The sequence below is a fragment of the Marmota monax genome, unplaced genomic scaffold, assembly GCF_021218885.2.
Source record: "Marmota monax isolate L192 unplaced genomic scaffold, Marmota_monax_Labrador192_F-V1.1 WCK01_AAM20220418_F8-fsc00001, whole genome shotgun sequence".
Classification (NCBI taxonomy): Eukaryota; Metazoa; Chordata; class Mammalia; order Rodentia; family Sciuridae; genus Marmota; species Marmota monax.
Genome location: NW_026693777.1, coordinates 33,836,744 through 33,892,792, shown reverse-complemented (window position 1 = coordinate 33,892,792; position 56,049 = coordinate 33,836,744). Strand labels below are relative to the sequence as shown.

The window sequence follows — 56,049 nt, the reverse complement described above, 5'->3', positions numbered from 1 at the left end:
TGCAGGCTCATTTTCAGTCAAAGGAATCAGAAGGGAGATGACCCTGAGGTTTTTTTAATCTGCTGATTGGTGTCTGCTGCTTTCAAGTGGCCCAGAAGGGCTTACCTGGGGTGTCAAGGGCTATCAAGTAAGTGCTTGTTCATATATCACAGATTCTGTGATGCTCTTAAAGTTGGTAGTAATGATATCACAGGAGAAGAGATTTCTCTGGAGAAAGGAGGTCTCTCAATGAGTTCCCAGCTCAGGACAATGGGGTTCTTGGCATATTGGATGGAAAAGGACTTCAACACGCCCAGTGAGAGACACAGATAAAGGTTTATTTAGAGAAGCAGAAGCACATTCGAGGGAGAATGCAGGCTATCTCCAGAGGGAAAGACAGCAACCCATTGGTGTAAGGTGTAAATATTTATAGAGGAATGAATGCTAGGGTGTTATAGTTAAAGGGTTTCATAAACTGACTTCCAGGCCACTCACGTATAATCAAATCAAGCCTTTATTGAAGCACATTAGTGGCGATTGACCAGAACATAAAGCTGTTCCCCTGATCAGCCCTGAACAATTGCAAGGGTGCTCCTTATAAGCTTGAAAACTGCAAAAGGGATGTTCGGGGGTCTAGCCAATGCAAGCAAGCCAGGTTACTGAAGCGGGAAGCCTAACCAATCACAGATAGCCCAATCACCCCAGTTACAGAAACAGAGCCCTGTTACCCTAGTTACAGAAACAATGTCCCATTAGCTAGTTCCATGTTCTTAAAGGTTTCTATAGCAAAAGGAAAAGAACATCTTGCCCCAGTCATGACCCTTCTACTTGGCATGGTTGTTTTACAGAATGGAGTCACAAAATGAAATGGAGTCACATTTGCTTTTACTATCACAAGGGACTGGACCAGAGGTGGAGTCAGAGCAGAGTTATATAATTTTATGCAAGTTTTTCTTGTGCTTGTGCATTGCCCCAATGTTAAATTTTGCAGGCAAAGTCATGAGTCATGAGCATTTCTTTTGAGACTCAGTCTACCTTTCCTTTTCTATTTCCCCAAATTTGATTAAAAAGAAATATACTGTGAATCTATTGGTAGTTATTCAAAGAGGAGCAGGGGGTTGGGGGATCAAGTAAAACCAATGACATTTCCACTCCCCATGAGCTCACTCCCTTCTCAGCTCTTATCAGAGGCCTGCCCTTCCCAGATCCAAGTCCATCTCCTTCAGGAAGTGTCCTGAGATCCCTCCCCACAACCATAAACACCTATAGTTTGTTCCTTAGTCTAATATAGCACTTCTCATTATCTTCCATGTGTTTCTGTGACTTCTGTATGTGCCTGTCTTGGGGACCATGAGTCCTTGAAAAGAAGGCATGATTTACACATTTTACACAGGAATTAGTACTATGCACTTGATAGGTGCTTAGCAGATGTTTCACAATGAATGTGCATAAAACTGACCAGAAGTGAGCAATTTTAATAGGTGGTAGGACTCTTCCCTAAAGAGTCTCCAAAGACTGAAGAGGTGGCCACTCCTTGGTCCCAGAGATATATCATTCTGGATACTGCACTCAATAGCCATTGCATCACAATACCACTGAGCTGCAATTAGGGGTGTAGGTCATATACGTAGGAAAAAGTAAGTGGTCCTGAAATCTAGAACCTGAAAAATATGGAAAATAAGATAATTTTGTGAGAATTCAAAGAATTCAATCCAGTGGGAAATGGCAGAATGTTTCCTTGGCTTTGGGATTTTTTCTTGACTGGCAAAACTCCTGATTTGATCAATGATTGTAATCTGAAGAAATACTGCTTTGACTCAAGGGAGTAACTAGGAAAACAGGACCCCCAAAGCAGCAAATATTGGCAATGCATTTAACACTGTCCATGGGAAAGAAAAGCTGAATTTGAACTTCATGAACATCTTATTAGTTGAAAGATTTTCTCTGTTCAAGCAAAGATAGTTTATCTGGTTTCCTCCCAAACCCAGCTGAAATAGTCATTAGGGATCGGTTACTGTCTGATGGGAAATAGAATCTCTGGGAATTGGTTCAAATTTTTAATTTATATACATGCAATTCAGGTGTGGCAAGTGCATTCCTTATTAAACTAGTTAAATAAAAACTATCAGAGGCCATCATTTTGAACTAAACTTCTACACTAGACCCCAACAGACCAGGCTACAGATAAAAATGGAGTTTTTTACTCACATATCACCAGCCAAAACTAAGCTGTTTATATGATTTTCTGAGAAACCAGGATTAGAAAGATACCTGCCAAAGTTCCCAAGAGGCCAGTTTCAATTAGCAGGATAATGAAGATTTCTCAGCTTTAATCCTTAACACAAAAGAAGTAGCCTGAAATAAGCTGATACTAACCAATTGTTTTTCTATGATTTTGAATCCTCATGCCACTGTTTAGTAGAAGAAAGTAACTTTTGAAATGACCAATCTGCTTTTTGTTCTTTTGTTTCTTCTTTCTTTAGAAACAAAAGATTTTTTGCCTATAAAACAAAACTCTTCTGCTCAATCCATAGGAACACTTACTATATTCTATGAAATAAAGTGTAGCTCAATTCTAGAATCACAAACAAAGAGAATTAAGATCTTCAAACTAGTACTAGCTTCAGTAGCACGTATACTAAATTGGAATGATACAGAGAAGATTAGCATGGCCCCTACATAAGGATGACATACAAATCCTTGAAGCATTCCATATCTTTGGTGGAATGTGATGGTCATCATTATGTAAAGTACATGTATGAAGATATGAATTGGTATGAATATACTTTGTATACACCCAGAGATATGAAAAATTGTGCTCTTTATGTGGAATATGAATTGTAATGCATTCTGCTGTCATATATAAATTTTAAAAATTAATTAAAAATAAACCGAAAACAACAACAACAACAACAAAGATCTTCAAACTAAGGGTTGGGGTTGTAATCTGCTTAGCCTTGAAACCCTATGTTCAATGACTAGCCCTTCCCCCTGCCCTGCCACAAACCCCAAAAGGAAGAAATAATCCTATGTGGGTCCTGCCTCTTCTTGCTTCCTTTTTCTGGATATGCCTCCACTCATAAAGACATATTCACCAAATAATTTTACTTATATAATGTCAAAACTTAACTTTTTAGCCTCAAGTCACCTTGGTCAGTTTCTGCTTTCATGTTTCCTAGATCTTATAGCAATCTTCCTTTCTCCATAGACAGATCTTCAATGGTGGTTCTCCTCCACCCTCACCCCGACTGTTTTTTTTTTTTCCCCAATACTGGAGATTGAGCCAGGAATGCTTTACCACTGAACTACCTCCCTGATCCCTTTTTAAAATTTATTGTATGTATGTATGTATACATGGTTTTATGGTAGTGGGATTTGAACCCAGGGCCTCACACATGGTAGGCAAGTGTTCTACTACTTAGCTACATCTCCAATTCTTTTTCTTTAATTAAAAAATAGTAGTTTTATTGATTACACATAATTTTAACTATATTAATATATATTATAACTTTTAGAATTAGAAATATATGGTAAATATATGGTAAAATATAAATATATAAATATAAATACATGGTAAAATACACTTTATATTTTATCAAGAATAATCCAAGTTACAGCAACATGTTCAATGATACTTATTTAGTCCTGCAATCATCATATACCTATTTTCACATAACCAAGAAGTCACCATCCAAGCTTTACTGACACTATAGTTACCCCTTCAGACTGTATTACATAGAAACAAGACACGTTTCCTTTTCTAGTAGATACTTCTTTTTAATTATAAAGACATACTCACCAAATAATTTTACTTGTATAATGTGAAAACTTAACTTTTTAGCCTTAAGAGTTGTCCCAAGTAGCTTTCATTTTGGAAAGCTATCAAGACATGAAACAGCAGCAAAATGACCTTCTGGACCTGGTACTTTTGAGTTTTCATTTTTGCTTAGAACACCAATTTAAAATTAAAACAAAATCATTCCCACATTATACTCATGTAGGAAGTCTTTTTTTGTACACATTAACACAAGATGGAAATGTCAAACTGAGTAAGTTTTTTTTTTTTTTTTGCAAATCACAGAAATAAAACAGTGCTATCAGAAACAGAAACATTTGCTTTAGTGTTTTATAGCCAAAGAGACTGATGAACGTCATTCAAATTCTCATCTCCTTCTTCCATGGCTTTCAAATTAAGTACTTCCAAAGAACCTTTGCCTTTATTTCCTTTTTTTTTTATTAGCCTATCAATTTCTTGGAGCCTGGATCAAAAAGACACGATTTCTAGCTGCTGGCTGTAGTCTTCATTTTCTATAACCTTGATCAATGGCTTGAGCTTGTCCTTCAGCTCCTTCTCTTCATTCACTGGAAGAATGAACCCAGCCTCATGTGAACACATAGATCTTCATTTTCTCCTTTAGCTGCTTTATCACTTCTAAAGCCTGCTGCTTTATACTCTTGGTGGGTTTCTCTGAATAGTGGATGTACTTCCTGGCTCTCTCAATAAGGATCACAGTGTATGGTCTCTTTGTTTCTTGATTGACACTTTTGTCTGCACAATGGTTGCAGTATCCCTAAACATCTGCTCCAGCTGTGTGTGCCTTTCTTCATCTGATACCGGAACTTTTCCTTTAGTCAAAATCTGCTTACAGATTTCAGTTTGGTCATCTGTTCCAAACGCACTGATGAGATCTTTCTTCTTTGCAACCTGATCTTTAGAAACATTTACAAACACTGAGTGGGTTTGCAGGATTTCATCAAGGTCTCTTTCTCTTATTCTTGTAACAGGTGATCTCAAAGCACTTGCCCGAGTGCTTCACGCCAACTGCTGCCACATTGTCAGATGGATCTGATTGCTAGGGATGAAGATGGACATGGAGGCAGCTTACAGATGGCAGCCAGAGAACCAGAGCTCTACCCCTCATGACTACTGGCACCCACCTCCAACGACCCCAGGCAGGCACAACCTAACTACTGCTCAGAGCGTGCCACCCTCCAATTCTTTTCATTTTTTAAATTTATTTTTTAAAATTAATTAATTTACTTTAAGTTTTTGATACAGTGTCTAAGTTGCCTAGGCTGGCCTTGAAATCATGATCCTCTTGCTTTAGCCTCCCTGGTAACTGGGATTATAGGCATGTGCCACCTTGCCTGTTTCAATGGTGGTTCTTTTTTTTTTTTTTAAATATTTATTTATTTATTTTTCGGTGAACACAACATCTTTGTTTGTATGTGGTGCTGAGGATCGAACCCGGGCTGCACGCATGCCAGGCGAGCGCGCTACCACTTGAGCCACATCCCCAGCCCCTCAATGGTGGTTCTTAATGTGGGGGTAGGACAGTAACGCTGGGGGTATTTGTTGAATCTCACAATGATTAAGATTTTTTTTTTATTTGATGAGTAGGACTCAAGATTGCTAGACATTTAGCAATTGTGCAAAGCACTCCCATATAATGTGGGACATTCCTACATTTCCAAGTTGAATGCCTATTCAGTCATTCATGTTGTTGAAATCCATTGTAATTAGGATTTAACTTTATTTAAAATATAAACAACACAAGGCATTTTATGCATAGCTTTAATATACACTAAACTTTTCAGGAATGCAATTACCCTAAAAATCATGAGATGATCATGCCTTGTTCGGTTCAAAAATCTGCCAGAAGTTATTCATTATTTTGGAAAACTATGTTATACTAGTAACTCTGTTCATGGTATGTGAATCACAATTTGTCTTAGTCAGTTTTCTGTTGCTGTGACAAAATACCTGAAATAATCACTTTATAAGGAGAAAGATTTATTTTGGCTCATGGTTTCAGAGATTTCAGTCCATGGTCATTTTGTCATGTTGCCTTTGGGCCTGTGGCATGGCAGTACATCATGGTGGGGAGCACATAGAAGAGGAAACTGATCACCTTAATGATGGATAGTTGGAAAATAGTGAAAAGAAGGGGCTGGGTCTCAATATCCCCTTTGAGGGAATGCCCTTGTGAGGTAGTAGGCCTTACATTCTAAAGGTTTCACCAATTCCCAAGTAGCATTACAGACTGGTGACCACACCTTTAGCATATGAGCCTTTGGGGGACATTTAGGATCCAAATTGTATCACCATTATAACATGTTTGTATCATTCTGCATTTGTAGTAGTTATGTTAAAGGTAATTCTATACAGTAAGTAAGCATCTAACTACCAAATTTTGAATACTCTTGAATACTATGTCCAACATTCATTGGTTTATGTATGTATGTATTATGTATTTATTTGTGGTGCTGGGGATTGAACCCTGGGCCTCATGCATGCAAGGCAAGCATTCTACCAACTGAGCTGTATCTCCAGCTATGCCCAAACATTTCTTATATATCTTTTTAGGACATTTTATTATTGTTATTGTTAATTAGGGGGGTCAAACCCAGGGACTTGCGCAGGCTAAGTGCACAATTTACCACTCAACTCTATCTCCAGCCTCACATTTTACTATCTTTTACATTGTGTGGGTATGTATTATATTGTTTATGAATTGTATTTTAGGATAATATAAGGATATATTTATATATTTATTATAAAGGGGAGTGTCTTAGTATGGGTTGCTATAACAATTACCATAGGCTGGGTGGCTTAAGCAACAAACACTTATTTTTCATAGTTCTAGAAGCTGGAAGTCTAAGATCAGATGCCAGTGTGGCAAGAGCCATCCTCCAGGTTGCAGATGATTGACTTTTCATTGTATCCTCACTGAGAAGAAAGAGAGCTAACTAGCTTCCTCTCAGCCCTATCCTTATGAGGCCAGGAGTATCATTTGTGAGGGTTCCACCTTCATGACTTAATTGCTTCCCAAAGGCCTCACCACCTAAAAACTATCACACTGGGATTAGTATTTCAATATTGAACTTTTCGGGGGGGGCGGGGCAGGGGGGATGAAAATGCAGTCCACCGCAGGGAATGTGGAAATGATGGGATGAGTTGTAATGGAGGTATCTAATGAAGGAAGGTGGGATCAGGATCAGTTTGAGATAGGAATTTGAGGATACAGAAAAAAGAAAGAGTTTCAAGAGAAGTGCCCACAAACTAATGAAATGTTGGAAATGTCACGAACCTTCACAAATTTCTGAGCAACCCAGCCCACAGCCTTGGCCTGGGCCGTTGACCCATACCTTGCCTGTACATGGGGCAATGCACATGTGCAGAGAAAACTGGCACAAAATTGTGTAACTGAACCGACTCCACCTTCAGACCTACCCTTAGCCACCATTCCTCTATAAATATTAATATCCCACACCAAGGGGTTGCAGTCTTTCCCTTTGGAGATGGCCTTCATTTTTCCCTCGAATGTGTATTCCTTGTTTTGCCCCTAAACTTCTCACTCTGGAGACAGCCCACATTCTCCTTTGAATGTACATCTGCTTCCCTAAATAAACCTTTGTCAGTGTCTCTGAGTGATGGTGTTGGAATTCTTCTCCATCAAGTATGCCAAGAACCCCACTTGTTCTGAGTCAAGGTCCCCCTCTCTGGGAACTCTGGTACCTCCTGTGACAAGTTAATAGATAAAACAGAATGCCACCAATTCTGAACCAAAGTTCAGTTGTTACCTGAGACTCAAGGGTACCTCCTTAAGGGAAGCAATAATATTTTCCAGAAGGCAGCTAATCTATTTTGCATGAGGAAAGTTTGTTTCTCTGCTTCTACTTGTTTGGCCCTCATCTTTATAACATAGCACTAGCATTATCACCCTAACAGGTGACTTATCTCTTTTCCAAGCCTGTTTCTATTTGGGGGGAAACGATTCCACATTAGCCATTCAGAAGACTTGTGATAGATGTTTTGTCAACCAGGAATCTCCCTTCCAAGGGACAGGAGTGGGACGTGCTCTTAGTTTACCCTGCTTCATTTTATGTCTCTACTTCTTTACAGGCTGGCCTTTTAATTCTCTACTTCTTTAATCTCCTTTTAATCCTTCTTTAGTCTCCTTTTACTCCACCCCCTTTTAATCTTATTTACCCAAAGAAACTTTAGGATAAATTAAGAGTCCAATTACCTTTGATACCAGGAAAAAAGGTACACAGGCAGCGAACATGCCAGTCCTTTCCAAGAAAGAGTGTTGGAAGATAGAAAAAAAAAAAGGACACGAAAATTAGCAAACAAGGAGGGGAACTTGGGAAAGTCTGAGTAACAGCAGAAAAGAAAGCTAATGAAGAAAATGGAGTAAAGAAAAACATAGACGCCAGAAAAAGCTTCGGGTATCCTCTAGGCGTTCCTTGCTGGCCTCTCGGCTTCCTGTGGGCAGTCCCTCCAGCAGCCGCGCCCGCGTCCGCGCCCCGCCCAGGCCCATGCGTCTCCTGGGACTGCGCGGCTCCGTCCCCTCCCTGGCTTTCCGCCTCGCTTCTCCTCCGACTTCCACCTCTCCCTGGAGCAGAGCCCAGAGCCGGACTTGTGCTTCCGATTGCCAAGAACCGGGACCCCCAGGTCCTTCACCCACTTCTTCAGCCCCCGGTCGCTCCAAGGAGGGTCCGAGCTCAGGTGGAACCTGCCCTGGCCTGGGGTCTGGGCGCTGGCTGGGCAGCTGAGCGGTGGTGGAAAGGGACTGGGTCAGTGTGAGTAGCCACCTGAGGCCCCGGCTGGGCGGGGGCCGGTAGGGACAAATCTTCTCCAGGCAACCCCGGGAGGGCGTGCAGTGTGTGAAAGGGAAGGTGAGAAAGGACGAGAAGGATGAGGAGAAAAGGAGGAATGGGGGACAGAGGGGTACAGAAGAGGAAGGAGGAAGAGATCAAGGGAGAATGAGTCGTCTTCTCGCCCTTTGCGCTCCTGGGAGGAGAAGTAGCTGTCAGGAACCGAGCGCTTTGTATTAGCAGAAGCCTAGAGCATGCATAACTCTGCTATATATTGCCTCTTAATAGTGAGGTGGCTATCAGTGTGTTAATGCGACAAGGTCTCCAAGATCTTAAGTCCAGAATAGTGTCTAAAGTGCGGTCCAGTTTATGTAAACCAAAAGAAAAAGAGATGGTGGTGATGGAGAAGATTATATATATATATATATAAATTGTATATGCATAGAAATTGTTTGAAACACTATAAAGTTGTTCATGATAAAAAAAAGCTCTGTCCTTGCCTCCACTGCCCATCCATAGATTTTTTAAAAATTTTATTTGTAGATGGACACAATATCTTTATTTTATTTTATTTATTTTATATGCTGCTGTGGATCAAACCCAGTGCCTCACACGTGCTAGACAAGCTGTCTACCACTGAGCTACAGCTCCAACGCTATAACAAGATTTTGAGAAAAAGGAAAAAGAAGTTTATTGATTTGCTGGAAAAGGGGAAATACTGGAGACTATTGTCTCAGAGGCTGTGATTCTCTCTGCTAGGGGGAACACAAGGCTTTTAAAAAGAGAAATACAAAAGCTGGGACCCAATATTATCAGTAGATAAAATTAATTTGTGTCCAACTGGTGTCCTTCAGAAAGGTATAACTTCAATTTCTAGATTTGGAGTTTCCTTATTCTTGTGAGCAGTGACACTCTTCCAGGAAGTAAAGGACATGAGAGCTTACTTAGCCTGGAAGGAAAAAGGTGTTGGTCCTGTCCCCAACCCCACTGCAGTCAGTAAGCCATCTGCAGTCAAGCTGCAAGCTTTAAACTCAAAACATGAAATGGACCCTGGTTACATTAGCAATGGTTATCTATGGGGAAGGGAACTAGACATGGGGCAAGGACTTTTAACTTTTCAGTTGTGTAAATCTCCCTTCACAAACTCTAGTGTAACAACAACAACAAAATGTTTTTTTACATGTTTTATTTTTCTATTCATTTTTCTTCTGAGACCTTTTGTTGTTGTTGTTGTTGTCATTTTGCAGCATTGGGGATTGAGCTCAGGAGCACTCTATCACTGAGCTACGTCCCCAGTTCTTTTTATTCTTTATTTTGAGACAGGGTCTTGCTAAGTTGCTAAGGCTGGTGTAAAACTTGCAATCTTCCAACCTCAGTCTCCAAAAATCTTTTTTTTTTTGGTACCAGGCATTGAACCCAGAGGCATTTAACCACCGAGCTACATCCCCAGCCCTTTTTATTTTTTATATTGAGATAGGGTCTCCCTGACTTATGTAGGGCCTCACTAAGCTTCTGAGGCTGGTTTGAACTTGTGATCCTTCTGCTTCAGCATCCCGATAACCACTAAGCCACATTCCCATCCATTTATTTATTTATTTTTGAGACAGAGTCTCGCTAAACTGCATAGGTCTTTGCTAAATTGTTGATGTTGGCTTTGAATTTATGATCCTCCTTCCTCAGCATCCCGAGTCACTTGAATTACAGGTGTGCACCACCACACTTGGCTATTTGTCTTTTGGATGTTACGTTTTTAAAAGTTCTTTATGTGTTCTGGACATTAGTTTTCTGTCAGAATAGTAGGTGCAAAGATTTTCTCCCATTCTGTAGGTTCTCTTTTCACATATTTAATTGCTTCCTTTGCTGTACAGAAGCTTTTAATTTGACACCATCCCATTTGTTAACTCTTGGCATTATTTCTTGAGCTTTAGGCATCCTATTAAGAAAGTCATTGCTTGCGCCTATATGTTGGTGTATTGACCCTACATATTCTTCTAGGAGTTGCATAGTTTCTGGCCTAATTCCTAGGCCTTTAATCCAGGACTTTTGTTCATGGTGAGAGATAAGGATCTAGTCTCATTCTTCTTCATAGGGATAACCAGTTTTCCCAGTATCATTTGTTAAAAAGGCTGTTTTTTTCTCCAGTGCATGTTTTTTTTTTTTTTGAAACTGGGGATTGAACCCAGGGTTGTCTAATTAAGCAACATCTCCAGCCCTTTTTTATATTTTATTTAGAGGCAGGGTCTTGCTGAATTGCTTAGGACCTTCTAAGTTGCTGAGGCTGGCTTTGAATTCATGATCCTCCTGCCTTGGCCTCCTGAGCCACTGGGATTACAGGTGTGCACCACTGTGCCCTGCCAATGTATGTTTTTGACACTGTTGTCAAGGATCAGATGACCTTATCTGTGTGGGTTTGTCTCTGTCTTCAATTTCTGTACCATCGGTCTATATGTCTATTTTTGTGACAGAATCATATAGTTTTTTTATTAAAGGTCTGTAGTATAATTTGAAGTCGGTATTGTGATACCTCCTGCATTGCTTTTTTGGCTGGGTTAGAGGTTTTCAACAAAGATAGTAACAGGGGGAATGGAGAAAATTGGATAGATTTGAAAGATGTTCAGGGAGTAAAATCAATAGAATTTGGTAGTATACTAGAAAATAATAACAAAGAATAGTCTCCATTACCAAGAATAGTCTACACTTACCAAGTGTCAAGCACTGCTCTAATTGCTACTTAAATTTTTTTTTTCTTGCTTATTCCTATCACAACTCTGTGGGGTAGGCTTTATTCTTAATTTTGTAGATAAGAAAACAAAGACGAAGAGAATTTAAGTAACTTGTCCAAGGTCCCAGGGTAGGAAAGCCAGGATTCAATGTCAGGTCTGTGTCGCTCCAAACCCTGTGAACAGAGGTGACAAAAAGGGGGAATCGATTTGAGACAGAGGTGGGAGGGAGGGAAAGATGATACATTTGGGATCTGTGGAATTTGAGGAATCTTTAGTCATCTGAGTAGAGATATTCAAAAGGCAAATGGATAAGTGAATATGGAGCTCAGAGGAAAGATCTAGGTCAAGGAATAAATTTGTGAGTTGGCAGCATGGAAATGTTACTTGGTACTATACGGTAGGTACAGTGAGACCACCCCAGGAAAGTATGCAGAAGGATTAGAATAGAACTGTAAGGAACATCACTGTTAAGAAATGGTAGAAAAAGAGCCCTATAAAAGATGTAACTATAGTGGTAAGAAGAAAGAAGATCAGGACAATAGTATTGTGGAAAACAAAGAGAGTTCAACAGTGTCATATTCTACTTGAGTGTCAAAATGTGTGTTTGCATTTATGGTAAAAGTCTATTCATTATCTAAGACGACAGTCTTGGTAGACTAATAGGGACAGAATCCCACTTAGCTGATTGAAGAGTGAGTAGAGGACAAGGAAATTTTAATGGTAGGCATAAACAATTGATCAAAATATTTGTTCTCTTCAGCTCTGACTCTCGAGTTGACATTTTAAGTGAGGTCCTTTAGCTGGATACAGTGGTGCACATCTGTAATTCCAGCAACTCAGGAGGCTGAGGCAGGAAGATTACAAGTTCAAGACCAGCCTGGGCAACTTAGCAAGACCCTGTCTCAACAAATAAAAAGGGCTGGGGATGGACCTCTGTAGTAGAACATCCCTGGGTCTAATCCTCAGTACTGAAAATAAAGAAGAAAAAAGTGAGATCCCTTTACTAAGTTTCAATCATATTAATAGTCATGGGGGTCTCTTTTACCTCCTCATGAGAAGACATATCCCTTTTTGTGTTAGTCAGCTTTCTGTTGCTGTTGACAAAATACTTGAGATAAATCAACTCAAGGTAGAAAGGTTTATTTTTGACTCATGTTTTCAGAGGTTTCAGCCCATGGTTTCTTGGCCTCATTGCTTTGGGCCTCAGGTGAGGCTGAACTTCATGGCAGAGAGTATGGGGTGTAGCAAAGCTGTTCATCTCATGGCAGCTGGGAAGCAAAGGGAAAGAAAGAGGAAGGGGCTGGGGATGAGATTTATCCTTTAAGCTCCTCCCCCCACTGCTGTGACCTACTTCCTCCAACTAGGTCTCACCTCTGAGAAAGTTTGCACCACCTCCTGCCAGCTAAGGACCAACCCTTCAACACCTGAGCCTTGGGGGAAACATTCCAGATCCAAACTGTAACACTGCCCCTCCAGCTATTCCTTTTTTCCTCCTTAAATTTTCCTGTTCTTAAGTTTCTGCATTGCCCTTTCCTACCCTTCTCCCTTGGATATTCCCTAGGTGGTAAATGGGATGAATCCTGCCCTAGGGATGGAGATATATATATATATATATATATATATATATATATATATATATATATTTTTTTTTTTTTTTTTTTTTTTTTTTTTTTTTTTTCCCATCTCTTTCTCTTTCTCTCCTCCCCGCACCCTGCAGTACCAGGGATTAAACCCAGGACACTCTACCGCTAAACTCCAACCCCAGACCCCTTTAGAAAGTTTATTTTGAGACAAGATCTTGCTAAGTTGCTGAGGCTGGATTTGAACTTGTGATGCTTCTGCTTCAGCCTGCTATTAGTTGTTTTCTATCTGAAAATCACTAGTATAACCAGGAGGGATATGGGGAAGACATATTGCCAGGGCAAATACATTCCCTTTTTGCCAGTTCTCATCACCTATCTTTCTTTCTTTCTAGGTATATGCAAGTTGGGCTCCAGCTATGGAGAAACTCCGTGGGCATGTTTCTGCCCACCCAGACATCCTCTCATTGGAGAATCGGTGCCTGGCCATGCTCCCTGTCTTGCAGCCCTTGGAGAAAACATATGAAAATATGTCTGCTCACTCAGACATCCTCTCCTTGAAGAGCCAGTGCCTGGTCACAGTTCTTGATCTGAAGGCCATGAAAAAACCACATAGGCATGTGTCTGCCCACCCAGATATCCTCTCCTTAGAGAACCGGTGTCTTGCTACCCTCCCCAGTGTAAAGAGTACTGAGTCTGCCAGCCCCTTGTTCCAGTGTCTCCAGATACCTCACATGATGCAAACTGATTTGTGCAGTCTGAACACCAGCAATCCTCTGGTCTCCGAGCCTCCCAGCTGGAGTACTCAGGGTCTCTCTGAGGGACTAGACCTTCTGACTTGCCCCAAGGTCCTGAAATCCATCTCTGCTACAGAAAGAGTTCAGAAAGGAACTCTACAGAAAGAGTTCAGAAAGGTAATACCTCCAGACACTCATCTTGACTCCAGTCATGTCTGTTAAATGCTCTTGTCACTAGTGTTTGGTGCCTCAATTTCCCTTTGTACTGCTCTGTGTTTGGGTATCTTCTCTCTTCAGAGCCTCTTCTGAGGTGCTCATTACTTTGGGGCTGTCTTCTTTAGCATATTTATTCTTACTACAGATCTATTTCAGAGACTAGACGATAGATCAAAAACAGTTCTTGTCCTTAGAAAGCCTCTGCTTAGGAGGAGCACCAGTGTGATATTACTCTAGCATACTAGTCAGTCCATGCTTTTGAAATCAGGCATGAGGTATATATGTTCTATCAGAGCTCAGTTTTCTGTCTGTATTCTTATAGATATGTTCACCAAACACACTTATGTAAGCACATTTAGTGTACAGGTCAGAATTGATAGACAAGGACACATTTCTTCTGTGTGGACTTGGGATTTGAGCTAAGGGAATGCTAACCTGAGCCCCACATTATCTGTTAATAGACAACAAGTAGACAACCTTGGCCGAGACTCAGAATAGAATAGCCTTAGTTGTCTCACCTTTGAAATGAATTCAGTAGAAACATACTTCACAGGGTTATTGTCAGGATTATAACTATTGCCATCATACACTGATTTAGGGCTTTGCAGTTGGCAGAGTCATACATACATTATTCCATTTAATTTCCTAACGACCCTATAAGGGAAGTGGTAGTGAATGAGGAAGCTGAAGTTAAGCAATTCAGGGTTTCTGGAGGATTCATATGGGATTTGGCTCCTTTTCTTCTGACTCTAAAACTATGTTAATATTGTTCTAGAAGGGTGTGAGGGGACCTAGACTCCCAGGCTATGACATCAATAAGGAGATGACAGCTGGGCGGAAGCCCTAAAAGCATCTGGGCAAAGGCTCTGAAGGTTGAGTTGGGAAAGATGTGGGTGACAGAGCACTAAGTCAGAGACAGGATAGACCAATGCCTATCCATTTGGGGGGATGAAGAAGGGGACTTATGGGTGCTAGATAGAAATGTGGTCATTATTTACCTCTGGGAGCTGTCTTAAGATCCGTCTATTTGAGGGGCCATGGGTACATGCTGTGATTTAAAACTACCACTATCCCTAGGGTCATTGGTACTGTTCAGAAGAAGAGAAAAAGCCAGAGGAGAAGGAAGGGGCAGAAGCCCCAATGCCTTTATATTGTCTAAGCTTGGGAGAGGAAGAAGAGGAACTGGCCCTGAAACTCACCTCTGAGGACTCTGAATCTCATCTGGAGCCCACTGACCAGGTCCTTCAGGAAAAAAAGGTGAAACTTATAGAGATGGAGAGAGGATGGTGTTGGTGGAAGGGAGGTTGGGATGGAGACCTGGATTAGGGCCCTTCCCCAGGAGGAATATGACCAAGCTCTTATTTATCACTTCCTAATCCCCCGTTCAAACCTCAGTTGGACAGATGTCTTCCCGAACCTGGAGTCCATTTTCTTTGTAAGTTGTCCTGCATGGATGCTTATTACCTTACTCCTTCCTTCTCTCTTCTTCCCAATTCCTAGATGGCTCTCATGAGCTTGCTGTGCTCTACTTTGGCCTCAAATGTAAACGTAAAAGATGCATATGACCCTACCCAGGTTTCCATCCTTGAAGTCTGTACTGAACTTGCTCCCTTGGAGCCTGAGTTCATCCTCAAGGTATTGTCTGAAGGAGTGGGTGGGAATGGGGAATTTGGTTATGGCGTATGCGGGAGGTGGTGACTAGCCTTCTGTTGTGGGTGGAAGAAACTTCACTTAGGAAGGATGTAGAATCTCTGGGTGAGTCTGAGGCCTGGTCCCTGGGGTTCTGGGAAGAGTGCAGAAAGATAAACCTGGGAAACAGAATACCAGGGTTGGTTAGTTTAGCAAGTACACAATGCCAGGCTGCAAGGGTTATCTCAGCAGATGATGAAATGTGATTGTGGCTCTTAAGGCACTTATAGTGTTGTTAGGAAAGTGAAACACTTCCTCCAAATATCATATAAATGCAAGTGGAGTAGTAGAAAGTGAATATTTCAGAATATTAGTTAGCACTTCTTATTTAGCAGAAAAAGGGTGGGAGACATTTTTCTGTAAGGCTTTGAAAGAGTGTGGGTTTAATCACCAATTTGAACCTTTGGTAAGTTTTTTGATGGATGTTGATCTGAACCCTCTTCCAAAGAGGGAAGAGGCTGGTTGACTTGGAAGGCAATCTGGACTCGGAAGAAGACCTGCTAGAAACGAAATTAAGAGCTAGAGTATGGCTTAACCTGGTTTAATATGCTAAGCCAAGAGGCTCTGGTTTTATATTTTGTAGGCAATATGGAGGGCTCTGGAAAGGTTTTATGCAGGCAGATTCAATAAACAAGCTCTGTGCCCTAGGCAGCTTTGTACGCCAGGCAGCAGCTGAATATCCGGGATTTGGCCAATAAAGTCGTGGCCATTGCTGCCTTCTTGCCAGTGTGCCGCCCACACCTGCGACGATATTTCTGTGCCATTGTTCACCTGCCTTCTGATTGGATCCAGGTAGCAGAGTTCTACCAGGTATGGCATTCACTTCCTTGAGCTTTGGCCCTCACTATGTTTCTTCTCTTTTGCTCACTGCATTCCTAGAGAAAATTCTGAGACAGTTCTGCCTTGCCTCAGCATTCCTCAGCTTTGGTGCCCAGATAGTAGCTTCTCTCTGTACCAGACTGGGTTGCCTAACAGGAAGAGTATTGTTGAGAAGGGTTGGACTATAGTTTCAGAAAAAAAAAAAAATCTACCTTATTCTGGACCTTATGTTTATAATGAAAAGAAAAGAAAACAAAAACCAGAGAAGACTACTGACTTGCTCACAATCACCAAAATTATCATTTTAGAACTGGTGCTAGGAATTTGCTCCCTATTTGGTGGACACTCAACACCAGAGCCTTGTTTTGTTTAGGAGGGTGTGGTTGGGTCTTTCTTCTGATGGGCTCCTCTCTCTGACAGAGCCTGGCTGAAGGAGACCAGACAAAGCTGGTGCCCTTGCCTGCCTGCCTCCGTGCTGCTATGACAGACAAATTTGCACAGTTTGATGAATACCAGCTGGCTAAGTATAATCCACGAAAGCATCGTGCCAAGAGACGCCCTATCCGTCCGCCCCGCCCTCCAGTAAGTCCCTGCCTCTGCCCTGGTCATTCACAATCTAGGCCCCTTTTTTGTGGGAAAGAAGGAACAAAGGAACATGGTGATCCCGGGGTCCTAATACTCAGTCTGACTGTTTCTACACCAGGAACTAAAGGAGTCTGAGGGGTTAAGAGGAGATGGGTAGAAAGAGCAGGGAGGGCCTCTTTCCCAGCTGGCTTCATTCTGGTGGAGAGGGATTTTCAGGCCTATTGGAATGGTTGTTTCTAAGGATAATGTCCAGTTCCCTGTTTGAAACTGCTTCTCCTTTCCCTATAGAGGACAGAGCCTCTATTTTCTGAGCAAAAGAGATACTTTGCAAAGTCCCTTTGGCCTCTTGAAAGAGAACAGCTTGAGGTGAGTCCCTTGTTCTGGGGAGGTATATGTCCTGTTATTACCATCATCATTATTGAAACAGTTTATTAAGAAAATATATATTGGGGCTGGGGATGTGGCTCAAGCGGTAGCGCGCTCGCCTGGCATGCGTGCAGCCCGGGTTCGATCCTCAGCACCACATACAAACAAAGATGTTGTGTCTGCTGAAAACTAAAAAATAAATATTAAAAAAATTCTCTCTCTCACACTCTCTCTAAAAAAAGAAAAGAAAAGAAAAAGAAAATATATATTGATATTACAAAAAATGACACATTCCCAGTTTGTCAACTCTTCTTTCCTCCTCATCCTATTAATATATCCTAAACTCAACTCTTGCCATAGAAGATTCTTTGAGCTTTTTAACTCCTCACAGGCTGCATTGTGCTGATGCCTCCTGTTTTAGTCAGTTTTGTTTTGTTTTTTTCTGTTGTGACTGAAAGACCTGACAAGAACAATTTTAGGGGAGAAAAAGTTTATCTGGGGGCTCATAGTTTCAGAGGTCCATAGGCAGCTGGCTCTATTCCTTAGAGCTTGAGATGAGGCAGAACATCATGGCGGAAGAGTATGGTAGAGGGAAGCGGCTCACATGAAGATTAGAAAGCAGAGAGAGATTCCACTCACCAATACAAAATATTTACCCCCAAACCCACCACCTCCAGCCATGCCCTCTCGCCTTCAGTTAATCCCCATTAGGGGACTAATTTCACTGATTGAGTTAAGGCTGTCATAACCCATCATTTTACCTCTGAATGTTCTTGCATTGTCTCACACATGAGCTTTTGGGGGATACCTCACATTCAAACCATAACACCTTCATTTACTTGTTCAGAAGCTCTGTGACTTAAACAAGAGCTGCTTTTCCCTTTCCCTCAGAGAACAAGGATGTTTTGTGTTCATTCTGTTTCTGTCTTTGTTTTCATAAGCCAGTCATCCCATGTTAACCACTAATAACTCAATCTTATGTGAATGAAAAATAGAGACCCCCCCAAAACCTGCTTTTCTTCTTTTTCTTTTTTTTTTTTGAAATTGGGCCTGTGTTGTTCAGGCTGTCCTCAAACTCTTGGGCACAAATGACCTTCTTATCTCAGCCTCCTAAGTAGCCAGGTGCAGGTACACCATTATGCCCATCTTAAAATCTGTTATCTTTCTTGCCATGGAAGCTCTTGTTGCTATAGGTTTTTACCCTCTATTCCTATTCTTTGCCCAAGTCTATTTGGGGGAAAGAAATTTTCTCATAGGTATAGGGTGGTCTCAGGTTCTGCTTTCTGAAGAAAGGCCTTGATTCTAGTGAAGCAAACTCTGTTGGAACTTGGGGCTTTTTCCACAGTTTGAGGCCACCTACAATGCAGTGCCAGAGAAAAAGAATCAGCCGAGGTTCACCTTGAAGAAGTTGGTACAGCGACTGCATATCCATGAGCCTGCCCAGCATGTTCAAGCCCTGCTGGGCTATAGGTGAGAAACTTACAGCCCAAACATACATCCCATCAAGGTAATTCCATCACAGTTCAACATCCATGGCCCAATTCTGGGAGTTCTCAACCCCAACAACATGCGTTTGGGCAAACGACCTGTAAACATGACTGTCTTTGACTGACTCATCTTCCCTTTTTCATTTCCTGTTAACTTTGAAATGAGAAACTCTTTCTTCTTTGTCCTAGGTACCCTTCCAACCTACAGCTCTTTTCTCGGAGTGGCCTCCCTGGACCATGGGATTCTAGCAGAGCTGGGAAGCGGATGAAGCTCTCTCGGCCAGAGACCTGGGAACGGGAGCTGAGCCTGAGGGGGAACAAAGCTTCCGTTTGGGAGGAACTCATTGGTAGGGTGACCTTGCCATTGTGCTCCCTTGTTCTCTTCCTCATTTAATCCACTACATTTTAAACCCCTGACTTCTGTGGCATGATGCAGTTTTTCTCTTGCCTGGTAGCTGCATCCTGAAAATGATTTGATTTATAAAGTATACCATTGACTCCACCAAAGTGGAAAGTGGTGTTTGCTTTGAAGTAGTGTTGGCATCACTAAATAGATCATTATTTCAGATGTGATTTGGTGGTATACAAGTCTTATCAACATGTGACAAAAGTGGTACCTCTTCTCTGACTGTACTTGTATCAACATTGACTCATTTCAAACAAGGTAGGGCTGGCTTTTGGCATATTGGAATCTCTACAGAAACTCATATTTAGGACATAGAAGTTTTAGGTAATTTGCCCACTCTGAAAAAGGAAAAAAAAATTATATTCGGGAGAACCAAGTTCCTCTTTTTCTCTGAGGTTTTTTTTTTTTTTTTTTTTTTTAACAATAGAAGGCTCCCCCACCCTCTCTCTGTATATCTTGTTTCTATTTAGTTTCTACTTTCATCTTTGAAAATTTAAAGTCAGTTTCTCCTTGTTGAAAAACATCTAACTTTACACCTTTTGACCAAGTTTTGTAGACTTCATATTTTGGAACTTTAGAAGCCCAGATGTCTTTGATTCTTTAATCTGTGCACTGCCCATTATAGATTGTACTTAAGTAAGCCTGAATTTCATAGCTGCTTGTCACTATTTCCCACTGTGTAGGTATTACTGGTGGTGTATATTTCAGAATCACCTGGGAATTAAAACACACATTACATACACCCTGCCTGACTGAAACAAGTTAAGGTGTAGTAGGATAAAGGAGCCTGGGTGGCAGCAGGTATAGGCAGAAGATCCTGTGGGTACCATCTTCACTTCCTCTCTCTGGTTAAGAACCAGTGACCCTGAAAATTTAAACTGTGTTGGTTGGGCATGGTGGGTGGCACATACCTGAAATCGCAGTGACTCAGGAGACTGAGGCAGGAGGATTGCAAGAACAAAGCCAGCCTCAGTAATTTAGTGAGGCCCTAAGAAACTTAGTGATACCCCATCTCAAAATAAAAAATAAAAAGGGCTGGGATGTGGCTCAGCGGTAAAAAAATCCTTAGAACCAAATTAAAAAAAATTATCTTCTTGTACTAATATATTTTATACTCTAGGAAATGCATAAATAGAAATATATAGCCAGTCCAGTATGGTGATACAGACTTGTAACCCAGCTGTTTGGGAGGCTGAGGCAGGAGAACAGCAAGTTTGAGGGTGGCCTGGACAACTTATTGAGATACTGTTGCAAAAATAAAAAAAATTAAAAGGGTGTAGCTCAGTGGCAAAATGCCCCTGGATTCAATCCCAAGTATCAGCAAAAAAGAAAAAAAATTATCTATATGCACACATAAATAAATATAAAAGAAGGGAATATAAAACATATATAACCATAAGTATATATAAGTCTAAAGTTAGATGTTTTTCAAAAGGAGAAATTGACTTTAAATTTTCAAAGATGAAAGAGGAAACTAATTGGAAGCAAGGTATACATACACACACACACACACACACACGAAGTATAATGTAAAAAATATAAGATAAAATGTAGTTAGGTATAGATAGAGACCCTTTTTTGGAGACCATAGGTTTCATTAATAACAAACATTTATAAATAATGAACAATTTTTTTTAATTAAATCAGTGAATTTCTCAATCTGAAAGATAAATGTTTAATTTTCTAATGTTATAAATATGACTTTATTTCTTATAAAAATGATCTAGAAAACCTTTTATATAGTTTTTCAAGCAACAGTTGAGAAAAACTTGAGATGATAATGGATGCATTCATGCCTTAGTTACCAAACATCATTTACATTATGTCTACAGTATTTTCCATACAGTTTGTGAATCAGAATTATGACTGGAACCGGGCCTACTGGTGCCTGCCTGTAGTACCAGTTACTCATGAACTTATGAGTTTGAGACCAGCTTAGCGGCATAGCAAGATTTTGTCTCAAAAAAAAAAAAAAAAAGCACTTGTTTGCTAGGAGTATAACTCAGTGGTAGAATGCAGGCTTAGCGTGCATGCAGCCCTGAGTTCAATACTCATCACCAAAAAAGAATTATGACTAGAGAATCGTAGAACTTCCAGAAGGCTGAAAGCTTCTATCTCAATTGCAGTGAGACTTAGATAAAAAGGTACCATCATCCTCTGGGTGGAAGCTGCTGGTGGTATGGGCTAGTACTCAGGGTGAGTCCTTAGAGTGGAGGGCTCATAGGCCTGGGGTCTAAAGTAGTTTCAATGAACCTCTGGGAGTATTCAGGAAAGAAAGCTCATACTTCCTATTTATATTCACTTTGGTTTAAAAGAAAAGAATGAAGGCTGGGGATGTAGCTCAGTGGTAGAGCACTTGCCTAGCATGTCAGCACTGAAAGGAAAGAAAGAAAGGAAGGAAGGAAAGAAAGCAGAAAGAAAGAGAAGAAAAGAAAAGAATGTTTCCATAGAGATGGAAACCATATAGTCACCTAGTCCAAATATTATATGGTAATGTAGTACATACAATAATTGAGGTTTACTGAGGGAAGAGTAGGTGTTCTGCCTGAGAGCAATGGGGGTACCCTTTGCTGTTCTGATTTTGCATAATATGACTTAAAGAAACTTACCTTTGAATTGTAGATGTGTTTAGAATGATATTCAGTATTAACCAAACTAAGCCTCTAAAATTGGGCTGGGGATGTGGCTCAAGCGGTAGCATGTTTGCCTGGCATGCGCGGGGCGCTGGGTTCGATCCTCAGTACCACATAAAAATAAAATAAAGATGTTGTGTCCACCAAAAACTAAAAAATAAATATTAAAAAAATTCTCTCTCTCTTAAAAAAAAGAGATACTATTATCACAAGGACAAGTGAACAATAAGAAAGCAACAAACATGAAGTTGTACTGACCATGCAAATCTTTTTCACATATATTTAAATGAAAAATAATGAGTAATTGGATTCTATGAGAAGTTGGCCCAAAAAACTTAAAAAATTAGGAAGAAGAATATTTGAAATATGGATTTATATTTGTTACTATAAATAGTGACACCTTACATGTATATATATCATGCTTTGAAATATTAACTAATGAATGCCCTACATATATATAATTTATAAACAAACAAACTTAATCTAGGAAATTTCTCTTCAATTATCTAAGAAGTTTAGAAACCACTGCCCTAACTAGAGAATACATTTTGTCAGTTGAACCCAATCTCAGGACTAGAGTCATCAGATATAGTGTAAGTTGTTTATTGAAACAGCTATTGTATAAACAGTGTTGTTTTGCTCCATACTTTAGGCCAATCCTGGTTCTGTCTTTCCAGATCTTTAAAACTTTTTGAGTAGAATAGATCATATGTTAGTCCCTCACTCCCTCTATTTTGAACTTTCCACATGGCCTCTGAACTTGCTCTGGCCTCTGACCTCTCTCTCATCCCTCATTTTGCTTTCCTCACCTGGTGTCCCACCTTCCACAGACAATGGGAAGCTTCCTTTCATGGCCATGCTTCGGAACCTGTGCAACCTGCTGCGGGTTGGCATCAGTGCCCGCCACCATGGGCTCATTCTCCAGAGACTCCAGCATGAGGTACATGCGGGCAGGGGGTCCACTGAGGCCCAGTGATGAGACATAGGTATGGAGGTGCCGCTGCTGCAGCCAGACTTTTCCCAGATGGCTGAGGAAGGCCATGGCCACTACCAGTCTGTTTTCATGTGGGCTATAAATAGATTTGGAAGTAGACATGTTTGGGAAAGACGGGCCTGGGGATTCCGCCAGTCCTTTGAGAAATTACAGTGTAAGAACTTGCATTTTTATTTTCTGAGCTCATTGACTTACTAGAAAGAGGATCTTCCGTAATTTAACTGACTTCAGAGGGAGTGTATTTTGAAAGAAATGGGACTCCTGTTATTTCCCCATCTTTACCTCTTCTCATACTCTAAAATGACAACTTTTTTCTTTTATTCTTCTCCCTTCTTTGTATTTCTTCCATTTTCTCCCTTGCTCACCATCCCAAAATTTAATGAAGTAGTTACTTCATCATCCTGATCCCTGAGGCCCTGTTGGCCCCCACCCTCCCCGTCCTCTGCTCATGTCCTCATTCTTGCTTTTCAGAAGTCAGTGATCAACAGTCGGCAGTTTCCATTCAGATTCCTTAATGCCCATGATTCCATTGATAACCTTGAGGCTCAACTTAGAAATAGAGGTAATTCTTACAACGCCTGCTTACCTCGTGTCTAACTGAGACAGCCCCTCTGATATTTTTAGCCTCTTGCCCTAAAGACTCAGGGTGTGGGGTGGGCAGACGTCGGACAGTTGACAGCCCTAAGGATCAGGGCTCAGGACACACCACTGGTGGGGCAAGATGAGGGAATAGAAGCTTCCTGATTAAGATATTTACTTGTCATCACACAGCATTGCCCTTTCCTTCCAATATAAACCTGATGAGGCGGATAATGATAAGAAAATCAAAAAAGGTCAGGAGGCCTGCCAGTTGGAAGCATCTTTGCAACCTAAGTCGTCGGGAGCTTCGAGCAGCAATGAAAATACCTGCGATATATGAGCAACTCCAGAGGGAGAAGCTGAAAATACTCAAGGCCAGGTGTGTGTGCACCATCTGGGAGCCTTAAGTGGACAGTAAGAGGCACCGTGGTGACAGGACATAGGAGTCACTTGGGAACTCCAACTCTTTTTTTGTAAAGGTCTGCTTATTGGCCATCCATGACTCAGACCTGCTTGGTCCCAGTCATTTCTAGCATAGCACATCTTATCTTTAGCATTTTTCCATAGAGAGATGTTGAAACAAAAGCTGTGCCTCCAGCTTCCACTTTGTTATGAGTAGTTGTTTCATGGCTTCCCATAATTCTGAGTCTATGAAGCATCTCCTTTTTATTTTAGTTTTTTCTCTCACTGCTCTAGTTTATGGTCTTCTTTCTTCTCTGTGACACCTGTGGTTTGGTCTTTTTTTTCTTTTTTCTTTTTGTATTGTTTCCCCCCCGTACTGGGGATTGAATCCAGGGACACTTTACCACTGAGCTACATCATCAGTCTTTTTTGGATTTTGAGACAGGTCTTAATAAGTTGCTGAGGATGAACTTGATACCAATCTAACATGTATGGCTATCCAGACCAGTGTAGTAACCGTTAACTAGCCATGGGTGGTTATTTGGCCATTAAAATGTATCTGGTCTGGATTGAGACATTGAGCTGTGTTAAAATATGCTGGATTTTGAAGACAGTCTAAAAAAAAATGTAAAATATCTCTTGTAATTTTTGTATTAATTGCATGTTGGTGTGAAATTTTTCTATGTTAGGTTAAATGAAATTGAATAACAAATTAATTTCATCTGTTTCTTTTTACTTTCTTTATTTTTTAAAGTGCTGGGAATTGAAGCCAAGGCCTCAGATATGCTAGGCAAATGCTCTACCACTGAGTTACATACCAAGCTCTTTTTACTTTATGTAAATGTGCCTTCTAGATCTTAAATTATGTGTGTGCTTTTAATTTAATTAATTATGATTTAATTCTATTGGACAGTGTAGGTAAGACTAATGAATTGTCTAGATTGAAAAGTATAATGAAAAAATTTAAATATGTACATAAGAATAGGATAATAGACTATTTTAATACTGTCAGCTAGAGCTGGGGATGTAGCTCCATGGTAGAGTGTTTACCCAGTATGCGTGAGGCTCTGGGCTCAATTGCCAACACTGAAAAAATAAACAAACAAAGCAAAACAAAACTCAAAACAGTAGTGAAAAACTGTTAGCTGGATTCAGTGATAATCTAGATTTTATCACATGTTCTTTATTGTTCCCTTTTCTCTTTTTCTGTTTCTTTCTTTTGAAGATGGCTATAATACAAATTCCAAATAATATGACGCATTTTATTTTATCCCTGTAAATTTCTCCTCTTTAAAAAAACAACTAATAAGACTAAGAGCAATTCCTAGGAATTATCATTAATTATCTAGTCCATATTCGTATTTCCTAATTATCTAAAAGTATTATCTCTCAGTTTTATTCAAATCAAGATCCAAACAAGGTCTACACATTGCATTTGATTGTTCCCATCTCTTAAATCACTTTTAATCTTTTAAGTTGTTTTTATGTTATTGACTTGCTGTAGAAGCCAGGCTCTGGGACCCCACAATGTTCCATGTTCTTGATTTGTCTACTTCCTCGTGGTATCTTCTAACTTGTTTTTCTATTTTGTATACCCTAAGAACTAACTCTAAATGCCTAAGTACATTCAGATTTACCTTTGTTATTGTTGGTGTTGAAGAATCAATCTTTCTTTCTTTCGGAACTGGGTGTTGAACTCAGGGCTACTTTTTCACTGAGCTATATCCCTGCCCCTTTTCCTTTTTTAGACAGGGTCTTACTAAGTTGCTGAGGCTGGCCTCAGGGTGGAGAGCATGTGCAAGAGGAAGAGATCTCATCCTGGGCCTCTTGATAAAATATAAGAAAGATCAAAAGGGATAAGAGTCTGATCAGTGCTCTTAGGGAGTTGATAGCCTCATCCATTTATGATCTTTTTCTGAACCAATTACTTCATTGACAGTTGCAGAATAGGAATTTTCCATCATTCTCTCATATTTATTAGCTGGAAATCCAAAAACAAACCAAAAAAATCTCCCTCATATGCTAAAGCTATTTAATTACCTTGATATAGAGATTGTATAGGAAAGGTAGGATGAATCCTTTTCTCCTTTAATTGCAAGTTTTTAGAGTAAGGAGTTAGTATTTGTTCTTTAAAATACAATTTAAAAATATGTAAATATGGATCAGCAGTAAGTATGGCAAGTGATTTCTGAGAGGGCTCTCCAGGTGACTTCCCCTAAGAATGGATTACTAGTCCTGTAGAATGGGGCAAAGGGAAACTCTTGTGCCTGAGGAGAAAGAGGACTTGGTAAACTGGAGCAGCGAGTTCTTGTCTTCCCATCTGCCTCAAAATAGCGGCAGATAAGCCCCTGAGCCCTTGTGTCTGTGTCTTTTTTTGCAGACAAGGGAATTATGACTTGGAGATTCTGGACCAGTATCGACAGGCCCTGGAGGCAGCTGTGAACCTTTCTGTGAAGCACAGCCTTCCCCCGCTGCCAGGCCGCACCCTCTTGGTCTATTTGACAGACGCTGATGCAGACAAGCTCTGTCCCAAGAGCAACATACAAGGGGTAAAACACCAAAAAGCATCCTCCCTGGGGTTGGTAGGATGCTAGGGATTCTGACAGGTATCCTGATGCTGCACCTGGTTCTCCTAGGGAAGCATACAGATTGAAATAAATGACATGGTTGCTTCCAAGTATCTGTCCTTGGTTCCTTAGTGACAAGGGCTAGGATGTGATCTCAATCTGGTATATGGATTATAATACTAACATTTCACATTTGGCTGGTGTTTCATATTTTTAAATTTCTGTCACCAAAAATTGATCTCACTTGCCTCATTATATCCTAGCTTTGAATTTGGGCAGGGATCCTGGCTTCTCCCTACCCTTTTCCCTGTCAGCTTTTCCTGAGGGCCACTGAAATTGACCATCCTAACTGGAGATTTTGTCCCCTTTTCCATTCCCCCAAACCAGTGAAAGTGTTTGGCCTCTAGGAGAAGGTGGTCAAGGGTGGGTTCCAAAACAGGGGAGCTTTATTTCACCCTAATGCTTGTCCTCAGCCCTCGCTGAACTATGTGCTGCTGCTGATTGGAATGATGATGGCTCGGGCAGAGCACGTGGATCTCTTGCTGTGTGGAAGAGGCACACTGAAGACTATAGTGCTTAAGGCAGAAGAAGGTATCCTGAAGACTGCCATCAAGCTCCAGGCTCACGTCCAGGTCAGATTCCCACCCCCATCATCAAAACAGTACACAAATGGACACAGACCCGGGAACAGCCCAAATGGTTAATAAAGGCATGGATATATACCATTCTGAAGATTTTCCCAAATATACTGTGGTGTTTCTTGCTTATTGATTGTATTAGTTTGGTTTTCATGGCTGTGATAAAATACCTGAGAAGGCCTAACTTCATAAAGAAAAGGGGTCTATGTCATGCACAGTTCTGGATGTTCAGGGACATGGCACTGGCATCAGATTGGCTCTGCTAAGCAACTCAGGGTGGAGAGCATGTGCAAGAGGAAGAGATGTCATCCTGAAATGGGAAAGTACAGAGGAATTCATGGACCAGGCTTAGGCTTTTGTAACAATTTGCTTCTTGCAGGAGCTCAGGGGTCTCATGAGAGTTACCTTAGTCTCCTCTAAGAACAACTCTGCCAATGACCTGAACACTTTCCAATGAGCCTCATCTCTTAATACTATAGTTTGACTAAGTTTTTACCCTCTTAATATCTCACAAAGGGGATCAAATTTCAACACATGAATGCTTGGGGGAATACATTCAATCCAAATCCACACCAGAGCATGGATCATCTTATGTGAACCTCTAACATGAGTTTCTCCTTCAGGAGTTAGAGGAAAAGGATGAATGGCCCTTGCATACTTTTGGGAAGTACCTACTGTCTTTGGCTGTCCAGAGGGTCTCTGTGAGTACTGCTCAGTCCCTGTGAAACTCTCTCCCCCATAACTGCTGCATCTCATTTCTTAACCCCTCAAAGCTAATTTTTCACACTATCTACAGTGTTCATCTCCCTGTTTGCTGCAGCCTCCTACCCAGTAGTGTGCTGATGAATGTTCAATAACCAGCAGTTTGGAGAAATAAGTCTTGATTAATAGTGCTTGCTTATTTCCATAATAAGCAGTCCAATCATGGCTGACTTCAAGCTACTGATATCATGTTGCTCCGTCACATTCCACAGTACTGATAGGGTTGTGAATAAGCTCAAGAGTAGATAATAAGATAATTCGGAAGTGACAAGTTTTGAGGATTTATTACCTTTGTCTTAAATGTAATTAATTTTTCTATTTTTCTTTTTCTTTCCTTTTTTTGGCAGTGCTGAGTGTGGAACTCAGGGCCTTGTGCATGCTAGGCAAGCACTCTGTCACTGAGATACATCCCCAAACCTTAATTTATTTAATTTCAAGTTTATATAATTTAATGTTTAAAATGGCCATATTGGTTGAGAGTATAGCTCAGCAGTAGAGTCCATACCTAGCATGCAAAAGGCCCAAGTTTCAATCCATAGCACCAAAAAATAAGATAAAATGTCAGTATTTAATAACTAGCTCAAAAATGCCTAGAAATTAATCAGTTAGCTCTCATGAGCTGAAATGAGCTAGCCACAGCACATCACTGCCTACACCCCAATCTCCATTGTGATGTGCCCAAGTTCTGGAGATAGCGGCTTCCCTCATACTAAGTACTCTCAGAAGAGGCAATTAACATCCTTTTCAGAGTTCTCCTAATCCCCCAATCCTTTCAGTTCTCTTTTCTTGATGTCCCAACTGCTTTAGTTTCTCTTCTATTGTTCCCTTTCATCTTACAGGTGGATAGGGTCATCCTCTTTGGCCAAAGGATGGATGAGGAAATGTTAAATGCAGCCAAACAGCTTTTCTGGGAGCATGTGAATTCCAAGTGTCTCTTTGTTGGTGTCTGCCTAAGAAAAACACAATACATGTAAGATTGCCTGTACTCCCTACCAGTGTCAGAAGATAATGATCCATACTTCCACTCTACTCCTGCCAAAGCTTGGAAGCTTTCATTTGTCTGGCACCTTCTATCTAGCCTAGCACCTAACCCTGTGTGTGTGTGTGTGGTTCAGTCCCAGGGCCTCACACATACCAGGAAAATGTTCTAGCACTGATCTACATCCTCAGATACATAATCCTATTAAAAATGCAGAGGTGGGATGTATATCTGAGGGTGTTGTGACAGTGACTCTGTGTCCCAGGCACAGTTTCTGATGCTTAATGACCGCTTCTTCCTTTGCCAGATTACCAAGTTTGAATCCCAATGATGTGACACTCGCAGGCTGTACTGATGGGATACTAAAGTGAGTACAAGATGGACACTGCAGTTAAAATGTCTTTAAGAGATTGTCTGACACCAGGTGTGGTGGTGCATGTCTGTAATTCCAACTACTTGAGAGATGGAGCCAAGAGGATTGACGGTTTTAAGGCCAGCCTGGCCAACTTAGTGAGACCCTATCTCAAAATAAAAAGCAGAATGAGGTTGACCAAATTATGCTGTGTGCATATGTGAATGTATCACAGTGAGTTTCAACTTTACATATAGTATAATTTTGTATACTATGAATTACCAATTTATAAAACAATAAATAAATAGGAGGAAGGCCAGTGGAGTGGAGGAGGAAAACCATGTGGCAGGGAGAAGGGGAGAGAGGGAGGAGGCACCGGGGACCAAAATAGAACAAATTATATTCCATGCATGTGTGATTATGTCAAAATAGCATATAAAAGTGATTATACACTATTGTGTATGGCTAAAATATACTAATAAAAACATTAAAAAAAAGAAAAAGAAAAAAGAAAAGCTCATTGGTAGAGTGACCCTGGGTTCAACCCCCAGTACCACATGATCATCAGTGCTTTCTAGTCTGTTTGCCTCTTTTTTGCCTTCATTGCTTCTGGTCATTTTCTTAAGGAGCTCAAGTTAACCTGGGTGGCCTAACTTGGCCATATTTTTGTTCTCATTCTTAGAAGACTTTCTAAGATTCTAATATTCTACTCTCATTTATTTTGTTGCTATTTGTTAGGTTCATTGCAGAGCATGGGGCCTCCCGTCTTCTAGAGCATGTGGGCCAAATGGACAAAATATTCAAGATTCCACCACCCTCAGGGAAGAGCCAGGTCCTGACTCTCCGGCCACTAGAAGAGGATACCCTGCGTCCCTTGGCTCCTATTTCCCAGCATAGGTCAGGCTGTTTTTCCGTGAACAATCTTTGTGAACTGGGAGGGCTGCAGTCAAGACCTTGAGAAATTTCATGACTTACATTGTGGCTTTTGGGATGGCACTTGTTTTATTCACTAAAGTACCTACTGTCTTTGGCTGTCCAGTGGGTCTCTCTGAGTACTGCTCAGTCCCTGTGAAACTCTCCCCTCTCCCACATCTTCCTCCACAACTGCTGCATCTCACTATAGAGAAAGAGGAAGCATGTTATTGTCTTCTCTAAAAACAGAAATTGTCAGATTGTGAACTTGTACCTTTCTCTATTGGGAGGCCTTATAGCCATATAGCCAGGATTTAGGCAGAGGACTTAGGAACATGGCTTTGCCAAGTGGTAGTTTGAACTTTGGGTTAGTTGCTTAATTTCTTAAAGCTATGGCTTTTTGATTGGTAATAGAGACATAATGTTTACTTCACAGTGTTGTCATGAGCATATAGTAAGTATATAATAATCATTAGCTGGAAAAGGAAGGGTGCAGGAAAAATGGCACGTGGAGCTTAACTTCCAGGGCTCTGCATTTTGGAGGCCTGTAAGGCACCCTCCTGCTGTCTGTCATACCTGGCTGTTGCTCAGTGTTGAAGGGTGATTGCAGCAGTGTTGTATGGATTTGAGAGGTGGCTGATCCCTAGACTGAGCCCAGCCCTCTGCTTACCTCCAGGTGGCGCAGCATCCGGCTGTTCATTTCATCCACTTTCCGGGACATGCATGGAGAGCGTGACCTGCTGCTGAGGTCTGTACTGCCAGCACTACAGTCCCGAGCAGCCCCCCACCGCATCAGCCTTCATGGCATAGACCTGCGCTGGGGCATCACTGAGGAGGAGAGCCACAGGAACAGGTGCCGGGGCAAAGAGAAAGGGGCTTGGTCAGAGCCAGGGGCTTGAGTGGGAACTTAAGTAGTGGGCAGTCTGGGGGCTGTAAGAATGGATGAGGCCGGATCTGGGGTTGTGGCTCAGTGGTAGAGCGCTTGCCTAGCATGTGTGAGGCACTGGGTTTGATTCTCAGCAGTGCATATAAATAAAGTCCCATCAACGTCTAAAAAAATATTTTTTGAAAAAAATGGATGAGCCTGAAGGCAGGGAGTTAGTTGCCTCTTGGATGCCGTCAAGAGTAGCCTGGTCATATATAACTAATTAGAATAAAAAAAAATTAAAAAAAAAAAGAGTAGCCTGCCTTCACTTTGCTCAGTGTGAGCTAGGTCCCCATCTCCCCTGTACTTGTGCCATATTTATTCCCTGACACTGTGCCCCAGTGACTCCTGCATGTTCCTATAACCATGCCCACAGACAACTGGAAGTGTGCCTTGGAGAGGTGGAGAACTCGCAGCTGTTTGTGGGGATCCTGGGCTCTCGCTATGGCTACATCCCCCCCAACTACAACCTCCCTGATCATCCTCACTTCTCCTGGGTAAGGCAGACAAGGTTGGAAGAGGGGTTGGGGAGGAAACAGGTGGGGAAAAGTCACAGTTTGTCAGGAACCCTGTATACAGGGACTGTACACAGGCAAGTCCTTGAGGCTTGAGGTGAAACTCAGGCAGATGATTCTGTGATTGACCAGATCCTACTTGAGGAAATTCCTTTGAGAAATCTCTCTAGAATTGGCCAAGAGATGTGAGAGGTAAGAGATCTGTTTAGGTTTTGCCATCAGAGAAATCTGGATTTTGATCTCCGATTTGTCATGCACAGGTGTTGCAGCCTTGTTGGAAGCAATGTATTCTAACCCATCTTCAATTTCCCTACCTGTTAAAGAGATGCTACAACTTCTACATTGTAGGGTTATTATGAGAAATATATATATATATATATATTAGGATTGAGGGTTGAACTCAGGGGTGTTTTACTACTAAGTTACATTCCCAGCTCTTTCTCTTATTATTTATTTATTTATTTATTTATTGTGTTTATTTTATTTTTTATTTTGAATAGGGTCTTGCTAAGTTGCTGAGGGTTTTGCAAAGTTGCTGAGGCTGGCCTTGAACTTGCCATCCTCCTGCCTCAGCTTTCTGAGTCGCTGGAATTAAAGGTGTGCAACACCACACCCAGTATAAAAATCTATCTTAAAAATGCTGAATGCATGTCAAGTATTCAATAATATTAGCTGTTAGCTATCTTTTCTTGAATGTGTCTGAAGGGAGGGAGGTCTTTATTATAACAAGAGAGCCCTAGGGCCTTTGCAGTTCAAGGGAGAGATTTGTATGACTTTAGACTGAATCTGTGTCTGTGCCCTCTTTCTGCAGGTGCAACAGTACCCTTCAGGGCGCTCTGTGACAGAGATGGAGGTGATGCAGTTTCTGAATCGGAACCAACGCTTGCAGCCCTCTGCCCAAGCTCTTATCTACTTTCGGGATTCCAGTTTCCTCAGGTATCTTCTGTTTCCTCCAGGGCCAATTTTTCATCCCCAGGAGGCCAAACAGGCTCAGTCTTCTCTCCCCAACATTCAGGGGTACTCTCTGAAACAGTACTCAGGGAGAAACAATACTCAGAGAGCATGCTTTTGCACCCCAAATTAGCCTTGGAGCTGAAGTCAGGAGACCTATATTTGAGGAGTTTCAGGGAGTCACACCCATATCTGATGGCTAGAGGTGGAAGACTGGGTTCTGAGTCTAGCCTCATTCTTGGGGTGTCTTTGGTGCTCAGCTCTGTTCCAGATGCCTGGAGACCTGACTTTATTTCTGAGTCAAAAGAGGCTGCACATCGCATCTCAGAACTGAAGAGCTACCTGAGCAGACAGAAAGAGATTACCTGCCGCAGGTGAGCTGAGGGAGGTAGAGAGCACCTGTATATAGAGATATAGTGGGGGAGCCAGGACCACTCTGACTGTGGTTGTGCTTGTTTTCCCTGCAGATATTCCTGTGAATGGGGGGGCGTAGCAGCTGGCCGGCCCTATGTTGGGGGACTGGAGGAGTTTGGGCAGTTGGTTCTCCAGGATGTATGGAATATGATCCAGAATCTTTACCTACAGGTCAGCATGAGGGCTGATAGCCAGAGCAAAGGAGAGGGTATAAGTGGTCTGGGTAGTCCTGCATGAGAAGTATCAGGGTAGGGGCTCTGTTTAGGCCTGGGGGTATTGAGGAGCATGAAAACATGGAACCTATATGCCTTATATACCTATACCCCATATACCTTCAGCCTGGGGCCCAGATGGAACAGCCAGTCCCCATCCCTGATGATGACTTGGTCCAGGCCACCTTTCAGCAGCAGCGGAACCCACCAAGTCCTGCCCGACTGCGCCTCCTTCAGGACACAGTGCGGCATCTGATGCAGCCCCATGGGAGGCTGAGCCTGGTGACTGGGCAGTCAGGACAAGGAAAGACGACCTTCCTGGTATGAGTCTCAAAGGCCCAAGCAGTGGGGAGGGCTGTATGGGCTAAGGAGGTGGGACATGGCGCACTTGGGCATGTAATAAAATGTGACTGTGTTTCTGTTCCTTTCCCATGCAGGCATCCCTTGTGTCAGCCATGCAGGCTCCTGATGGGGCCAAGGTGGCCCCCTTAGTCTTCTTCCATTTTTCAGGGGCCCGCCCTGACCAGGGTCTTGCCCTCAATTTGCTCAGACGCCTCTGTACATATCTACACAGAAAACTGCAAGAATCCAGTGCCCTGCCCAGCACTTACCGGTACGTATCCCCTGGTCACCCAGCCTCATTGCTATATCTCTGTCTCCCACTAACCCTGGCTTCTCCTCTGCATGCAGAGGCCTGGTGTGGGAGCTGCATCAGAGGCTGCTGCCCAAGGCTGCTCAGTGCCTGCAACCTGACCAGTCCCTGGTCTTGATCATTGATGGGGCCGACAGGTTGGTGGACCAGAATGGGCATCAGATCTCAGACTGGATCCCAAAGTCCCTTCCCCGGGTGAGTATGAAATGGAAGTGGGGGTGGGAGACAGGTTAGAGAGAAGGAGGGATGGTATTGGGAGGAGAGGGGCCTCTCTAATGTTGTTCTCCCCATCTTTTTCCTACTTCTTTGGTCCTTTGCCTGATTATCCCAGTGGGTACACCTTGTGCTGAGCATGTCTAGTGACTCAGGTCTTGGGGAGACCCTTGAGCAGAGCCAAGGTGCTCACGTTGTGGCCCTGGGGCCTCTGGAGCCATCTGCCCGGGCCCAGCTGGTGAGAGAGGAGCTGGTACTGTATGGAAAGCGGCTGGAAGAGTCACCTTTTAACAACCAGGTTGGACCCAGGCCAGGGTTGACTGGGTATGTGGGGTGGATCTGGAAGTGCTGAAGCTGTAGTGTACTGAGGCTGCCAGCTGCCTCACAGAGACAGCTGTTTTGTTTTCTCAAATACTCCCTACCAGGGGAAGTTGTTAATACGATAACACGATTCCTTGTAAAATCACCCAGATGTTTTCCCCTGGTGAGTGGTCTATTGGAGTGAGGGTTGAGTAAAGCTGTGGTTCTGGAGGGTAGGTTTGCAAAACCCTCAAGAAAGTTTCCCTGACAGAGAGGCTGGCTGGGAAGTAGGAGGGATGATTGTATCCTGAGGTGATGCCATGGACCTGTCCCCTGATGGGACTCTCAGAAGAGGAGTTGTCTTGCATTTAGTTTGGTGCTGGGGGCAGAGGCAGGCAGTGGTTGGCTTCCTGGTTCCTACACTGAATCTTCTGAGGTCTCATCAGATGCGGCTGCTGCTGGTGAAGAGGGGGTCAGGTTTGCCACTCTACCTGCGCCTGGTCACTGATCACCTGAGACTCTTTACAGTCTATGAACAGGTTGGTTGCTCCGTAATCTCTAAGTCTTGACCCACTTCACATTCTTCTTTCAGCTTCTTGGACTTATCTCACCTCCAATCTGTCATCCTTTGCCATCTGTGATCACCTACTCCCATCCTCACCGTACCCTACCACCACTTCTTTCCCACCTGTTTCTTTTTACTTTTTCATTCCTTCCCACTCTTCTTTCTGTTGCTTCTCTCTTACTCTGCCACCAAAGTTACCTTTCCGCCTCCTGCAATGACAAAGTCTAGTCTCCTTCCTCTCCCAGGTGTCTGAGAGATTGCGGACCCTGCCTGCAACTCTCCCCCTGCTGCTGCAGTACATCCTGAGCACTCTGGAGCAAGAGCATGGCCATGATGTCCTCCCACAAGCCTTGGCTACCCTCGAAGTCACACATAATGGTTAGTGGTTGGGGAAGACTGGGAAAGGCTGAGGGTTTAGGGGTCAGATAAACTTGGTTCTGGTGGGATCTCTGCCAGTAGTGAAGGAGGGATCAAGTGCTATAGGGGTGGGTACACTGTGTGGTTAGGTTTGGACCTCAGAGAACTTGGGTTTTCAGGTCTGACTATGGACCAGCTGCATGCAGTGCTGAGTGCGTGGCAGATTCTTCCCAGCAGGACTCAGAGCTGGGAAGAAGCAGTGGATGCTGTTAACAATGGAGACCCCTATCCCATGGGCCCCTTCGCTTACCTCATCCAGAGTTTGCGCAGGTACAGGTGTCCCCAGCTGAGTCCCCACCAACCTCACTTTGCCTTCCCATCTTTGAGCCAGGGCTCCATGTAATCCTTTCTTCATCCTACACTTCCTTTCCTATAGCCCCAATGCCTCCTTTCCAAGCCTTTAGGGAGCTGCTGCTCTAGTTACCACTGTTTGGGGGTGATAACAGGAGCCCATTGCTCTGCCAGGTTGCTCAATGACAGATCTCCTCCTTCTTCCCCTCTGCTCCTCTCCTCTCCTCTCTTGAGGACAGTTTGCTGGGAGAAGGCCCTCTGGAGCGCCCTGGTGCCCGCCTTTGCCTTCCTGATGGGCCCCTGAGGACAGCAGCTAAACATCGCTATGGGAAGAGGCCAGGGCTGGAGAACACAGCACACATCCTCATTGCAGGTGATTGTAACCCGCATCAGCTTGGGTACTGGACCTGGAGGCCAGGCCCACCTACTGGCTGGCACTTCCTATCTGCTGGACACTTCACTTGCTACTCTAGCAGTCAGATGAGTATGCTGTAGCATGAGAGATATGATCTTGGGGATACTGCAGGGCTGAGTGAGCTCTTTTTTATGTCTGTTACAGCTCAGCTCTGGAAAACCTGTGGTCCTGATGCCTTAAGCACCTTCCAAAGTTGCCCTCCTGAGGCTCTGGGAGACCTGCCTTACCACCTGGTTAGTCCCCAGACCTCATAGTCACCTTTTCCCAAATAATGTCTTTGGCTATTCTTAGACCCTTCCCCTTGACCACTACTACTATCACCACTGCCATTACTGCCCTCCACATTCCATTTGCCTCTCTCCTTTTATTTTTCCTGCCTTCCTTCTTCAGGTCCTTTAACCTGGGTGTAGGTCTTGGCTGCACAGGCAGGGCTAAGAGCAGATTGTCCCTTCTCAGGGACCTCTTCACATTCCTAATGAATTCAATCTGACCTCCCCAGCTCCATAGTGGGAACCATGGCCTTCTTGCAGAGTTCCTCACTAGTCTCCATGTGGTGGCCGCACACCTGGAATTGGGTCTGATCCCTCGGCTCTTGGAGGCTCATGCTCTCTATGGTGAGATGTGTCACTGCGACTTTTTTTCTCTAAGGCATGGGACTCCTGAGTGTGATCATAAGGGACCTGTGCAGAGGGAGGTATAATAGGAAAAAGAGCCAAATTTCCATTCCAGGTTGAAAATACCAAGAGGGTAAGTGAATGAGCCTCAGGAGATCTTTTGCTTAAATCTCTTAGATTAGAGGGTCTGACTTTTATTTAGTGCACAAAAAATTATCTAGGAAACCTGCTTGAATGGCAGCTCCAGAGATGTCCAGATACTGCTTTTCTAGCTCTGGAGTGGGGCCCAAAGCTTTATCCTTTGAACAGGTGTTTCTGATCTGAGGCTGGAAGGCCACACTTTGAGACTTACTGTTTGAGGCACACCATATGTTTTTATTTGGTACTGAAGTTAGTGGGGTCTAGCCTGGCTCCCCAGTGACACTCTATCTCACTTCACTTTTTTTTTTATAGCTTCTTCAGTCTCTGAAGAGGAACAAATGGTCCCTGAGGCTAATGTTGCCGTATTCCGCACCTTCCTGCAGCAGCAGGCTCCAATCCTCAGCCAATACCCACTACTCCTGTACCAGCAGGCAGTCAACCAGCCTCTGGACTCACCTCTTTGCTGCCAGGCTCCTTTGCTGTCCCAGCGCTGGCACCTCCAGCGTACACTACATTGGCTTAATAAACCCCAGACCATGGGGGATCAGCAAAAGTAAGACCCTTGATGCCAAGTCCTGCAAAGCCCACAGAGAACAGCTATAGCCCTTTTTGAAAGTGGAGAAGAAAGGACAGACCAGAATCACCATGGAGGGGAATTTCAGGCACAGAAATGAAATATATTCCCATTTGCTTTCTTCCATTCAGTTTCTTTCTTTATTCCTATTTTTCCTCCAGCTCCAGCTTGTCTCTGGCAGTTTCCTCATCTCCTACTGCTGTGGCCTTCTCCCCCAGTGAGCAAAGAGCGGCTGTGGGAACTGCCAATGGGACAGTTTACCTATTGGACCTGAGAACTTGGCAGGTGTGACACTCAAGGCAGGCCAGAAGTTACATTCAGAAAACCTTCATAGATTACCCTGAAGCCCTGGAGAAACCATACACACCCATAATCATCCTGTTTGATTAGCAACTTGACTCCCCTCACATTGGGTCAAAGGACTTGGTCAGAAAGTCAATACTAAGTATTGCAGGGAGCTTGGTCTTGGCACATTGTCTCTGTCCACTAAGTGATCAGCCATACTGGGAGGTAACACAGACAAGGTTAGAAAGGAACCAAAACAGCTGTTGCCATAATTAAGAGCTGTGTGAGTTGTATTAGAAAGAGGGACACAGAATAGAGAAGGGTAGGCCTTTTGGGTTGAGTGAGGAGCCTCAGAAAAGACACAGGAGATGTTCCTTATAAATTTCTGGGAACAATTTCAGCAGAAGGTAATGGCAGATTAGGCTGGGGAGGGGAGTCCCATAGCCACAGCTTCCTTCTTCTCTTCCTACCACTTGTTGTAACCCCCATATATATATGTATATAACTTCACTCCCTCAGACCCATGAAACCCCATGACTTGGGGAACAGGAATAGGGTTTGGAGTGAAGATTTTTCCCTACTTGGATCATGAGCCCCACTAGAAGTTGTGTTATAGCTGGGAATGTAGAGAGCTAAGGGCTTAAGCCCTTCTTGTCTTAGTCTCATTTTTGGTTGGGGCCTGGAGTGGTTGGACATGGAGGGTGGAGGGAGTGGCCGAGCCATGCCTCCCTGCTTGCTCTCATAGGAGGAGAAGTCTGTGGTGAGTGGCTGTGATGGAATCTCCTCTTGTGCATTCCTCTCAGAGAGTGCCCTTTTCCTTACTGCCTTCGATGGGCTACTGGAGCTCTGGGACCTGCAGCATGGTTGTCGGTAAGGGTTTCTTTCCCCATGTCTCCTAGTGAGGACTCCCTTTACTTTCCTTGGGAAAAAGGAATGAGGAGGGAGCCTATGGCTAGGCAGCCCCAGAGACCTGACTTTGTCTTCCTGGGACAGGGTGCTTCAGACCAAGGCTCACCAGTACCAAATCACCGGCTGCTGCCTGAGCCCAGACCGCAGGCTGCTGGCTACTGTGTGCCTTGGAGGATGCCTAAAGGTAATGACAAAGTGGTCCTAAATTGTGAGTGAGCCTTGTAAGTTTGTTCTCTCCATATGGCAGGGAGATCCTACCTGCTGAGGTAGGAGACTAAACAAGGTAGCCTCTGGAGCTTTGGGACTAAGAAACTCTGGCATCTGTATTCATACCCTGAAGCTTCTTCTCTCTCTCTTTAGCTGTGGGACACAGTTCGTGGGCAACTGGCCTTTCGACACACCTGTCCCAAGTCCCTGAACTGTATTGCCTTCCACCCTGAAGGGCAGGTAGTAGCCACAGGCAGCTGGGGTGGCAGTGTCAGCTTCTTCCGGGTGGATGGCCTCCAAGTCATCAAGGTAAGGTCCTGTGTAATCCCTGGGGAGGAAGCACTTGAGGACAGGAGTGGGAGGAAGGAAATGATGGACATTTGCATTCTGTATCACTTAGGGCTTATGCTAAGAGTAGGCCCTGACATTTCCATTTTGGTCTCCTGGTGTAGGAACTGGGTGCCCCAGGAGCCTCTGTCCGGACATTGGCCTTCAATGTTCCTGGAAGGGTTGTGGCTGTTGGCCGGCTGGACAGGACAGTGGAGCTGTGGGCCTGGCAAGATGGGGCACGACTGGCTGCCTTCTCCGCCCACTGTGGCTTTGTTGCTGCTGTGCTTTTCCTGAATGCCGGGTGCCAGTTGCTGACAGCTGGAGAGGATGGCAAGGTCAGTTTACAGAGGGCACATTGTGGGTTTCTAGGAGGGAGTAGTGAAGATAGAAAATACTTGAGTGAAGGCAGGGGGCTTTGTCAAGGTGATTGGAGTCACAGATGGTGGCAGCTACAGGGAGAGTGGTGTGGTATATGCATGGGCAGTTCTCATGGAAGGACATTACTGGGGTGACTGTACCTTTGGTGGGAAGTACCGGGTGGTAGAGATGGAGTATCCTTAAGTCATTTTTTCCTGTTCCCAGGTTCAAGTGTGGTCAGGGTCTCTGGGACAGCCTCAGGGATGTCTGGGCTCTCTTCCTGTCTCTCCTGCCCTTTCTGTGGCTCTCAGCCCAGATGGTGACCGGGTGGCTGTTGGGTACAGAGCAGATGGCATTAGGATCTACAAAATATCTTCAGGTACCAAAGGGAAAGTGGATGGGTTTTTGTACTTTTGGAAAGAGCATACGTCTTGCTCCACCCCTTTTCAAATGTCTTACTCTCTTCTCGTATTCCATAGGTTCCCAGGGAGCTCAGTGTCAGGTGCTAGATGTAGCAGTGTCTGCACTGGCCTGGCTAAGCTCCAAGGTGTTGGTGAGTGGTGCAGAAGACGGATCCCTGCAGGGCTGGGTGCTCAAGAAACAATCCCTCCAGTCCCTCTGGCTCCTGTCCAGATCCCAGAAGCCTGTGCTGGGACTGGCCACCTCCCAGGAACTCTTGGCTGCTGCCTCAGGTACTACTGAACAGAGGGCAGGATTAGCAAATTATTCCTTTAAATATGCTAATACCTGCCTTCAAGTTATAATTACATACATGTATGTGTGAGAACACATACACATGGGCAATGTCTGTTTGCTTACAACTTTCATGGTGCTTTGAATGCATTTGTCTTCTATAATCATTGTAGACTGTTTCTTCTTGTTCCCCTACCCTCATTTTGGGACCTCTAAACTCCCAGTAATGCTTTGAGTTTCTGCCCAGTGAGAGAAACACATAAAAGTGTGAACAGGTGGGTTTCCCTCAGGAGGAGAGAGAGATGTGAGGTGAAAATGCAGAATGGGCTTGGTTCTCTGTGGCCAGAGGCTTGATGTTCACGAATAGTAAGCTGAAAGTGACACTGCACCCTTGAGAAGGGGAGGGCCCTGGAGCAGCTGCCCTGTGAAGTTAGAGAGAGATGTGGAGCTCCTTGCCTAAGCTACAGAGCTGGAGCTGGGAGTTGCCGAGCATTTCTGTGTGACCCTTGACCAGGGCCTCTCCACATCAAGTGACTCACTGCCTCCCTCCCTTGAAGCTGTAGCTTTAGACATCACCCTTAGCCCACGTGATTGCCTTTGTCTCTGGCCTCCCAAGACTATCTTGCTCCTTCCTTCAGAAATCCTTCTATTCTGTTTCCAATGCAGAGGATTTCACGGTGCGGCTGTGGTCGAGGCAGTTGCTGACACAGCCGCTTAAGGCAGAAGACTTTCCCTGTGACACTGAGCTCCTGGGACACCAGGGCCCTGTAAACTGCTGCAGCTTCAGCTCTGATGGAGGCAGACTGGCCACTGGGGGCAGGGATCGGGTGAGCTGAACAGGGACACATCCCCAGGGCCCTGCAGCCTTTCGGGTTCCTGGATTTCTTAAACAACCCATTTCCCAGCACTTCCTCCTGCTTTTTGCTCTGCCAAATCTCCTGCAAATCTTTCTATCATCTCTTGTGCTCCCTCTCCTGAAAACTTTTTACCTGAAATGGCCCTTGTTTTCCTATCTCCCTCCTATGATCCTGATTGTCTGCTGTCCTTGGAACCTATCCAGAATCTTCTCTGCTGGGACGTGAGGATGCCCCAAACCCCTCTTCTGATTCGCTCTTTCCCTGCCTGTCATCGTGACTGGGTCACTGGATGCTCCTGGACCAAAAACAACCTTCTGGTGAGTGCCAGAATAGGGGCAGCAGAGTCCAGCAGTATTCCTGGGGGAAGACAACACTCCTTTTCTAGCACTTGTTAATAATAATCATATCTAACATTTACAAAGTACTTAGTGCCGTTTACTGAGTGCCAGGCTCATTTGAAGCTCTTTGAATAATATTGTTACATTTAATCTTTATAGTACCCTGTAAAGTACCTACTCGTTTATCTTTATTTTACAGATTCAGATAGAATAATGAACATTTTCCAAAGTCATGTCAATTATAAAGCTAAGCCAATAAACATTCTGATAGAAAAGCCCATGTTCTTAACAATAAGACAATACTGTCTCTTTAGAGCTTGGGATTCCCTGGCTCTGCAGCTTGAAGGTACTGCTATGACTTCTTTGGTTCTAAGGCACAACTTGAGTCTCAAATTTTGCACTTAGTTTTGGTAAAGCCTAGTTTTCCATTGTAGAGAAGAGATGAGAAAGGAGGGAATATCAGTTGAATAGTTTATCCTACCCCTGCCTTTTAGACAGACAGAGCTCTCCTTAGCATTGTGGATTTTTCACCTTTATCTGGATTTGTTGATTGACGTAATATTAACCATAAGAATAATAATTTTTATGCTCTGTGTACCAGGCAGAGTGTTAAGTCCTTTATATAGAGGCACCCAGCCCCCAAATCACTGTCTCAAAAGAGATACACTATCATTATGTTCCTTGAATAGTTGAGCAGCCCAAGGCTCAGAGAGATAAACTTGCCCCAGATCACAAAGCAATGAATAGTCAAGCTGGGATTGAGCCTGGGATAGCCCATGCTCTTGATTACAAGGCTTATTACCCTCCAGTCCACATTGTGAACATACAGAGATGCTGAAGAGATGCCAATAGTCCCACTCTTCTGACTTCTGCCTCTGCAGCTCTCCTGCTCCACGGATGGCTCTGTGGGGCTCTGGGACCCAGATTCGGGACAGCAGCTTGGCCAGTTCCGGGGCCATCAGAGTGCCGTGAGCACTGTAGTGGCTGTGGTGAGAATGCAACAGAGTTTTCTGGGTGTTTCTGGAAATGATAGGGGGCTTTGGGAGGCTGGACGCATTGAGTACCTAGTCTAGGAGTGAAAAGAATGAGATACTTGGGATTGGATTATAGGGTTGAGGCTGAGGGTTGATATGAGGAAAGAGAGAGGGCGAGAAAAATACAGAGAGAGATGGAAACATGAAAATATGGCATCTTAGTATCATGACTTTGTGGCAGGATTGTAGGCCTGAGCCACCCAACTCCACTGTTCCTGAGTTCTCCTCATTCTTTGACATCTTCCCAGTCCCTGATGCTCTTAGAGGGAGTCCTACTTCCCATGTCCTTCTCAGTATGACTCTGTTCTGATCCTGTGCTCTTGGGGGCAGGAGGAACATGTGGTGTCCGTGGGCCGGGATGGGGCCTTGAAGGTGTGGGACCATCAGGGCGTGGAGCTGACCAGCATCCCTGCTCACTCAGGACCCATCAGCCACTGTGCAGCTGCCCTGGAACCCTGCCCAGGTAGTGACATGTCACCCATCTCCCTTCCTCCCTGCCTCTTTTCTGCTCCCTTGCTTCTCTCCTTCTTCTGACCTGGTCTGTCTCTTATCAGCTGGACAGCCTGGATCAGAGCTTCTAGTGGTGACTGTTGGACTGGATGGGGCCACACGGTTGTGGCATCCTCTCTTGGTGAGTTCCCTGCAAAAAACTGGGGTGGGGGAAGGTGTCGAAGGTATGTGGGATAATCATCTGTAGGGGCAGACCCCTTAATGGCCCATCTGAAACCCTTCCTCCTAGGTGTGCCAAAAACACACCCTTCTGGGACACAGTGGCCCAGTCAGTGCAGCTGCTGTTTCAGAGACCTCAGGCCTCTTGCTCACATCCTCAGAGGATGGTTCTGTGCGGCTCTGGCAGGTACCTAAAGAAACAGGTAAGTGAGGTATGGACAGAGGCAAGGCATGAGAGAGGGTTGTGTTACCAACACAGATAAGGTCAAGGGTAACTGCTGTCATTTCTTGTAGCCTAGTAGTAGCTTAACTCCTAACAAATCACTTCCTGCCTTTTCCAGATGAAATATACAGACCTAAGAGTTCTGCAGCCATCACTGCTGTGGCCTGGGCACCAGATGGTTCTGTGGCAGTGTCTGGCAATCAAGTTGGGGAATTAACTCTGTGGCAGGAAGCTAAGTCTGTGGCCACAGCACAGGTGAGTTGAGGCAATTCATTTCTCTGTCCACATGAATTCTGCCCTGGTTGTGTATTTCCTGGTATCTGCTAGGGCTAGAGGTTTCTTGTATGTCTGGGAGGGGAAAGAAGGTTAATCCTGGGTCCTCAAAAATACTGAATGAAACTTGTCTTATGCACCAGGCTCCAGGCCGTGTCAGTGCTCTGATCTGGTACTCAGCACACACCTTCTTTGTCCTCAGTGCTGATGAAAAGATCAGTGAGTGGCAAGTGGAACTACAGAAGGATTCAACATCCAGAAATTTCAGGTGAAACAAAGCAGCTGGGTGAATGTAGTAGGAATGGTCGTTTCCCTGTACTAGGGATTTTATTCAAATAACTCCACTCCTGCTTCTGAACAAGGTCAATAGGTTGTTAGTTGTTGTGCAGGCAATTGTTTTCTGCTTCCAGTCATGACAATTTAAATGAATAATTCTCAAATGCCCACTTGATGACAGGCTCTGAGCCAGGCAGTGTGAACCAGATACAAATGAATTTTATTAACTAAGGAAGCCTACAGTTGTTTTGGGGACTGCAGAATTTGAGAAATTGTAGGAAAGAGTTGACATTTGAGATTGGGCATAAAGAATGGAAAGGACTTTTCTGGACTAGTAAAAGAAGTTCCCTTCTTTTAGTGTTTCCTGAAAAGGAAGTAGCATTAATGAAGTTCTGAGGGCATGAGGGTACATAATGTTCTGAGTGTAGCCAAGATCTTGGGTTCTTGCAGGGAGAGGCAGCTGGGCAGGTGGAGGATTAGGTTGAAAAGGTAAACTGGGGCTAGGTTGTAGAGAGTACAGTGCTGAGTATTTTGAGTAGAATTATGATATGAATTTTATTTATCATTTATTTATTTTACTTATTTATATTCTTGGTGCTGAAGATCAAGCCCAAGGTTGCACACACACTAAGCACACACTGTTCCACTGAACTACACCCCTATTCCCCATGATCTGAACTTTAGAAAGAGAACTCTAGTGATAATATACAGGATGGACCGTGATGGAGAAATACTAAGAGAAGACACAGTGTAAGCCCTGATATGGGCAGTAGAGATGAGAAGAAAAGATACAGATTTAAGTATGTGTCGTGGATAGAATCCACAGGACTTATTGATCCGTTGCAGGTAGGAATATGAGGGAAAAATAAAAATGTTAGAAATTCCTAGTTTGAGCAAGCAAAGGAACAGTGATGGTGAATATAAGAAAAATACGGGCTGAGAACATCAGTCAGTTGTAGAGAATTTGTCTCGCATGCTCAAGGTCCTGGGTTTGATCCCTAGTCCTGCAAAAACAAACAGAAAAATGAGGAACAGGGTTTGGGGGGGGGGCACTAGTGTCTTTTGCTTTGTACTTTACTCATGAAGAATTCATGGGGAACTAAGGGAGGTTAACTAAAGTAGGATCTTTGTCTGTCCATGTATATTTTTCTAGCTATAGTCTTCACCTAAAACAAGTTCTGCAAGATGTGGGGGTGCTGATAGGGCTGGGCCTGGCCCCTGATGGATGTTCCCTCATCTTGGCCAAAGCAGATTTGGAATTACTACACATGAAGCCAGGGGATGCTCCCTCTGTAATAGGGTAAGATCTGAAATGCTCTTCTCCCCTAAGCTGGAGAAAGAAAAAGTGGGATAGTGGTTACCCTGAAGTCGAGTACAACTTAGAACAAACACTGAGGTCTTTAAGAAAAGTGGTCCTAGCTCAGCCTCTCACTTTCTTATAAACCAGGAAAAAGTATGCACGACATCCTGTGATATTGTCCACTCACAAGGAGTATGGTGTGTTTTTCCTGCAGCCAGGGAACCCTGGATTTCTTTCTTTCTGGGTAAGTCCTATTTGATATGTGTTAAAGCTGACATTTGTCTAGGACCCGTGTTTTGAAACCATGAGGTCCATCATGCAGGATATGGGGAAGGGAAATGCATTTGGCTTCAAATCTCCTTATCCTCCTTATCCTTATCAGCTAGAGCAACACTATTTTAGAGCTTTAGATATGTGAGATTTCATTGGTACAAAAAAGAGTTCTACTTTCTTAAACATCGTGGGAAATTATAAACCTAGGAGCTTTCTCAATGCATTTTTTTCCCCCACATCTCTTGTCTTGCTGCTGTGAATGTTAGCATCTTGCAGGCAAGGATTGCATCTTGTCTCTCTCATCATGCTTAGCAGATAGTTACCTTGTAGGCATCTGATACTTCCTAGATGTTTACTTCAAGGATGAGCCCCTTGTCTCCAGAAAGTTTATTAAATCCTGACCTGCTATGTATTAAAGCCTATCCATGACCCAGTGATTCCACTTCTAAGCATATCCCTAAAAGAAATGAGTGCACCTTCTCTCAAAAGATAAGTATAAGAATGATGACAGCAGCTTTATTTTTTATAACCCAAACAACCTAAAAGTCTATATATAGGAAAAAGATAATTTGTCAAATATTTATACAAAGGAATGCTACATGGCAATAAAAAAAGAATGTTATATTGAATGTTGATGAATGAAACAATACAGACTTATATCATAAGCATTTTTCTAGGCAAAGGAAGCTGGACTCAGAGGAGTCCGTACTACACAATTGCACTTAGTTGAAGTTCCAGAACAAGCAAATTACTTGTGGTGACAGAAGTCAGAATGTTGTTGGCTCTGGGGATAGCCTGGAATTGACTAGGAAGGGGCAAGAGGGTAACTTTGGGGGTGGTGGCATGGATGCATGTATAAAAATTCCTTGCGATATACATTTAAGATTTGTGTACTTCACTGTATCTACATTATAATATTTATCTTTTTTCATGTGGTGCTAGGGATTCAACCCAGGTCCTTGCACATGCTAGTCAAGTGCTTTATCAACTGAGCTATATTCCCAGCCCTATACTATACTTTTAAAAAAGCATCCTGACCATCCTAGAGCAGAAAACTCTTGCTTCATCCAACAGATATGGATAGCTAAACAAAGTTACCTGTCTTTTCACAGAAACAAAAGGAATCAGGAGAGTTTGAAGAAATCCCTGATTTTGACTTGAATTTAGATAATCCTAGTAGGACCCTGATAACAATAACTCAGGCCAAACCTGAATCTGGTGAGTGGGAATAGAAGGACCCAAGGATCCCTAAGATGTTTTAGGGGACCTCGAAGTCCCTTCAGGGCCTGAGATCTGGCTCTAACTATCTCTTTACAAATGGCAGAGTCCTCATTTTTGTGTGCCAGTTCTGATGGGATGCTGTGGAACCTGGCTGAATGCACCCCTGAAGGAGAATGGACCACAGGTCATCTCTGGCAGAAAAAAGTAAAAATGCCTAAAACCCAGACTCCAGAAACAGACTCATCTGTGTGCTGTGAATTAGATACCAACATGGAATCCTGGCAGACAACCACACATCTAAAGACACGGCAGCGTAGAAAGGTGAGTTTGAGGGAGGGGTCACAAATATAGCAGAGGAGGCTCTAGGTCTACACAGCAGGCTTCTATGCTTCCTTAACTGAGGACTCACCATGCCACTGTCCCATTCCTTTCAGATTCACTCAGGCTCTGTCACAGCCCTCCATGTGCTGCCTGAATTGCTGGTGACAGCTTCAAAGGATAGAGATGTTAAGCTGTGGGAGAGACCCAGTATGCAACTGGTAAGTGTGTGTGTGTGTGTGTGTGTGTGTGTGTATGCATGTGCAATAGGGGCTAATGGAATATTGCAAGAGAACAAATTTAGGGTAAGGGCAAAAGATTTTTAAAAATCTGTTTCTTAAATCCCTCTTGTGCTGACTTACCTGTTTCTAAATAAAAGACACTGACATGAGTGAAAAATAAGTTAGGAAGGAGACCCTAATCTTGTAGCCCTCACCGACTCTTGTTTTCATTCCTTTTTTAGCTGGGCCTATTCCGATGTGAAGGGGCAGTGAGCTGCTTGGAACCTTGGCTGGGACCCAACTCTACCCTGCACCTTGCTGTGGGAGACACACAAGGCAACGTGTACTTTCTGTGCTGGGAATGAAAGTGTACTACTCATGGGAAGGATGATACCACTTGTGCTACAGATGCAAAGCCTGAAGACACCAGTGGCTATTTTCTTTTCTTTTTTGTTTCTTTTTATTTTTGGTATTGGGGATTGAATTCAGGAACACTTAACCACTAAGCCACATTCTCAGCCCTTTTTTAATTTTTGAGAGAGGTGCTCCCTAAGTTCTTAAGGCTGGCTTTGAATTTGTAATTCTTCTGCCTCAGCCTCCCCAGTCTCTGGCTCCCAGGGGCTATTTTCTTAGTAAGATTATAAAAATAAAGTGTCAGAAACTCTTACATACAGCCCTGCTTGTGTTTTCATGTGCATTTAGATCAAGAATATGGATATTCTGATGTTTCTATTTTGATTTCACATTAAGTATTACTAGAACTGCAAGAAAGTGAGCCACATCTGTACTCTTTGAAACTGCTTTAGATTCCTGGAGGAGGAACAAGAGTGATCTTTACCAACACTTGGTTTGATTAGAGAGCTAAAGAACTCTCATTTGATGGAAGATAAAGTTAGTGAGGGAAGGAATACAGCATCAGAGCATTTAGAAAGAACTAGCATAGGGCTGGCAATGTAGTTGAGAAGTACAGCATCAGGGCATTTAGAAAGAACTAGCATAGGGCTGGCAATGTAGTTGAGAAGTACAGCATCAGGGCATTTAGAAAGAACTAGTATAGGGCTGGCAATGTAGTTGAGAAGTACAGTGCTCATCTCATTTGTCTGAGGCCATGGGTTCAATCCCCAGCACTGTGAAAGAAAAACAAAACTGGAATGTAAGTAGGACAACATTAGGTTCCTCACGTAGAAACAGCCCTCTTCTCAGAACTAATTGCCCAGATGAAAGGTGAGAAGCCAAGGCACTAAAACCAGATCCAGTCTCCTTTGGCTTGCCACATGACTTGGAAACATTAGTCACCAGAGTAATTGACATTCTTGGGAAAAAAAAAAAAATCACAAAATTGTGTCTCTTTCAAATTGAGGTTTACAAAGCCTCAAACATGTTGGAAGGTGAAACATTCTTATTCATGGACTTACTGTGGACTTACATGGTCTTACTACAGGAAAACAAGAGCTTTTTAAGTACTTACTACAATACATATTTTTTTTCAGTTGTGGATGGACACAATACCTTTATTTTATTTATTTATTTTTATGTGGTGCTGAGGATTGAACCTAGCGCTGGGAGGCAAGCATTCTACCACTGAGCTACAACCCCAGCCCTCTAGAACCTTTTGTTTTCCCAAAATTCTATCTTATGGATGAGGTAATTCCTTTAGGCTCCTTCTAAGGCTTAAGGAAGAAGGAAACTCTTCAAGAATTCAAGGACTTATGTATAAGACAAGCCAGGACTATATGACAGGGATTTTGTTCTGGGTCAATAGGATTCTCTCATAGATATATCACTGCACTGTGGGATACAAATGTATTTTAAGAATTTGGGGAGTTTAGGTGTACTGCAATTTGCTGTCACTTTGCCCAGATTCCAGATTTTACATGGAGAAGTCACCTGAGGGACTTTACCTTTTCTACCCAGTGCCCTAAGACCTCTCAGAAAGAGGATAAGAATATCAGCTGATGTTTTGATAGGTCATGCTTCTATCTTTTCATATTTGCCTCATGCAAAGGCTCTAAATATACCTTTTGGATCACAACTTCCATATTTACCTTGTGACTGGAAGATCTACTTGAGGTTAATTTGAAATTTATGATTTATAATCCTACCCAGAAATCCTGCAGAGAACTATGCATTATTCTAAAAGTTACTAAAGGGCTGGGAGTGTAGCTGAGTGGTTGCCTAGCATACACTAGGCCCTGGGTACAACCCCTAGCACTGCCTAGGAAAAAAAGGGCGGGGGTGGAAACTGATTTTAATTTTGTTTTTTCTCTTCTAAAATTATGGATTATAGGCAGAAGGAAGCTCTAGTTGTCTGTCTTCCATTTCCCTGAAAATTTTACAAAAACACCCTTGTTAAGGCTAACAGTATCAGCTGGGTAATAACATAGGCTAATATGTTCAATAGATTCAACCTTGTTGAATCTTAATTGTCTTCCCCTCACTTCTTATCTTGGAGATATACACCCAGGTCATAGTATATTTGTGGGATCATATTATGTTTGCTGTGAGAAGACAAGAACAGACTTTAGTAAGAATGAATGCAGTTGTTCCCCCTATCCATGGTTTCACTTTTTGTGATTTCAGTTACCTATTTTCCACCATAGCTTGAACATATTAAATGGGAAATTGCAGAAATAAGCAATTCATTAGTTTTAAATTGCATGCCATTCTGAGTAGCATGATGATGTCTTGCTCCGTCCTATTCCAGCCCACCCAGAACACAAATCATCTCTTTTCCCATTTATTTACTTAGATCAACTGTAATGATATTACAGGGCTCGTGTTCAGGTAGCCCTCACATAGTGGCCCAACACCACATTACAATGCCTACAGCATTTGCCTCCCTTCATTTCATCCCAAAGGATTTGTATTATCTCATATCACTGCAAGAAGGCTGAGTACAGTACAAGACAGTTTGAAAGAGAGAGAGAGACCAAACACCTCACTTTTGCTACAGTATAGTGTTATAATTATCCAATTAGTCTTGTGGCTAATCTTTTATGGTGCCCCATTTATAATAAAACTATCCTAGATATGTCTGAAGAAAACAGGGCATAGACACTGAGCTTGGTGGTGTGTGCCTGTAATCCCAGCAGCTCCAGATGTTAAGGCAGGAGGATCAATAGTTTAAAACCAGTCTCAGCAAAATGAGGCACTAAGCAACTCAGTGAGACCCTGTCTCTAAATAAAATACAAAATAAGGCTGGGGATGTGGCTCAGTGGTTGAGTGCCCCTGAGTTCAATCCCTGGTATCCTCCCAAAAAGAAAGAAAAGAAAACAGGACATAGTATATATAGGGTGCAATATTATCATCTGTGTTATCATGTTTCCACTAGCAGTCTTGGAACATGTCCCCCATGCATTACAGGGACCACTGGATATACCTGAGGAGTTGAAGAGAAGATCCAGTTATGTTTAACATAATGATCCTTTAGGTTCTTCTTATTAAGTGAAAAATTTGAGTGTCTCCCAGTGCCTGGGTAAGTTCTAGAGTTGTAGTCTCTGGACTGTGGGATCATAGGACATATCCTCTCCTACACATCCACAAAAGCATCTTTCTCATATACTAAATTTTTATATAAATATTTTTAAAATATTTTTTTTAGTTTTAGGTGGACACAATATCTTTATTTTATTGTTATGTGGTGTTAAGATTGAACCCAGCGCTCCGCGCATGCCAGGTGAGCACGCTACCGCTTGAGCCACATCCCCAGCCCCAACTATTTTTATTTTTATTTATTTTTGGCACCAGGGATTGAACCTGAGGGTGCATAACCACTGAGCAACATCCCCAGCCATTTATTACATATATTTTTTAAAATATTTATTTTTTAGCTATAAGTGGATGCAATATCTTTATTTTATTTTTACGGGGTGCTAAGGATCGAACCCAGTGCCTCATGCATGGTAGGCGAGCGCTCTACCTCTGAGCCACAGCCCCAGCCCCCCCATTTGTTATATTTTATTTTGAGACAGCATCTTGCTAAGATGCTTAGGACCTCACTAAGTTTCTGAGGCTGGCTCTGCACTTGCAATCTTCCTGCCTCAGCCTCTTGAGCTGCTGGGATTATAGGCGTGCATCACTGCACTGGGCATACATCTTTATATATATATATATATATATATATATATATATATATATATATATATATATATATATATATATATATATCTACCCACATCTGTTTTGGAAATCTTGAGCAAAGACCCTCAAAGTTTGGTTCACAGACTAGTGCTAGCCCATAAGTTATTAAGTTTGATTAATATAGAGGTTGAGAATAAGCATTTAGAACTATATAGACATTTGAAAAGTAATTGTAGAGCTGACAAATTTAATAATAAAAACATAGCCTTGCATTTTGTTTTTTATTTCATTTTACTAGTAATTATATTTTACTTAAGTATTATTTCATGATAGGTCAGATTAAAACAAAGAAACAAACAACTGGTTCTTCACCACAGAAGGCTTAAAAAATACTTCCTTAGAGAGACTGAGTAACAGTGGCTAAATGCATGGACCTGGGACAAAACTGTCTGAGTTCCAATCTCCATGCCTCCCTTTCCCCACCTAAAAAATGGTCATAATAATGGTGTCTACTTCATGGGGCTCTTAATAGTTTTAAAGGAATTGAGTAGTGTAAAACTGACTTGGTCTAAGTTAAGTATTTAATAAGTGCTAACTTGACTATTCTTTTTATTTTCCAGTGGTACAAGTATCATCTCATTATTCTTTCACAAAAATGGCTACTAGTTTGTATTTAATCAATCAGATGAAACCTGGATTCAATTTTTCAGTTTTTAGAAAATATACATGTGAAACTGACATTCTTTCAAATATCTAATATTTCCATCCGGATGATGGGTGTCTCTATATCAGTTAGGTATTGAGGTTATACTGTGGTAACAACCCCCAAATCTCAACAGCTTGAAATAGTAAATATTGATTTCTTATTCATGGTATATGTCCAGTGAGGGGGCTCTAATCCACACTACGGACTTTGCTTCATGCAGCAAGTAACTGCTGGCACTTAGATCTTCCACCTGGAAATAAAACAAACCACTCCCACTCAGATTTCATAAATATTAACAGAGAAGTCTCATGGCTATACTAATGTCAAGGGGGAAGGGAAATTTAATTCAGCCATGTATCTGTAAAGAGAACCAGGAACCAAATACAGATATACCCCGTGTCAGTCACCTTTTCATTGCTATCACAAAATAACCCAGGAAGATCAACCTAGAGGAGGAAAGATTTGTTTTTGCTCAGTGCATAATCACTTGGCCCTATCACTGTGAGCTTGTGGTGAGACAGAACATCATGGCAGGGAACATGTAATGGAGCAGAGCTATTCATGGTGGCCAGCAAACAGGAAGAAGGGGCCAGATATATCCTTCTAGGGCATGTTCCCCAGTGACCCACTTCCTCTAGGTGTTACCTCCTTCAGATTCCATCACCTCCCAATAGTCCATTAAATTATTAATCCATCTTTATATTAACCTGTTGATATGATCAGAGTTCTTATGATCCAATCACTTCCTTAAAAGTACTACCTCTGAATATTGCTGCAAAGGGAACCAAACCTGTTCCAAATTTGGAATTTGGAATATTCCAAATTCAAACTACAATATACCCCTACAGAACTTATCTGTATTGGTGCTTTTTCACTAGATGATTCTTAATTTTTTTAAAGAAATTATCTTTTGTGGTGTGGGGGATTGAACCCAGGACCTTATGTATATGAGACAAGTGCTTTACCACTGAATTATATCTCCACTTTGTTTTTCCTCTTTAATCATTTATCAAAAAGTTGCAACGATGGTACAGATGGTTTGTGGATACCCTTTACCTCACTTCCTCTAATGTTAACATCTTACATAACCATGCTACATTTATCAAAATTTAAAACACTTCTACTGTATTATAATTTGGTACTAGGGATGAATCCAGAGGTGCTTTGCCACTGAGCTACATCCCCACTCCTTTTTATTTTTAATTTAGAGGCAGGGTCTTGCTAAGTTGCCCAGGCTGGCCTTGAATGTATGATCCTCCTGCCTCAGTCTCCCAAGTTTCTGGGATTACAAGGCATGTGTCATTGTGCCCAAGTCTACAATATTAACTAAAATACGGACACTTGGGACTTCTCCAATTTTTCACTAATATCCTTATTTTGTTCCTGGATACCATATTTCATGACTCCTTAGCTTCCTCCAATTGTGATGGTTTTTCTTTCTGTATTTTCAGCACTTTTGAAGAGTACTGATTGGGTGTTTTGTAGAATGTCCCTCAATTTATTTTTCTCTGCTGTTTTCTCACAAATAGACTGAGATTATGGATTTAAGGGGAGAATCCAAGAGATTACGTGTTCTTGTTGCATCCTGTCAGGTGACAAGTAATAACAACTTCACTTATTACTGGTGATGTTAACCTTGATCATTTCTTGGATTAAGGTGGTTGCCAGTTTTTTTTTTTGTTTCTTTTTTTGAGGGGGTGGCGGGTCAGGGAGAGGTTGATGGTGTTAGGGATTGAGCCCAGGGTCTTGCCCATGCTAGCCAAATGTTTTACTACTGAGCTAAACCCTCAGCCAACATTATTTTTTAAAACTGTACCTTTACTATACTCTATTAGAAGCAAATAACCAAGTCTATTCCACACAAGGAGAAGCAAATTAAACCTCCAGGAGGGAGAAATTCCAAAGAATTTGTGGTCACATGTTAAAAAATCATAATAATAAATTTTGAAATATATGTTTTTTTCTTTTTTTGTAGGTACTGGAGATTCAACCAGTGGTCCTCTAACACTGAACTATATCCCCGACTTTTAAATAAATAAAAGTTTTTAAAAAAATATTTTGAGACAGTTTTTCACTAAATAGCCAATGTTTACCTGAAAATTTCTTGTCCGTTAAATTGCTGGGATTATAGGCAGGCAGGGGCCACCATAGTTGGCAAGATAGGTTTTTTGAGTTTGTGCAAACATCTTGTTTTGCCAACTAATTTTACAATTTGTTTATGAATCTTTGTGTGTGTATTGTGCTGGGGATTGAGTCAAAGGCCTCTTACCTGCTGGGCAAGTGCTTATCTATCACTGCACTACACCTCAGCCCTATCTATGAATCTTTTTTTTTCTTTTACCCTGGCCTCCAACTTACAATAGTCCTGCCTAAACCTCCTGAGTACCTGAGATTACAGGTATATGCCACCATGCCCTGTCTATATATCATGACTGCAACAATTACTACTGTGGTTTTCTAATAGTGATCTTCTATTTCTGTTAAGCTTTCTACATTTATTAATTGAAATTCATCTACAAAGAACCTTATTACTTCTCCATCTATTTATTTATTCATCACTGAATTGTTGCTGCTTCTTGGTTAGTCTTCATATTGTTACCAACATTTGTAAGTTTTTGTGTGAACATTTCTCCATTATCTTAGTTATATAGGTAGGAGTGGAATTGGTAGTTTCACGATAACTCTGTTTAACTATTTGAAGGATGGCCTGTTTTTCAAAGTAGCGGCTCTATTTTATAGTCCCACCAGCAAGGTGTATGGGTTGTAATTTGTCTACATCTTTGCAAACATTTGTTATTGTTGGTCTAATTATGGTCATGCTGGTTGGTATAAAGTAGTATCTCACTGTAGTTTGATTTCTTTAATGCATAATGATACTAAGCATCTTTTTATCTGGTTATTTGGATTTTTCTTTGGCAAATGTCTGTTCAAATCCTTTGTTTTTAGTTGGGTTATCTTTTCACTATTGAATTTTAAGAGTTCTTTATACATTCTGGAAAACAGGCCTTTATCAGATGATTTGCAAATATTTTCTCTTCTTTTATAGGTTATTTTTTCACTTTCTTAATAGTGTCATTTGATGGGCCAAGTTTGAAATTTATTTTTTGTTTGCTTGTGATATTGGTATTGTCTAAGAAACTGTCACTTAATCCAAGGTCATAAAGATTTTCCCCATGTTTTCTGAGAGTTAATTTTGATATATTTGACTTAATTTTTACATATATTGTGAAATTTGGTAGCATTCCAAATTCATTATTTTATGGGCGGAAATTCAAGTTCTCTTAGCACCATTGTTGAAAAGACTACCATTTTTCACCACATAATTGGTGCAGATTTTATGCCAAGTTTTTTTTTGGGGGGGGCGGTGTGTGTGTGTGCGCTAAAGAGTGGGGTGCAACTACTATATAAAGCGTTTTTTTGTTTTTTTTTTTCGTACCAGGAATTAAACTCAGGGCACTCAACCACTGATCCACATCTCCAGCCCTGTTTTGTTTTTATTTAGAGACAGGGTCTCACTGAGTTGCTTAACGCCTCGCCATTGCTGAGGCTGGCTTTGAACTTGCCATCCTCCTGCCTCAGCCTCTGGAGCTGCTGGGATTACAGGTGTGCACCACTGTGCCCGGCACAAATTTCTAAAAAATTGTTGCTGGTATTACTTTAAAATCATTTTTAACTAAGCTGTCTTTGGTGCAAGGTTAGGATGCATCACTGGATACTTGTGAATATCCATTAAAATTGTGTAGTCCAAACTGACACATAGCTTTCCTTTGATAACAGTTTTGAGAACATTTTTTGGTCTGAAGGAAAATGTTAACACATTAGTTGTCATTGATTTGTATACCAAAGTGGAGGTATCACACTTGGGAACTTTTACTACAGTCTTGTGAAGTATGAACTTAAAAACTTAATTTTTTGTTTCCAAAGATTCTATGCTGCTTTCATTGGTCTTGTTTTCTGACACACTGTCCTCAGTGCCACTCATGAAAGATGTGTTTACCATTAATACTGGAACACTTTTAACAAACCACACAAGTCAGCTTTTGGAAATATGCTGACATTGTGTGCACTGAGAATTCTAGGCTCATGGCTTGCAGTATGTGAGAAGACAAATGCACATCCATATGCCACTGAATACATTGCTGCCGTTTACTTTTTAAGTGGTGTGATGAACAGAATTATACAACAATTATGTGATGAAGGGCTATAAACTAATTTTTTGGACTGAAAAAACAGGGTGATTATTATGTGGTGGTGACAATTATGCAGTGAAGTA

General features: G+C 42.4%; 1 protein-coding gene, 1 non-coding gene and 1 pseudogene across 4 annotated transcripts; 2 read left to right on the top strand and 1 right to left on the bottom strand.

Moving 5' to 3' along the window:
* Window positions 1–2,593: 2,593 nt before the first annotated feature.
* On the top strand, window positions 2,594–2,699 carry LOC124104865 (U6 spliceosomal RNA). The gene has a single exon (XR_006855549.1). It is a non-coding gene; the product is annotated as a U6 spliceosomal RNA (small nuclear RNA).
* An 848-nt stretch (window positions 2,700–3,547) lies between these two features.
* On the bottom strand, window positions 3,548–5,026 carry LOC124104700 (ribosome maturation protein SBDS-like; annotated as a pseudogene).
* Window positions 5,027–8,294: 3,268 nt separating this feature from the next.
* Window positions 8,295–47,656, top strand: Tep1 (telomerase associated protein 1). 3 transcript variants are annotated; one of them, XM_046461376.2, is made up of 55 exons: window positions 8,295–8,437; window positions 13,279–13,797; window positions 14,914–15,093; window positions 15,337–15,471; window positions 16,174–16,335; window positions 16,765–16,926; window positions 17,218–17,295; window positions 18,641–18,765; window positions 18,972–19,129; window positions 22,652–22,761; window positions 23,287–23,377; window positions 23,587–23,773; window positions 26,177–26,345; window positions 26,837–26,995; window positions 27,625–27,702; window positions 28,603–28,733; window positions 29,050–29,109; window positions 29,833–29,991; window positions 30,683–30,859; window positions 31,308–31,428; window positions 32,258–32,382; window positions 32,658–32,771; window positions 32,865–32,982; window positions 33,150–33,344; window positions 33,461–33,636; window positions 33,714–33,870; window positions 34,007–34,186; window positions 34,635–34,727; window positions 34,999–35,131; window positions 35,290–35,440; window positions 35,701–35,834; window positions 36,021–36,109; window positions 36,376–36,490; window positions 36,944–37,184; window positions 37,367–37,490; window positions 38,236–38,360; window positions 38,484–38,583; window positions 38,760–38,915; window positions 39,059–39,271; window positions 39,519–39,672; window positions 39,773–39,985; window positions 40,653–40,813; window positions 41,047–41,160; window positions 42,063–42,170; window positions 42,546–42,678; window positions 42,770–42,846; window positions 42,955–43,087; window positions 43,226–43,362; window positions 43,524–43,648; window positions 44,810–44,956; window positions 45,104–45,200; window positions 46,342–46,447; window positions 46,554–46,771; window positions 46,885–46,989; window positions 47,232–47,656. In XM_046461376.2, exons 2-55 carry the CDS (start codon window positions 13,303–13,305, stop codon window positions 47,352–47,354), a joined length of 7,827 nt encoding a protein of 2,608 aa, XP_046317332.1. In that variant the 5' UTR covers window positions 8,295–8,437; window positions 13,279–13,302; the 3' UTR covers window positions 47,355–47,656. The 3 variants fall into 3 exon arrangements, with proteins under 3 accessions (XP_046317332.1, XP_046317331.1, XP_046317330.1); XM_046461375.2 differs by having other exon boundaries at window positions 8,310–8,559; XM_046461374.2 differs by having other exon boundaries at window positions 8,310–8,565.
* Window positions 47,657–56,049: the final 8,393 nt, after the last annotated feature.

Excerpts from the sequence above, each read along its gene's own strand:
- Tep1 (XM_046461376.2), top strand. The coding sequence starts at position 13,303 with ATGGAGAAACTCCGTGGGCATGTTTCTGCCCACCCAGACATCCTCTCA. Across the intron at positions 26,346-26,836 it reads CCAAGAGCAACATACAAGGG|CCCTCGCTGAACTATGTGCT; the intron begins GTAAAACACCAA and ends GCTTGTCCTCAG. Across the intron at positions 38,361-38,483 it reads GACCTGCAGCATGGTTGTCG|GGTGCTTCAGACCAAGGCTC; the intron begins GTAAGGGTTTCT and ends TTCCTGGGACAG.